This window comes from Quercus suber, unplaced genomic scaffold (assembly GCF_002906115.3).
Source record: "Quercus suber isolate HL8 unplaced genomic scaffold, Cork oak 2.0 scaffold_142, whole genome shotgun sequence".
NCBI lineage: Eukaryota > Viridiplantae > Streptophyta > Magnoliopsida > Fagales > Fagaceae > Quercus > Quercus suber.
In genome coordinates, this window is record NW_027069603.1 from 272,946 (window position 1) to 340,245 (window position 67,300).

General features: G+C 34.0%; 3 protein-coding genes across 3 annotated transcripts in view; all 3 read left to right on the forward strand.

Moving 5' to 3' along the window:
* LOC112028067 (WAT1-related protein At5g47470) overlaps positions 1-4,636 on the forward strand; it is a 16,587-nt gene extending 11,951 nt beyond the window's left edge. The window contains 4 exon segments of the mRNA XM_024060727.2: positions 3,648-3,696; positions 3,699-3,798; positions 3,900-3,990; positions 4,237-4,636. Of these exon segments, the coding sequence (XP_023916495.2) occupies positions 3,648-3,696; positions 3,699-3,798; positions 3,900-3,990; positions 4,237-4,347 (351 nt within the window). The 3' untranslated portion in view covers positions 4,348-4,636.
* Positions 4,637-34,864: 30,228 nt separating this feature from the next.
* Positions 34,865-36,345, forward strand: LOC112028002 (zinc finger protein ZAT1). The gene has a single exon (XM_024060638.2). It carries the CDS (start codon positions 35,030-35,032, stop codon positions 36,020-36,022), a length of 993 nt encoding a protein of 330 aa, XP_023916406.1. The 5' UTR covers positions 34,865-35,029; the 3' UTR covers positions 36,023-36,345.
* Positions 36,346-51,331: 14,986 nt separating this feature from the next.
* On the forward strand, positions 51,332-60,173 carry LOC112028007 (protein transport protein SEC16B homolog). Its single transcript, XM_024060643.2, has 13 exons — positions 51,332-53,672; positions 54,020-54,340; positions 55,436-55,564; positions 55,652-55,774; positions 55,899-56,069; positions 56,488-56,613; positions 56,709-56,843; positions 57,395-57,522; positions 57,601-57,709; positions 57,788-58,102; positions 58,220-58,369; positions 58,509-58,804; positions 59,161-60,173. Exons 1-13 carry the CDS (start codon positions 51,798-51,800, stop codon positions 59,678-59,680), a joined length of 4,398 nt encoding a protein of 1,465 aa, XP_023916411.2. The 5' UTR covers positions 51,332-51,797; the 3' UTR covers positions 59,681-60,173.
* Positions 60,174-67,300: the final 7,127 nt, after the last annotated feature.

The window sequence follows — 67,300 nt, forward strand, 5'->3', positions numbered from 1 at the left end:
ATCTCTATAAATTAATTGTGTAAGGTAAAAAGTTAGTTTGACTTATTTTTGCCTGCCACACAATCCATTAGAAAATTATCGTTACTTTAAACTGACAACATTTTCAACTTTGAAAAAAAAAAAAAAAAAACCTAAGATTATTAAAAAAAGACGAGTTATATTTATAATTTTTTTAAAAAAAATTAAATTAAATTTTTAAAAGTTATTTATTCTCTCTTAATTAGTCTTATGGGAGTCGAGATTTGAGACTAAATCTAAAAGAAAATTGTAATCAAGTTATGGAATAACATCCCTCTACTGCATGGAAAAATACACCATGTTTCGGGTGTATATATCCTTCCACTCATAGCTGGTGAGACCCACCAGTTATAGGATTCACTCAGCTATGAGTGGGAAGAAGCATACACCGGAAACAAGGTATACTTCTTCCTAATTCGGTAGGACACAATCCACACATGACACAACAATGAAGTATGTTGTTTAGTGAATGATTATGTAGAGGTTGGGTCTTTAGCTGTGTTTGTTTCGGGTGTAATTTTAGATTGGAAAATGTTTACCATTGATGGTCTTTGGCAACTCAGGAAATTAAAGTCAAAATGAAAATACATTAGTTTGACTGTAAAATACCCCACCCACACTCGTAAAATATTTTGCACAATAATATTACCTTCAAACCACTTCCACTCCTCCGAAAATTCATCTCCTCACTCACTCTCATCAATCACGCCAAGCCCAAGCTGAAGGACAGAGAGAGCTATCGCCGGTGAAGCTGAGATCCAGTCCCCAACCCACAGCCTCGCCACCATGCCTGCAAGCCCCTCCCCCGGTGAAGGTAGTTTCTCATCTACTCCACCTTCATCCTATCTCTTTAACTCATCCGACCCATCCCTCTTCCTCCTCCAATTTCATTCAACTCCAATCCAAGCTCATTCACTCACTCTCAGTCTCATGCCCAAGTCAACAATCATGAAGATGAGGGTGAGCATATCACAGTGCCTAAATTGAACCGCCTCAACCTGTCCCCCACCCACAACATCGCTGCCCTAAATGGTTTATATATATTGTAAAATAACATTTGTTCTTGGGTTTTGGAGGATCAATGGTTGGGGTGATTCATGGGTTTCAATGGCAGTGGGTTAGGGGTGAGTTTAAGTGTTGATGGTGGCCAATTGGGGGTGGTGGATCAATGGCTAGGGTGGTTTGTGAGTTTCAATGGTAGTGGGTTATGGGTTTTGGTTGATGGATTTTGATATTGATTTTGAGATTAATGGGTTTTGTTTTTTATTATGATTTTTCAGGTTAATTGGTTATGTAGTGATTAATGGTGGCCGCCGATGGCTGGGTTTATGGTAAAAAAAGGTTTTTACATGCAATACCAAATACTGAAAATATTTTTCTGACAAATTTTCCAAAACACAAACAAACAATTGAAAATATTTTACAGTTGAAATATATTTGACATATTGCCAAATACGGCTTTTGCATTTTGATTTGGGTTTGTAATAGTTGGCTAGGTTTGGAGGATAGTGAAACAGTGGTCTTTGGTCATATTCAATTTGCAGACCGACAATGTTGCTGCGTTGCTAGTTGGAGCTCCATTATTATTATTATTTTAAGATTTCATTTTTATTTAAAATACATATTTTAATGATGAAGAGAAAATATGGATGGAAGGATTTACCGTAATAACAAATGCAAATTGAAAGGACTAAAAAAAAAAGTGAAATTAAAAATACTAAAACAACAATTGACCAAACTTAAATAATGAAATTGTATTTTTACTCAAAAATAATTGTCATTTAAACTTCACATGCCGACCTACTAATTACAGGCCCATGAATTAATTGCAGGCCACAAAGAAAGAACAACTTGTTAATTACAAAATTTATTTGATTACCCAAAATAAATTAAAAAAAAATACTTCGAAATAAATCTATTATATATTTTTTTCATATAAATAAAATAGAAATTCAATCTATAGTATCTAGTCATCCACTACATAATAATAATTGTTTTTATCATTAGACTAAGACACTAATTAATGGTCTTGGTATCTTTGTAGTGGTAGGGTGCGTTGGGGGAAGAGAGTGAAACAATGGAGTTTGGACCTTGGTCATATGCAAATTGCAATGAGACATTGTTGCTACATTGTTAGTTGGAGCTCCATTAGTGTTTTTTTTTTTTTAATAAATATTAAAATATTAAAAAATATTTTTTAATGGTGAATAGCAAATTGGATTGAGGGATTAGCGATCAATGGTAATGATTGTAATTTTAAAAGGTTAAAAAATGACCCAAACAAAAAAGTAAAATTTAAAGGACTAAAATAACATTAATTGACGAAAATTAAAATATGAATTTGTATTTTCACCCAAAAATTTGTCATTTAACCTTCACATATTGACCTATTAATTACAGGTCCAAAAATTAATTACATATATGCCAAAAAGAAAGAGTAACCTATTAATTACAGGAAATGATATGTTCACAACATTTTAACACTTTCACAACAAACTTTAAATGGCAGGTTATTATTGGTTATTACATGTGGACCAAAAATAATTTAAATTTTAGATTCAAATTAGATCAAATAACAACTTACCATTTAGTCCTTTCGTCCCAATTTGTTTGTCTTGTTTGAAAAGTCAAACTTTTTAAGGAAACAATATTTATTGTCTTATCTGCCTTATAAAAATGTATAAGTTTACAAAACTACTCTTAAATAAAATTTTTAGTTTTTTTTTTAAAAGAGTTATTTTTAATGAGGTAACTAAAAAGGTGCTCCAATTAGATTGATTTTTAAATATTTGTTAGTTTTCTTTTGAAATAGTTTTGAAAATAAAGTAGGGGTATAATAGGAACATTAATAAATTAATGATTTTTATTTTTAGAAACAGAACTTTATTTTGAGACATCCTAAAATAGAATAGAGGACAAACATACAGGAACAGAGGAAGTATAATTTGTTGTGAAAGTGTTGTGGAAATTTTGTGGACTTAGCGCTTCTTATTAATTACAAAATTTATTTGGTTACAAAAAATACATAAATAAATACTTCTAAATAAATCTGTTCAATCTTTTATTTCTTTTTTGCAAAGTTAAAGGACTAAATAATGACAAAAAAAAAATGAAATATAAAGGACTAAAATAACAATTAACTAAACTTAAAAGATGAATTTGTATTTTTACCCAAAATAAACTGTCATACAACCTTCACATATTGACCTATTAATTATAGGCCCAACAANTGGTTAATTTTTCACTTGAGGACAAAATTTGAAAGGTCAAAAAATGTAGCCACACCCACATATATGTTACGCAAGAAAATGCATCTTTATGGTGCCACGCACAATGTATTTAAGCTAAAGAGTATTTAATGCCAAAAAAAGGGCTTGGTGGTCTTAAATGTCTAATAAAACCAGTTTTTTTTTTCTTCTCTCGGGGTAGTATTCATCGCTTGAGCCAAACATGTTTTTGAGGAAGAAAATTTGTAAGGTCATATCATATATGTATAGATAGCCATGTAACGCGAGAAAATTAGTACTAATGGGACAAGAAAAATTTTAAGCTAAAGAATGTTTAATTATTGTCCATTTATATAATAGTACAAACCATATAAACATTTGTGTATATATATATATATATAGGCAGGTGCTGTAAGTGGATCATGTTTAAGCTTCAACAATTGGGCCATGAAAAAAGAGGACCGGTCTTGGTGTCCACATTTAGCCCCGTCAGTACAGTCTCCACAATCATTTTCTCTATGATCACCTTAGGAGAAACCGTTAATATTGGAAGGTAAACTAGTTAATTTTAGTGCTCATTTGGAATATTTTTTGTGATGCTGGAAAATTTTGCTTTCAATGTATATCTTATTGCTAATAACTCTTACAATGCAGCCTTGCTGGTATGTTCCTCATGTTCACTGGCCTTTACTTTGTGCTTTGGGCTAAAGGAAAAGAAGGTTATTATGAGGGGACGGCCTCGAAAGTGAGTTCGATGCAGAGAAGCCTCTATTAAGTTAATATTGTAGTTAGCAAATGTGTAATAATATGTTTTTCGTCGTTAAAAATTAGAAGAAAATGGAAAGTAAGAAACAAAAACAGTGAATTGTTCCTAATGTGCCTAAAAGTCATGCATATATGTGAATGATATAAGAGAGCAAGCATTGGATAAATGTGATCAAAACATTGTTCTAAGTATGTATAAGCTCCATTCTTTTAATTCTTTTTGCAGAACCATGATGGGGCTGTGCTGTGTTGCGGTTTTTTTTTGACACGGGACACCATTTTGAGTACTCTTTGTAAAGATGGGTATATGTTGCTTGGAAAAAGGAATGGAGTTTAGGTCCTTTAGGAACAGAGATTTTGATACTTTTTTAGAAATTTCTTCTGCTGCAAAAAACCATTTGAAGTTTTACCTACTAGATTAGATTGTGAAGTAGGGCAAGTGGAAGCACCCTTGAGAGTGGTGGGTACAACGTGAGCCAAATTGCCTATATAGCTGAAACTTTTGGAATCGTTCTCTCCTAAAAACTTTTGCTGACGAACTTTTAGGAAGATCTTTCTAACTTCATCATTCTCTTGTACATCAATTTTGAATCACTAATAAAAATTTCTTCAGAAACATTCTCTAATTGTTTCTTTTTTTTCTTTTCTTTTTTTTTTTGGGGCGTGGGAGGAGTCTAATTCGCCAATATCTATAAATTTGACATTGCACAAATATTGATTCTATTAAGTAGTTGATAACTCGTGCAATGCAAGAGAAAGTAAAAATTGAATGTAATATGATTTTTTTTTTTTTTCTAAATATGAAATTTGATGATTATGATAATTATTGTAAGGACCGGAATGAATCCACGGCCCAAGAATGACCCAAACAGTGGCCCAATAAGCCCACTACAATAGATTTGTTAGAGAATGGGTTGAATATTGATCATTTAACGAGTTAAAGTTACTCACAACGAGGGTCCATCTAACTAGGCCCAACCATAATCTGGTGAACTTGAACTTTCTCCTTCTTCTCCTTAACGGGCTTATGCAAATCCTCAAGAAGTATGACCGGAGGTAGGTCTTGTCTAGAAGAAGTTGCCAGAGTTGCCAAGGAATCAACATGAGTATTACTGCTTCGGGATTTGCCGTATGGTGAAAAGCTTAAAGCCTGATTGCAAACGCCGAGCTTGATTCAAATACCCTTGCATTCTCAAATCCTTAGCTTCCAGCTCTCCCCTTACCTGTCCTACAATCAATCTTGAATCCGAGAACACTTCAACATCCTTTCCTTCCATCTTTTGAACCATAACAATCCCTATTAGTAAAGTCTCATACTCAACTTCATTGTTCATGGCTAAGAAGTACAGTCTTAAAGACTTCTCAATGGTGATCTTGTCCGGACAGTATAACCAGCCCCACCCCAAATCCCCTCTAATTTGCCGCATCATCTACATAAAGTCTCCTGGGTGAAGGCCCCTGCTGAGAAATTGCCTAGACTTGCCTTCCTCTTGAACTAAGTCTCTCGCCTTCCTCCTCTATTAGAGACTCAGTAAACTCGACCACCAGATTTGCAAGAACTTGCCCTTTAATAGAGGTCCGAGGCATGTATTTTATGTCAAATGCCCCCAAAATCGTCCCCCACTTGGCAATTCTCCCAGTATAATCAGCCTTTCGAAGCAACAACTGCAAATGGAGTTGAGTTAAAACTACAACTGTATGAGCTTAAAAATAATGAGGGAGCTTTCGCGTAGTATGCACCACTGCCAAATGGCTTTTTCTAAAGGTAAATAACGAACTTCTGTTTCGTGTAATGATTTGCTCACATAATAGATGGGCCATTGTACCCCATTCTCTACCCTCACCAATACCAAACTAACTACATGAGATGCCACTCAAACCCCTTCCACTTGTGCAAGAGTTGAAAAAATGGCCTACATCTATTCGCAGACTGAGAGATGAATCTGTTCAAGGTTGCAGTCATTCTTGTCAACTTTTGGACCTTCTTAGAATTCCGAGGAGGTTATAAGTCATTGATTGCCTTAATCTAATCAGGATTAAGTTCAATCCCACAATGGGTAACCATATAACCCAAAAATTTGCTTGAACTGACACCAAAGGAACACTTAGAAGCATTAAGGCGCAATTTATGCATTCTCAACACTTCAAAAACACTCCCAAGGTCATTCACTTGCTTGGTCTTTGCTTTGCTTTTCACTACCATGTCATCAATATAGACTTCAATATTCTTGCCAAGTTAGGGCTCAAATATTCTAGTCATCATCCTCTGGTAAGTAGACCTAGCATTCTTCAACCCAAATGGCATCACCTTGTAATGATAATTCCTAGTGGGTGTTATAAAAGCAATCTTTTCCTGGTCAACCAGAGTTAATGGTATTTAATGGTACCCCTAGAAGGCGTCTAAAAAGCTCATCCAAGGATGACCAACTGTCGCATCTACTAACTAGTCTATCCGAGGTATTGAGAATGGGTCCTTGAGGCAAACTTTGTTTAGATTTGTGAAATCCACACACACTCACCATTTCCCATTCTTCTTTTTTACCACTACTGTGTTGGCCAACTATTTTGAGTAAAAAAACCTCTTTTATTACCCCTGCACGCTTAAACTTCACTGCCTCTTCCTTGACAGCATCGGATTGCTCTTTGGAAGAGTTTCAAGGTGGCTGTTTTTTAGGGGTGATAGATGGATTAACATTCAAGCGATAACAAATGAAGCTGGGATCCACCCCAGGAGCTTCATAAGCACTCAAGGCAAACACATTAACATTCTTGCTAAGGAAAGCAACTAACTCTTCCTTCTCCCAAGGAGGCAGCTGAACTCCCACTTGAAAGTATTTATCATCATCATTATCAATGGTGATCTTTTCCAACTCTTCGTATCTCGCCCTCTCATCTAGAGCGTTTGAGGACATTTCTATCTCCATTGACTGCTATAAAGCCTTTTCTGCAGTGGCTGAGGATTCACACTCAAACTGGTGTCTAATCGCTGCAACTAGGCATTACTAGGCCATATCCTAACTTCCAATCAACTCCTCGACCTAGTCCTCAAAAGGATACTTCACCATCAAATGTATAGTTGAAGAAACCGCCCTATGGCATAAAGCCAAGGTCTCACCACAATAGCAATAGAGGGGGAATATGCGTTCACCATAATAAAATTTATCTCAACTACTTCCGACCCTGCTTGAACAGGCAATTTGATCTATCCTCTCGGGATAACCGTTTTCCCATCAAACCCCACTAGAGGGGAATTATATCTAACCACATCTTTAAACTGACAACATTTTCAACTTTGAAAAAAAAAAAAAAAAAACCTAAGATTATTAAAAAAAGACGAGTTATATTTATAATTTTTTTAAAAAAAATTAAATTAAATTTTTAAAAGTTATTTATTCTCTCTTAATTAGTCTTATGGGAGTCGAGATTTGAGACTAAATCTAAAAGAAAATTGTAATCAAGTTATGGAATAACATCCCTCTACTGCAGGGAAAAATACACCATGTTTCGGGTGTATATATCCTTCCACTCATAGCTGGTGAGACCCACCAGTTATAGGATTCACTCAGCTATGAGTGGGAAGAAGCATACACCGGAAACAAGGTATACTTCTTCCTAATTCGGTAGGACACAATCCACACATGACACAACAATGAAGTATGTTGTTTAGTGAATGATTATGTAGAGGTTGGGTCTTTAGCTGTGTTTGTTTCGGGTGTAATTTTAGATTGGAAAATGTTTACCATTGATGGTCTTTGGCAACTCAGGAAATTAAAGTCAAAATGAAAATACATTAGTTTGACTGTAAAATACCCCACCCACACTCGTAAAATATTTTGCACAATAATATTACCTTCAAACCACTTCCACTCCTCCGAAAATTCATCTCCTCACTCACTCTCATCAATCACGCCAAGCCCAAGCTGAAGGACAGAGAGAGCTATCGCCGGTGAAGCTGAGATCCAGTCCCCAACCCACAGCCTCGCCACCATGCCTGCAAGCCCCTCCCCCGGTGAAGGTAGTTTCTCATCTACTCCACCTTCATCCTATCTCTTTAACTCATCCGACCCATCCCTCTTCCTCCTCCAATTTCATTCAACTCCAATCCAAGCTCATTCACTCACTCTCAGTCTCATGCCCAAGTCAACAATCATGAAGATGAGGGTGAGCATATCACAGTGCCTAAATTGAACCGCCTCAACCTGTCCCCCACCCACAACATCGCTGCCCTAAATGGTTTATATATATTGTAAAATAACATTTGTTCTTGGGTTTTGGAGGATCAATGGTTGGGGTGATTCATGGGTTTCAATGGCAGTGGGTTAGGGGTGAGTTTAAGTGTTGATGGTGGCCAATTGGGGGTGGTGGATCAATGGCTAGGGTGGTTTGTGAGTTTCAATGGTAGTGGGTTATGGGTTTTGGTTGATGGATTTTGATATTGATTTTGAGATTAATGGGTTTTGTTTTTTATTATGATTTTTCAGGTTAATTGGTTATGTAGTGATTAATGGTGGCCGCCGATGGCTGGGTTTATGGTAAAAAAAGGTTTTTACATGCAATACCAAATACTGAAAATATTTTTCTGACAAATTTTCCAAAACACAAACAAACAATTGAAAATATTTTACAGTTGAAATATATTTGACATATTGCCAAATACGGCTTTTGCATTTTGATTTGGGTTTGTAATAGTTGGCTAGGTTTGGAGGATAGTGAAACAGTGGTCTTTGGTCATATTCAATTTGCAGACCGACAATGTTGCTGCGTTGCTAGTTGGAGCTCCATTATTATTATTATTTTAAGATTTCATTTTTATTTAAAATACATATTTTAATGATGAAGAGAAAATATGGATGGAAGGATTTACCGTAATAACAAATGCAAATTGAAAGGACTAAAAAAAAAGTGAAATTAAAAATACTAAAACAACAATTGACCAAACTTAAATAATGAAATTGTATTTTTACTCAAAAATAATTGTCATTTAAACTTCACATGCCGACCTACTAATTACAGGCCCATGAATTAATTGCAGGCCACAAAGAAAGAACAACTTGTTAATTACAAAATTTATTTGATTACCCAAAATAAATTAAAAAAAAATACTTCGAAATAAATCTATTATATATTTTTTTCATATAAATAAAATAGAAATTCAATCTATAGTATCTAGTCATCCACTACATAATAATAATTGTTTTTATCATTAGACTAAGACACTAATTAATGGTCTTGGTATCTTTGTAGTGGTAGGGTGCGTTGGGGGAAGAGAGTGAAACAATGGAGTTTGGACCTTGGTCATATGCAAATTGCAATGAGACATTGTTGCTACATTGTTAGTTGGAGCTCCATTAGTGTTTTTTTTTTTTTAATAAATATTAAAATATTAAAAAATATTTTTTAATGGTGAATAGCAAATTGGATTGAGGGATTAGCGATCAATGGTAATGATTGTAATTTTAAAAGGTTAAAAAATGACCCAAACAAAAAAGTAAAATTTAAAGGACTAAAATAACATTAATTGACGAAAATTAAAATATGAATTTGTATTTTCACCCAAAAATTTGTCATTTAACCTTCACATATTGACCTATTAATTACAGGTCCAAAAATTAATTACATATATGCCAAAAAGAAAGAGTAACCTATTAATTACAGGAAATGATATGTTCACAACATTTTAACACTTTCACAACAAACTTTAAATGGCAGGTTATTATTGGTTATTACATGTGGACCAAAAATAATTTAAATTTTAGATTCAAATTAGATCAAATAACAACTTACCATTTAGTCCTTTCGTCCCAATTTGTTTGTCTTGTTTGAAAAGTCAAACTTTTTAAGGAAACAATATTTATTGTCTTATCTGCCTTATAAAAATGTATAAGTTTACAAAACTACTCTTAAATAAAATTTTTAGTTTTTTTTTTAAAAGAGTTATTTTTAATGAGGTAACTAAAAAGGTGCTCCAATTAGATTGATTTTTAAATATTTGTTAGTTTTCTTTTGAAATAGTTTTGAAAATAAAGTAGGGGTATAATAGGAACATTAATAAATTAATGATTTTTATTTTTAGAAACAGAACTTTATTTTGAGACATCCTAAAATAGAATAGAGGACAAACATACAGGAACAGAGGAAGTATAATTTGTTGTGAAAGTGTTGTGGAAATTTTGTGGACTTAGCGCTTCTTATTAATTACAAAATTTATTTGGTTACAAAAAATACATAAATAAATACTTCTAAATAAATCTGTTCAATCTTTTATTTCTTTTTTGCAAAGTTAAAGGACTAAATAATGACAAAAAAAAAATGAAATATAAAGGACTAAAATAACAATTAACTAAACTTAAAAGATGAATTTGTATTTTTACCCAAAATAAACTGTCATACAACCTTCACATATTGACCTATTAATTATAGGCCCAACAATTAATTACATGCTAGAAAGAAAGAACAGCCCATTAAGTACAAAATTTATTTGATTACCAAAAATGCATAAATAAATACTCCTAAATAAATCTATTCACTTTTTTAAATTATTTTTTCAGAAATTAGAAGACTAAATAATGACAAACAAGTTAATTTTATAGGACCAAAATAACAACTGACCAAACTTAAAAGATGAATTTGTATTTTTATCCAAAATAAAATTGTCATTTAAGCTTCACATATTGACCTATTAATTACAGGCCCAACAATTAATTACATGCCAGAAAGAAAGAACAGCCTATTAATTACAAAATTTATTTGATTACCAAAAATACATAAATAAATACTGCTAAATAAATCTATTCACTTTTTTTTTTATTTCTTTTTTAGAAATAAGATAGAAATTCAATCTATGTATGGCGACCACTTCATAATAATTATTCTTATCATCATACTAAGAAATCAATAAATTTTGGTATAGGTAGGGTCCGAACCTCCAATTGTTTGACAATAAAAAAATTTACTAGTTGAGCTAGCTGGAATCTACTAAATAAATCTAAACGAAACTACATTATTAGTCACTGAAGTTTATCTTATATGCGCAATTGGTCCCTCAAGTTTCAAGTAAGTGAAATTGGTCCTTCAAGTTTTCAAAATGAGCAATATAAATCCTTTGGTTAACTTTCGTTAGTGGTGTTGCTTACGTGACTAACGGAATAATGACCTTGCATTTTTTAAATGATGTGGCATTTATTTTTATTAAACAATTCCAAAATTAAATTTACACATACAAAAGAAATTAGACCCATTCCAATTCAAATATTTATCCTAACCCGATACAAAAAAAAAAATCTCCATTTGCAATCTGATTTACAAACCATGAGAGAGGGGAGAGACAATGAACAAATACAAGGCCTAGCCGCCGGCCACGCCGCCGCCCTCCGCTGGAGACCGTGGCCTCCTGCTTCACACATCCTTCTCCAACCGACAACCACTGACATACCTCCCTCCTTATCTCGCACAGCCACTAATCCACCTCCATGACTAATTCAGTGCTGGTTTCCCAAAACACGTCCTCCTTGGCTTGAGTTTTCATCCTAAGCAACCTTAAGACTTCGAATTGAATAAAAAAGCCCATATTGTATGGTGGATAATCTCATAGTTTGGACTGCTTTGAGCCTCACGAATTGCTACCCATCTCTATCCTTAGTATAAAGCAGTATTTGTTATTAATGATTTTTTCTCCAATGCACATTGCATCCATAAATAAGTTGGCTGTGGTAGTGGCTCTTGGGTCCAAACCCAGCTGTAAAACAAAAATTTTCATAATACAAGTTTTAACTTACAAGTCCCTTTTTTCTTTTTTTTTTTGGTAGAAAAACTTACATGTCAAAACAATGCAAATAAATTTATGAATTTGTGCTTCCATTGAAAATCATCAATTTAGCTCTTTCACCGTAAATGGAGTTTTTTTTGTACCGGGTTAGGATAAATATTTGAATTAGAATGGGTCTAGTTTATTTCTTATGTGTAAATTTAATTTTTGAATTTTTGAATAAAAATAAATGTCACATCATTTAAAAAATGCCAAGTCATTATTCTGTTAGTCACGTAAGCAACACCACTAACGGAAGTTTTTTTTTTTTTTTTTTTTTTTTGAGGGAACACTAACGGAAGTTAACCAAATGATTTATATTACTCATTTTAAAAACTTGGGAGACCAATTGCACTCGCTTGAAACTTGAGGGGCTAATTGTGCACACAAGGTAAACTTCAGGGACTAATAATGTAGTTTTGCCATAAATCTATTCTATAATACGTATGAAGCAAAAACTATTTTGACTTTTGGTTGACCTTATAACATTTTGTCATACAAGTTTTTGAGATCTCATAATTTTATATGTCAATATTTTAAGACATATTTTTAATTGAGCTAAAATTCTATTATTATATTTAAACCCTTTATTAAAATATTGGTAGATCAAATTTTATTTAAATAGTATAACATATAATTTCATTTACAGTTCTAAAAAAATTTATATACAAACATAATTATAATAAATATCCATTAATAAAAACTACCATAAGTATTATATTTCATGTTTAGACACAAAATAAAATAAAATAGAGAAAACAGTCTTATTATGTTAAACTTTTCCGTGCAAGGGTTAACAACTTGTAAATAAATAAATAAGAAGATACTTGTTCCAAACTTAAATAGAGTTTATTTGTCTAACGGGAAAAAAACGTTGTTCTTTATGAAAAATTATTTTGTACACCAAATTCACCATCCTCTTGCAAAGGGTGAGACTTATGCAATATCCACAAATTGTATTTAGCATTATATGAGAGTAAAAATAATATAATTATATAAGCCATACTGAATATTTTAGATGAAATTTGGAGCATCAAAATTTTGCTCTGTCTAAGTAGCTCTTTGAACTGTTTGAGCTAAGAAACAAGATCCAATAAAAAAAGAGTTTAAACTTAGGACTCATTTAAAGTCCAAGAAAAGCTAATGATCCTATACAGCTACTCTATAGAGAGGGCTTAGGAGATACTTTCTTCAAGAGAAGACAATTTAATGTTTTTTTTTTTTTTTAAAATTTATTTATTCCCACTTTAACTTCTTATAATAGGATTCTATAAAAATAAATTTTAAAAATTATTATTTAAAAAAAAAAAAAACTTCTTACAATAGAATCTTCATTTCACTAGACATTATTTAGTACACCCAGTGAATTATACCTCCTCTTACGAAGGGTTCTATGTGCAGAATCCACGTGTGGAATTCAAATTTACATAAAAGAAAAGTGCAGTTCATTGAGTGCACTCAATTATTTTCATTACCATTTCTTTCAATTATTAATGTCTTATTGCCAACCAAGAAAGCCTCTCAGTGTAGAGTTTGGGAAATGACACCCATTTAGGTGTGTAACTTGCAGCCCGGAATTAAAGCCTACAAATTCCTCCAAAATTTTCATAATAATTTTTGCATCTTCTGTTTCTAATTTTGTCAAACCTGGAAATTATATGTTGTAGAATGTGAAAATACCAACTTTATTAATCCAAGTTCAAATTATAAATATATATATATAGCAGTAGCACGTACACAAAACACACGGTAATGGGATATGATTATTTTGGTGCTCCGATGGCTACTAAGACTATGATGCAGAATCGAATAATTATCTTAAATAATAATTTTGTGGGATTGTCGGCTCATACATTCTTACTTCATAAGATAAGAGGCATGTGAAATTACACTGAAAGATTCTTTATTTGTTGGTTGGTGTGATTTTCCACGTCTCACTTGGACCCTCCATTGAAAGCAAGTTTTCTGCTATAAAGGACTCTATTCAGTTTGGCTGCCCTCTCTATATCTTAAAGATTGTCTCATAGGCTTTCGGCAATGATAACTTTTTTAAGTAAACACGTAATCGGTGCACTCAGAATATAGGATAATATATGGACCCATATATTGTCTGCAAATCCAATTGTTACCCTTTTCTAGCAATTTGCCTGCCGCCTGCATTCCATGTTTATCAATTGATCATCAATCTGCCCAATTTAAGTTAGATTACTGACCTTTTCTTTCCTTTACTATATCAAAGTTTAGTTGTAAAATTGGTTATATCTTAAAATTATAATAGTTTTACTCGATATCTTTTTAATAAAGGTGAATTTTAACAAATCAACTATTGAATCATATTTTCTTCTTATATTTTTCATACTTGCAAGTTTTTGTAGTTTAAAATTATGCATAAACTAAAAAAAAAAAACTTATTGGTGTCTTAATCTGATGATAAAGAGCTATCTTCAAGAGTAAATGCCATAAGTTAAAACTCTCAAAAAAAATTATGCATAAACTATAATCTTATAGATCATATAGTAAATAGAAAGATACATGTCCACAACATTTTTACAACATTTTCATAACAAATTACAAGTGGTAAGCTATTATTAGTTCAAATTTGAACCTAACACTAAAATTATTTTTATGTCCCAACAATAACAACCAGTAACAACCTGTCACTTAGGATTTGTTGTAAACATATCATTTCTCTAGTAAATAATATCCAATTAATACAAAATTTGACATATGTATTAAGAGCATAAAGAACATGCAATCCAACAGTTGAATTTCGAAATATATAATAATGTTAATGATATTGAGTAAGGTTGTAGCCTTGACTACAACCAATTCTGCAGCTAAACTTTATCCCTCTTATTATAGAATGTCCAAATTTCAATTGAAATATTTATAAATATAAGTCTAACTTTATAAATAAAAAAAGATATGCAAGGTGCTGAAATTGCTACTGCTTGCTTATTTGGGAGGGTTGCCATCTTTTTTGTCTATTACTTTTGACCTTAATCCATTTGTGGGGTAGAAAAAGAGGAGGATGAAAAATGGAGAAAAGAAAATACTCAAAATGAGAGTTTTTTCTTGTTTAGTGTGGTGAAAATGAGAGAGGATGAAAAATAAGATGAGTAGAGTTTTTCCGCTGAGATTACCAAAAACCATCCTCATTTAGTAGAAAATGTTTATTATGTTGTATTATATTTACCATCTTATGTCTCTCACTTACAATATTTTCTATAATCTTTTGATACAATAAGGGTATAACAGTAAATAAATTCAAATAATCTTTCTTATTCTTTCACTTTACTATTCTATTCGGAAAAGTTAAAACATTTTTTATTCTCCCAACCAAATTTGTGTCCAGTTTATAAGACATGTTCTTCAACCAATTGTACCTACTCTATGAGTCTGATCATCCACTCCTTTCCATCCTCAATATAAATATATATATATATATATAAATATTTGTTGTTTCTATAACACAAGTACACGACCAATAAATCTCATTCATAATGTCATCACATTTAATGTTATATTTATATATTTCCCCTTTCTGGTATATAATGTTCATCTTAATTTTGCTCTCTCAATCATTTCCATGTCTTTAATTCTTAAGCTTGAGCAAACCAACCAAGACATGTGAGAAAAAAGGCAAGAGAAGAAAACTTTGCTTAGGGGTTCCATTCTAGGCTCTAGCTCACTTTTTAGCAATTTATCAATCTGTCCATTAATTATGCTGTAGCTAGTGATAATCATGCATGTGAATGGATTCCCTTGCATGAAAACTGTGTTTCCCTGCATGTAGTGATAAATTGGGTCCCATTCCAACTCTCAAATCCGAAAATCCTCTCGCTCTTGAAGATCACGAGCACATTCAATTGCTAGGCTGCATCACGTGTGCCAGACAAGTGAGCTTATTATATATGCTATATACTACATATATAGTATATAGTATACTCAGACTATACTGGGATAGTCAGTTAGTCATCATAAATGCTTTGCGTTCATAACACATCTGACCTGATAGTCACCACCAGAAAGTTCTCGCCAATCATTCTATATATTTGCCTTTTTCAGATCTCTATCGTCAGCCAATTAGGTCTAAGATTAAAAGTATCTTTGGAAAATCGAGACCCTGTGCGTTGTTGATCACTCCAACATGTATGATATTCTAGTCTAGACTCAATTATTCGAAGATAATAATAATAAAGTTTCTCTCTAAATTAATTTTAAAAAAAGTCATTCAATTACTACTAATTCAACTGAGGATATCATACTTTTTATGTGAAACTATATGAAATAAGTGGTGTAGAAGATGGATAGTTTTTCACTTTTTTATTTTTTATTTTAAATAAATGAAGTTTAAATGCAATATGGAAACTATTAAAAACAACTCCATTTCATTGTGAGGTCTTTATCAAACACAAGAGATAATTTTTTTAAAAAAAATTTTGAAAAATAACTCATTTAAAAAAAAAAAAAAACATTAATGTCGAATAAAATGAAAATAGATCACTACCTTTAATACTAATTCATAATTTTGAATATGTTTTTTTTTATTGAGTATTTCCTTTCCAAATAAGATGAAAATCCTCATCATGCATGACCTGTTTAGTGTAACATATATAAATATCAAAAAATAATTAACATGTCATTCAAATCTAATTTTATTACATCAGTTCACTAGTGAAGGGTGCATCATACTGATTTGTCTCTTCAATCTTTTTTCTTTTTCTAGTTGGGATCTACCCTTTTTTTTTTTTTTTTTTGGATGGGGGGATGTACTTTTGGTGAAGAAGAAGCTCAATTAATCCTGTTTGGTATAATTTAGCCAGCGACCCTCCTTCCGTAATAGGACAATATATATAGGACAGGGCTCATTCTATCTCTGAAGCCCTGACGTGGATTTGGGCCTTGTCCCGTATAATCAGAGATGGGTCAGTTACTCAGGTTTCTTTATTCTTTTCTGCTTTCCATCTACTAATAAAATGATTGGAAAGGTTAACGGCATGAGTTCTCGTGAGCTTAACTTAAATTCCATATTAATCCAGTAAAGTTTGAACGTATTTGAATTTTACATTTTAAATTTGGAATTTAGATTTTAACAATGATTCGATTTTACACATTCAAATTCTAAAATTTTAAAGTGTAAAATCCAAATATTTTTAAAAATTGGGAAGTAAAATCCAAAATTTCCTAAAATTTAGGGAGTAAAATCCAAATTTTGAAATATTAGGGTGTAAAATTTAAACACCCCTAAACTCTAATGGGTAAAATCCAAATTATAAAACCTCAAGATGTAAAATCGTAATACTCCCAAATTTTAGAGGTGTAATTTGCAATTTTTCCTTAAAAAATTAGCGTAAATTGATTAGAGAGATTGGAAATACGGCTAAAGTGACAAGTGAAACTCAAAAAATTGGTTCCACACCCTATAGAGCCAGTAAATAATTTGATATAAAGCAAATAATCTGACATAAAACAATTTCTTACTTACTGTATCCATTAACACTATCTTATAATAATTTATTTAGAAAAAATATATATGTACATATATTATTACAACTTTTTATCGAATTTATTTAGAGAAAGTATATATGAACATATATTATCACAACCTTTTATCGAGAAAGGATGAGATCCAGTGCACTTGAGCCGACATAATGTAGGCACGTATTAAATTTTTGTCAATGTATCCACATCACCAAACCACTGTAGCTAGGCGACGGCGTTGATAACACAGGCAAATGTTGGGTGAAATGTATCGCTGGGTGGGGCCGATATCTAAATTGTATATGGGAACTTGTCTTCCCATTTTGGGTTAGGGATGGGCGGCTAATGTTAATCAACTAAGCACCTGAAGTTTAATTGACAAAGAACTAACTTCTTCTTCTTTTCTTTGTTTTTTACTTTTTGGAATGAATAAATAAGTAATATTCACCAGTACATTTTCAAAATAGTCCGGTCTATCCTCAAAGTATTTTTTTTGGATGGGGGGATGTACTTTTGGTGAAGAAGAAGCTCAATTAATCCTGTTTGGTATAATTTAGCCAGCGACCCTCCTTCCGTAATAGGACAATATATATAGGACAGGGCTCATTCTATCTCTGAAGCCCTGACGTGGATTTGGGCCTTGTCCCGTATAATCAGAGATGGGTCAGTTACTCAGGTTTCTTTATTCTTTTCTGCTTTCCATCTACTAATAAAATGATTGGAAAGGTTAACGGCATGAGTTCTCGTGAGCTTAACTTAAATTCCATATTAATCCAGTAAAGTTTGAACGTATTTGAATTTTACATTTTAAATTTGGAATTTAGATTTTAACAATGATTCGATTTTACACATTCAAATTCTAAAATTTTAAAGTGTAAAATCCAAATATTTTTAAAAATTGGGAAGTAAAATCCAAAATTTCCTAAAATTTAGGGAGTAAAATCCAAATTTTGAAATATTAGGGTGTAAAATTTAAACACCCCTAAACTCTAATGGGTAAAATCCAAATTATAAAACCTCAAGATGTAAAATCGTAATACTCCCAAATTTTAGAGGTGTAATTTGCAATTTTTCCTTAAAAAATTAGCGTAAATTGATTAGAGAGATTGGAAATACGGCTAAAGTGACAAGTGAAACTCAAAAAATTGGTTCCACACCCTATAGAGCCAGTAAATAATTTGATATAAAGCAAATAATCTGACATAAAACAATTTCTTACTTACTGTATCCATTAACACTATCTTATAATAATTTATTTAGAAAAAATATATATGTACATATATTATTACAACTTTTTATCGAATTTATTTAGAGAAAGTATATATGAACATATATTATCACAACCTTTTATCGAGAAAGGATGAGATCCAGTGCACTTGAGCCGACATAATGTAGGCACGTATTAAATTTTTGTCAATGTATCCACATCACCAAACCACTGTAGCTAGGCGACGGCGTTGATAACACAGGCAAATGTTGGGTGAAATGTATCGCTGGGTGGGGCCGATATCTAAATTGTATATGGGAACTTGTCTTCCCATTTTGGGTTAGGGATGGGCGGCTAATGTTAATCAACTAAGCACCTGAAGTTTAATTGACAAAGAACTAACTTCTTCTTCTTTTCTTTGTTTTTTACTTTTTGGAATGAATAAATAAGTAATATTCACCAGTACATTTTCAAAATAGTCCGGTCTATCCTCAAAGTCAAAGTGCTCCAAACCATAATATATACCCTCATGCTATATTTGACTAAAGATGAAAATTGTTGGAAGTTTGAAACTTCAAATCAGTCCAACTAGTGAAAAAACGAAGAATCTACACAACAAATTACAAGATTGATACATGCGCGTAAGAACCTTTGACCTAAAGAAAATAAAGACTTCAAATGGTGCCCCCAACAGATATCAGACTTTTAACAGAAACAATTTATCTCGGACAATGCATAAGATTGCCAATATTCACAGTATATTATTTTAAAGTTGAAAATTCTAGTTATTAAGTAATCCACACAAATATATATTTCCATTAAAGTTATGTCAATACAAAATCTAAAAGCAATCATAGTTTTTGAGCGGTGTATGTGATGTGACTTTGTATGTTAGAACTCTATTCATTTTCCCTAGTATGTGTGTTTTTGTTTCTCAAAAAAAAAAAAAATTTTCCAAAAGCAGTAAATGTAAAAGCAATAAACAAGAGGTATGAGATTGGGATTTGGTAATGAAATAGAAAATCAAAGAAAAACCTCTTCAATGGAAATACCACTCCGAGGAGGACCCGGTTCACTAGAAAAACGATTACAAATAGTTTACTTACAAAGCCTTTGTAAAGCTAGACATTCTATTGCAACCTTTACAAACACCCCTTGGCTTCCTACTGTATTAGCACCAAAACCTCTTAAATCTTCCTCAATAGATTTTCTCCTCAAATAAACTTTCAGAAGATTTTTCTTCTTTCATTGTTTACTTGTACAATTCTCCAAGATATTTCTGAATCTCATACCTAAATGCTCAAAGTCAAATTGCACTACGAATCACGTTTGTGCCTACAAACATTAATAAGAGACCAAACTTAATTAAATTTGGTTCTACTCAAACGATGACCAACACTTTAAATCATAACAAAAATTACTAACACTAAAATTTCTTTATCAATTGGCTTGAAAGAATTTCCACATTCTTCGTATATGAATATAAGTTTGGTAATATTTTTCTTCTTATCTTCAAAATAGAATAATTTTGAATTTCAAAAAATTTCCGCAAAAGCAAGTTAAACTAATCCTTCTTTTTTGAAGAAGGAGGAAAAAATCAATTGTAACTAAGGGTGTTCGTGGTGCGGTGCAGTGCAGTTTTGGGCCATAATTGCACCGCATCTTGTTTTTGCAGTCACATGTGCGGTGTGGTGCGGTGCGGTTTAGAGTTTAGCCAAAACCATAACCGCACCGCACCTCATTTTTACGGTCACATGTGCGATACTATATATAAGATGCAGTTTGAAGTCGGTATATTTTTCTAATTTTGAGTTTTTCCTACTCAGCCCAAAACTAATTTTTTCCTTTTTTTGGGCCAAGTTTTAAATTATTGAGCTAGTTTTTCTTTATTTTGAGTTGGCTTTTCTAGTCAACACTTGCTAGGGTTATTAAACTTTTTTTTTTTAACTAGGGTTATTAAACTATTAATAATATATTTTATATTAAAAATAAATAAATATATTAATACATAGAAAGGGTGCGGTGCGGTGCGGTTTTCTTATTATAAAATCACAAACCGCACTGCACCATGCGTTGTGGTGCGGTGTGATGCACTATTACTTGCGGTGCGGTGTGGTTATGCCATTTTATAGGCAGTTTTGGTGCGGTTTTTGCGGTTTATGCGGTTTGGTGAACACCCCTAATTGTAACACAAAACAACAAAATCTTGTTTAGGCCAAAGACAGTAATGATTAAATTATAAATTTATTATTGTCTATGGGTTTGGACTTTTGGAATTAGCTATTTTGGTATTAAAGCAAGTGATCATAAGCTCAACTTGAATTATATTTAGGACAAAGTTCAGCTAAAAATTGGTTGTGGCATAACCGTTGAATTGTATGTTGTTTATACTCTTAATACACACGTTAAATTTTGTGTCAATCGGATATTATTTACTATATGATCTATAAGCTTATATTTTATACATAATTTTAAACTACAAAAACTTGAAATTTAAAAAATTTATTGATGACATAGCTATTGATATTTAAATTTCTAGAAATTTTGCAAACATGGAGTTTATAAGAAGAAGATGCAATCCAATAGTGAATTTGTCAAAATTCACCTTCAATAAAAAGATATTAAGTAAGATTGTAGCCTTATGCTATAACTAATTTTGTAATTAAATTTTGTCTTTATATTTATAGGTCTATCCAAGAAAATGGTTATGGTACTTGATAACTTCATAACAGTCCTCATCCTTGATGGTTGGATTCTAAAATTCCTCTGCACACCAGCCTCTTCTTTCTTTCTTTTTAATAATTTTTAGTTTTTCTTTTCCTTTTTCAAAAACAAAAAGAAAAACACAAAGCAAAACAAAATACACTTTTAGTCACTAAAATTTACTCGAGTTCATTGCTTTTAGATCATTAAAGTTTCAAATGACCAATTTAAGTTCCCTAAAGTTTCAAAAACAATCTCTATTCATCCTTCATCTATTTTTATGTACGTTGCTAATGGAAGAATGGGGTGACCTGTAGTGAAATTTTAAAATACTCGCAAGTGTATGAACCGTACCGAAGTCTAGTTTGACAAGAACGAGGTCGAACCCACAGAGACTTGAATGAATGTAGGAAAATTAAATCAAATCTTAACCAAACTAATCCTAATCTAGTTTAATTAAAAATTGGTTGTTTTGAAATTAAATAAACTAAGCAAATAATAAAATTAAGCAAATAGTTAAACTAAGCAAAAGATATAAAGCAATAAAAAGATGTAAACAATCAAGGGAAAGGAATTAAGGTTTTGGAATCCGCCTTGCAAGTCATATCAGCATATATTTATGATCATTAATTTTTCCCACCTCACTACATGATAATCTAGAAATCAATCTTGCTATCATGGAAAATATTCTCGTTAAAATCCTTATTTTAAAAATCAAAGGCATGTTCTTCTTCGCTTCTTAAGTATAAAACCAAATCATCAATTGTATCCGTAGCCAAACAAATCACAAGATATATCCAATTCTAAAAATCAAATCATAACTTGTATCCATTGACAGACAAATCACAAACGACATCCAATTCTATAATCAAGAATTAATAAACCAAGCATTCAATTAATTAAGACAAATCCTAAATAATGAGAAAAACATGATTGAACTCATATCTAGAATCTCATCTTAGTCAATTGATATGAAGCAAGAATAATTTAAATCATTAAAGAACAACTATTGTGGGAAAAATCAAATCACATAAATATTACTAGTAATCCTTAACAAGGTTTCATCCTCAACCTTAATTATAAGTTTAGCTACTCATGGTAATTGAAAGAAAACAAAAGAATAAAATATTAAACATTAAACTAGACAAATAAAATAGAGAAAAAAACAGTCACAATGCTATCATAGAGAAAAGCTACAGAGAAGCCGCATGCTCCAATTTTCTGTTTTGCATCTCAGCCCTAGCACTAGCCTCAGTCCCCCCCTGAATTTTGCCCTAAAAAGCCTTTAAATAGGTCAAGGAATCCTAGTACAAGTTGAATTCCCGTTTGGAGAAAATCCCAGATTTTTAGGCTTCATTTAACCGACTATTTTGGCCCATTTAACTTCAGAATTCGGGCTCCTGGTAAACTACAAAGTTGTCGCCCTTTAAGTTAAATTTCCAGCCCAACTTGAATCATCTCGATTGGACATTTGAGCCGAAAGTTATGCCAAAAATACTAACTGATGTGCAGGCTGGAATCCTAATCCTAATTGGACTTGGATTTGGTGCAAATTTCCTTTGATTCCTTACTCCAATTGGACTTAAATTTAATATTCATACCTGGCTGGATGTAAGTTGGCTTGATTCAATTGGCCTAGCCCCACTTTGCATGTAAAGCCCTTATTATCTGCAACACAAAGATATTATATAATCAGTCACAAAATAACATAAAAGTAAGGCCAAATATGTAGATATGTGAGTACTTTATCGTATATATTTCATGCACATCATGACCTATGTTTAATAACATGACAACTATTTTTTATAAATTATAAAAATAAAAAAAATAAAAATAAAAAAACATTACATATTGGCATTCCCAAACGTGAACAATTATGTATGTCAGGTTATCAATATCTCGATCCATATCTTAGGATCTTAATTTTAAGATCCTACATCCCTAATAGTCCTAAATCTTAGTAGGATCTCTATTAAAATGAAATCCGTGTGAAATCTCGATCCAAATCTTAAGATTTTATAGAATCTTGATCTCATAGGGATACTAAAGATCATGTGCTATAAAAGAAAATTCAATTATTTTTTTTCTTATTTTGGGCCTCTAAATGTAATAAATAGATCAGCTAGTGGCCCTAGCCCAAATTGATAAAAAAAAAATTAAAAAAAACATATATATATATATATATATAACCCTAAAGCATATGTCAGTGCTTAGTCGTCACCTTAACCTAATAAAATCTTGTGATATTGTTTGAAATATTGTTATTTGTTTTGTGTTGTTAATGTCAGATATTAGGCATTGACATTATTATTTGCTTTTGGTAATTTATGTAAGACATTATGTATGCTTTGAGTTGTTCAACTTAGAACTTGGTCTTTGTGAATTGTAATTTTTGAACTTTGGAATTCATTTATATATTTGGTATTTGGTATTTTTCCTTTTTATTAGTAATTTCACTCATTTTTGTCAAAAAAAAAATTTACTTTTTTTTCTACGTTTCTTTAATATATGTGGGGCCAAAGAATTTGGCAACCCCGGCCCATTTTATATTGAGCTCAAGGCCCACGCTTAGGAGGTAGGAATGTCCGAAGACGAACGAAGAAAGCCCAAATTGCCGAGGAACATCGCTGAGGACAATCCTATCCTCGGTCAAGCAAGATCATAGAAGGGAAGAGCGGCACGCCATCAAAGGCAACCTCCTAGAGCATTCCAAAAAGAATGACGAGTACAATGGACCAGTCATGGGAGCATGGTGGAGGAGCAATTCAAGGAGAAACTGTCACCTTCGCATTAAGTGCCCACAACTAGCATTCTGGCCGCGTTAATGAAGAAATGACTCCTGAACAATGCTACCTTGGTTGCTGCAACTCACAGAAGATTTGGGAAGACGATTGATGGGACGAGCACTCGAGTAGTGACCTGCATTGTCAATAAATTGAGGGCCAAGATCAACTAAAAGGGATATATAATGTGAGAGATCCTTTAAGAAGGGGGATCAGAGAAAATCAGAAACAGAAAACACAGTAGCCATTTGTATAGTTTTTGAAGCCCTTGAAACCAAGTACCGAAGAAGTAATAAGAACTGCAAGCTCCTCAGATGAGGGCCGAGGACAAAATTTCATATTTTAGCCCATGTTCTTGTTATTCAAATCAACTTGTAACCATGTCTAGTTATTGTATCCCTCACTAAGGCCTAGTTCTTAAACTCATCCTCTATAAATTTATTGTGTTGGGTTAGTTGGGCCGTAATTCACTCATCCAACAATAACAGTGCTCAAACCTAGTCCCTACAATATATATTATGGATTATAATTATAGGTATTTTTAAGTATATTTTTTATAATCGAAAGGTAAGATTTTACAATCCTTGTGCTAATCCTACAATTCGATCCTCAAACCCTCTCATCTATACCAATTAGGATCTCAATCCTAATTACCCAATATGTCTACCTAACTCGATAGATGTTAGTACTCACTCTTCAGTCTCCCCTAATTTCTAATCCAAATAATTTTGAATTGTAGCATCAAAATTTTTGAAAGCACTCACCAATTGCATATTTAGAATTGTGACCATAGTACACCTTTATACACAATTTGTCACATTGTTGGGTGTAAAAATTTGTCAATTTTTTGTGTTAGTAGACTTTCTTATTTTTATATTTATGAGAAAGTTTATGAAAGCAAAAGATTTCACACCTAGTTGATATGATAAATTGTTAGTAATAGATTAAAAAAAAAATTAATATCAATGAATTAGATAAATATTCATAAAAATTTGTCAAATTAACCATGTGAAAAATGCTTTAAAATTTTTCTTCATTGTACATACAATTATAATACCTTCTTTATTCTTAAAGGGATTAATGTTACGTTTGACTAAAATTCTGGTTGTGACACTGTTGTTTGTTGTGATACTTGTACTTGTTGCCTGCAAACTGCAGAGTAAATACTGCACCGGGAAGTTGTATCTTTCAGATTATCAGGTGCTTGGAGAAGTGTGCAAAAAGCCGAATCGTGGAGTCCATATATGACAATTGGCTTATTGTAATTTAGATTTTACTAACATGGTTTCAAGGGCATACAATAATATACTATTTTTAAAAAAAAATTATTGAAAATTAAAAATATTTTGATAATTTTTTTAATTTTTAATAAAATTTATTTAAATATAAATTTATTAATGTATATCCTAAGAACACACATTAACTGAACATAGCCCAAATTGATAAAAAAAAAAATTAAAATTAAAAAAAACATATATATATATATATAAAACCCTAAAGCATATGTCAGTGCTTAGTCGTCACCTTAACCTAATAAAATCTTGTGATATTGTTTGAAATATTGTTATTTGTTTTGTGTTGTTAATGTCAGATATTAGGCATTGACATTATTATTTGCTTTTGGTAATTTATGTAAGACATTATGTATGCTTTGAGTTGTTCAACTTAGAACTTGGTCTTTGTGAATTGTAATTTTTGAACTTTGGAATTCATTTATATGTTTGGTATTTGGTATTTTTCCTTTTTATTAGTAATTTCACTCATTTTTGTCAAAAAAAAATTACTTTTTTTTCTATGTTTCTTTAATATATGTGGGGCCAAAGAATTTGGCAACCCCGGCCCATTTTATATTGAGCTCAAGGCCCACGCCTAGGAGGTAGGAATGTCCGAAGACGAACGAAGAAAGCCCAAATTGCCGAGGAACATCGCTGAGGACAATCCTATCCTCGATCAAGCAAGATCATAGAAGGGAAGAGTGGTACGCCATCAAAGGCAGCCTCCCAGAGCATTCCAAAAAGAATGACGAGTACAATGGACCAGCCATGGGAGCATGGTGGAGGAGCAATTCAAGGAGAAACTGTCACCTCCGCATTAAGTGCCCACAACTAGCATTCTGGCCGCGTTAATGAAGAAATGACCCCTGAACAATGCTACCTTGGTTGCTGCAACTCACAGAAGATTTGGGAAGACGATTGATGGGACGAGCACTCGAGTAGTGACCTGCATTGTCAATAAATTGAGGGCCAAGATCAACTAAAAGGGGATATATAATGTGAGAGATCCTCTAAGAAGGGGGATCAGAGAAAATCAGAAACAGAAAACACAGTAGCCATTTGTATGGTTTTTGAAGCCCTTGTAACCAAGCACCGAATAAGTAATAAGAACTGCAAGCTCCTCAGATGAGGGCCGAGGACAAAATTTCATATTTTAGCCCATGTTCTTGTTATTCAAATCAACTTGTAACCATGTCTAGTTATTGTATCCCTCACTAAGGCCTAGTTCTTAAACTCATCCTCTATAAATTTATTGTGTTGAGTTAGTTGGGCCGTAATTCACTCATCCAACAATAGCAGTGCTCAAACCTAGTCCCTACAATATATATTATGGATTATAATTATAGGTATTTTTAAGAATATTTTTTCTAATCGAAAGGTAAGATTTTACAATCCTTGTGCCAATCCTACAATTCGATCCTCAAACCCTCTCACCTATACCAATTAGGATCTCAATCCTAATTACCCAATATGTCTACCTAACTCGATAGATGTTAGTACTCACTTTCCAGTCTCCCCTAATTTCTAATCCAAATAATTTTGAATTGTAGCATCAAAATTTTTGAAAGCACTCACCAATTGCATATTTAGAATTGTGACCATAGTACACCTTTATACACAATTTGTCACATTGTTGGGTGTAAAAATTTGTCAATTTTTTGTGTTAGTAGACTTTCTTATTTTTATATTTATGAGAAAGTTTATAAAAGCAAAAGATTTCACACCTAGTTGATATGATAAATTGTTAGTAATAGATTAAAAAAAAAATTTAATATCAATGAATTAGATAAATATTCATAAAAATTTGTCAAATTAACCATGTGAAAAATGATTTAAAATTTTTCTTCATTGTACATACAATTATAATACCTTCTTTATTCTTAAAGGGATTAATGTTACGTTTGACTAAAATTCTGGTTGTGACACTGTTGTTTGTTGTGATACTTGTACTTGTTGCCTGCAAACTGCAGAGTAAATCCTGCACCGGAAGGTTGTATCTTTCAGATTATCAGGTGCTTGGAGAAGTGTGCAAAAAGCCGAATCGTGGAGTCCATATATGACAATTGGCTTATTCTAATTTAGATTTTACTAACATGGGTCTCAAGGGTATACAATAATATATCATTTTTTTAAAAAAATTATTAAAAATTAAAAATGTTTTGATAATTTTTTTAATTTTTGATAAAATTTGTTCAAATACAAATTTGTTAATATATACCCTAAAAACACACATTAACTAAACCCTTCTCATTTTGGTGCAGGAATGATCAATCACGATTCACGATGACGCGTTCTACCTCCGGATCAGATCCGCATTTTATTTGATACAACTGTATAAGCATTTTTTTTCTTATAGCAAAGAAAAGAAAAAATAAGCATTATTCTTGTTTGCTTTTTAATTACTTTCTTGTAAATAAAAGAATGCTACTTTTAGTTCTCTTTTCCTTAGAAAATTTTAAATAATTTTCACTAAGGAAAGAAATTGAAAGATTTTGATTGTTTTTTTTCGATTATTTGTTTGTTCATTCATATTACTAGTAAGAAATAAGTAATTTATTGTTAATAGTTAATCATTAGCAGATAAGAATAATAAGAATTATAAAATATGTAGCAAGAAAGATGGAATATTCACAATGAGAAAGCTAGGATTTCAGTTTAGAAGGTGCAAGATTTAAAAAAACAATATTGAAAGCAATATTAAACTATAAATATTACTTCGAATTGATAATAATTATTAAAAAAATGAAAAAAAAAATGTAATTACAACTGTAAGGACTTGGTTCGATTCCTTAGCTCAAAAGATGGATGGACTTAGTTCAAAAACAATGAATTTATAGAGAATGAGTCGAAAAATTGAGTTTTAGTGAATTAGTCAACAAATAAGGTAGATCTTGATGACAAGAGAAATAAAGATAGACAAGTTTAAACTTAAGGAAATGTCCTCAACAAAATTCGAGGAGGTTTGTTCTTTTGTATTGATTCTCAAGTTAGATTACAAATTTTGTTCTAGGTTGCTACAATGTTTTTCTCTCTTCCCCCCCCCCCCCCTCTTTTTTTAGAGGTTTCTTAAAAAAGTTAGTTACAGAACATTCAATGCAGTGGCAGCAGCTTTTCCTTAGATATTTATGAGCTTCCATCCCCCTTGTACGTTTATAATGCACATCCCCATCAGTGAAATTTCCTTAAAGGTCACTTTGAACGATAGGATATACATTCGATCTATGCTTTGTTTATCCTAAGAGATACTCCTCCTCGGATTGCCTTTCCCAACCTTTCTGTTTGCAACTTACTCGTGGGACTCTGAACTTAACACCTCCACAACTGTTTATTCGTCCTCGGACCAACCTACGTCCTCGGCCAAGTCCTAAGGCTTAATATATAATTTTGGGTCATTATCCCTACAACAACTATATATTTCATATCATTAAAATAAGGAAAGAAAAACAATTCATTCATAGTTACTAATAATCAAAGAAACAAATTAATCTAAATATATAAAATTTAAATATCTTATTTGATTCCTTAAAATAAATTGAGAAAATAAATTAGTCTAAAAGCGTTAAGAGTAAACTTACAAAGTTTCCAAGAGTCTTGGAGCTCAATTGACATATTTTAGTGCTTCCAACAAAAACATTCAATGTCCAAATTCCTTCACCCCTAATTATCCAAGTTCCCAAGAGGTTTTTTTTTTTTTTTTTTAATAATTAGGGTAAATTGCAAATTACACCCCTAAAGTTTGGGAATGAAATGATTTTACACCTTGAAGTTTGGTGATATTTGAATTTTACTCCTGAAGTTTGGGGATGTTTAGATTTTACACCATGATGTTTCAAAATTTGGATTTTACCCCCTATATTTTAGAAGTTTTTGAATTTTACTCCCTAAAGTTTTTGGGTGTTTGAATTTACACTCTAAAGTTTCAAAATTTGGGGGGGGGGGTGCAAAATCTAAACAACCCTAAACTTTAGATGGTAAAATCCAAGTTCTAAAACGTCAGGGTGTAAAATTTAAACACTCCAAATTTCAGGAGGTAAAATCTAAATTCTGAAACTTCACGGTATAAAATTTAATCATTCCCAAACTTTAGGGATATGATTTGCAATTTACCATAATAATTATATTGTGTTATATATAGGACCACTAATAAAATTACACTTTTGACTCATAAAGCTGAGGGTATTTTTATTTGTATCCTTTTGAGTTTGAGAATTATTTTACCTTTTTTTTAGGAAACATTAATACTTATTAGAACATATAAATACGAAAGTAATACATAGAGTTTTTTTAAAAGGTTTATAATACATTACATAACTAAAGTACCACTACATAATTATTTTACTTTGACCTACCGTTTAATTCAATTTCAAAATGGTGATTAATTTCATGCTTGTGACCAATATGGTCATTAAGAGAAGGGGGAAAAAAGACTTCGTATTCTTGGCACTCAATGGTCAAACCAATTTCGAAAATGAATGGAATGACCATTTTGAAAATAGAATCAAATTTGGTAGACTGAGTGAACAATTTTAAGCTTTAAGTTTTTGGGACTATTTGGATGAGTTTCTCTCCATTAGCGTATTAGTTTACAAACAATTTTTTAAATTTCATCTTCTTTAGATAAAATTATTCTTTTGCAAATATTTAAGCAGTAAAATTGTCAAGAAAGCTAATCCAAAGGCATAAAAAAAAAAAAATTCAAAACAAAACAAAAATAAGATGGAGAAAGATTTGCTGCAAATTAAATTTTAGCAACTTTTTGCAAAATACACATATGTCAACACCTAATAAAATTAAGTGAGTTAACCAAAAATTTTTTAGAGCAAAAGTCTTAGACAGATGTCTATCTAAAACGTTGACATGTGTAAATTCTCCGAATAAAATTACCTACCATCACATGATCTAGTTCTTAGAGGCAGGGCAGAAAATAATGTGAATTGAGAGTGTGATTGTGTGAATGTGCGCTTGCCATCACGCGAGACTACAGGAGCGCCTACGTAACAGTCAACAAAAAAAAAAAGTACCGGTCGGCATGCTAAAGCTTCGTGCTGTTACAGTTGGCGCTGATAACACCGGCTAAAGTAACAGAACCTTAAATACTATTTAATTATTTAAAGCAAATCTATCTATCTTCTATTTTCATAGTAGCGTAAACTTTTGTTTTGTCAGGTGGGATTATAGCTTTCCAATTACAGAATAAAACACAAACAGAGCAATGACACTTTTACTCTAATTTGGCAATAACTTTTAAGTGATTAGTTATTACTAATAATATAATTATATGAGTTCACCATTAAAATTATTTTTTTACCTATTAATAACGAGTAGGAGTACAATTTTTCATACACCGAAAGTACTTAAAAATTTTACATCAATAACAATGGGTATAATTTATAGCCTAAAAATTGATATAAAATTATTATAAAAATATTATTGACATAAACATTTTAGAAACAGAAATTTCATTTAGATAAAACAAAATAAAAAAGAAGAGGTGTCAACTATCAAGAACTTTATCTTTTATGGCAAGTATATCAAGGAAGTTCTTACGCAGAATTTTAGGTATATTCACTTCAGCAAGGGGTACCAATGCTTCCCTGCAAGTTGATCAATTCGGAGGGTCCTTTTTCATTAAAAAATTCCTCTTCTATTTAGAACCTTGTATCCAGAAGCAAATCGAATAACATAGTTGGGGACTTTTCTATTGTATAGAAAATTCATATGATGTACTAACGACCTATAAGGCTATAACAACTCGGTTGTAATACTACACAACAAATCCAATTTGTGTTATTGACTTGTATAAGTAAGCCACACGTTTGACTTTGTAATCCAAATTTACTAAGTACCCTTAATTTATAAAGAATCATAGAAAAATAAGATTGAGGAAGTATCTCAATATTTACGCTCAAAAGACAATTAAAAAAAAAAAAAAAAAACGAGATACACAAACACACCCACACACAAGCAAACCCACACAGACAAACAAGAAAGATACTGATCGGAGCTTGACTGGAACGATCGGAGCTCGTTGATGGAGCGGAGTGTAGATCGGAGATGTGGCGTTGGTGGATCGGAGCGGATCGGGTCGGATCGGAGCGAAGCAGAGTGGAGCGGAGCGGATTGGAGCGAAGCGGAGCGGATCGGAGCGGATCGGAGCGGATCGGCGCGAAGCGGAGTGGAGCATCGGAGCGAGCGAAGCGGAGTGGAGCGTCGGAGCGGATCGGCGCGAAGCGGAGTGGAGCGTCGGAGCGAAGCTCCGTGGAGCGGAGCGGAGCGGATCGGCGTGAAGCGGAGTGGAGTGTCGGAGCAAGCGAAGCTGATGTGAATGGAGCGTCGGAGTGGAGCGTCGGAGTGGAGTGAAGCGTCGGAGCGAAGCGGAGGGGATCGGCGTTTTGTGATTTGGGAGGAAGGCCAGAGAGATGGAGAGAGGGAGAGAGAGACAGTGAGACAGTGAGAATCAGAAAATGGGTTTAGAGAGAGAGAGAGAGACAGAGGGCGCGTATTTAAGAGGGAGTAGTTGGTGAGAAATAATAAAAAAATAGAGTGTAATATATATTTTATTGGAATAACTTGTAAAATAAATGAATTGATGTAGGTGTTTTGTAAAAGTGAATGTGTAAAATAGAAAAAGTAGGTTTTTAGTGTAAAAATAGATGTGTAAAATACACATGCTGATGTGAATGCTCTTAGCGTATTAGTTTACAAACAATTTTTTAAATTTCATCTTCTTTAGGTAAAATTATTCTTTTGCAAATATTTAAGCAGTAAAATTGTCAAGAAAGCTAATCCAAAGGCATAAAAAAAAATAATTCAAAACAAAACAAAAATAAGATGGAGAAAGATTTCTGCAAATTAAGGGGGTGTTTGGTAGAGTAATTTGAAAATTGTTATTTGTAGTTTTTTAAAAAACGTGTGAGTGAAAAAGTGTGTTGAAATGCGTAAAATGCTGATTAAAAATTAAAAAATTTTGTTTAAAAACACAAACCAAACAGGCCCTAAATTTTAGCAACTTTTTGCAAAATACACATATGTCAACACCTAATAAAATTAAGTGAGTTAACCAAAAATTTTTTAAAGCAAAAGTCTTAGACAGATGTCTATCTAAAACGTTGACATGTGTAAATTCTCCGAATAAAATTACCTACCATCACATGATCTAGTTCTTAGAGGCAGGGCAGAAAATAATGTGAATTGAGAGTGTGACTGTGTGAATGTGCGCTTGCCATCACGCGAGGCTACAGGAGCGCGTACGTAACAGTCAATAAAAAAAAGTACCGGTCGGCATGCTAAAGCTTCGTGCTGTTACAGTTGGCGCTGATAACACCGGCTAAAGTAACAGAACCTTAAATAGTATTTAATTATTTAAAGCAAATCTATCTATCTTCTATTTTCATAGTAGCGTAAACTTTTGTTTTGTCAGGTGGGATTATAGCTTGCCAATTACAGAATAAAACACAAACAGAGCAATGACACTTTTACTCTAATTTGGCAATAACTTTTAAGTGATTAGTTATTATTAATAATAATATAATTATATGAGTTTACTATTAAAATTATTTTTTTACTTATCAATAACGAGTAAGAACACAATTTCTCATACGCTGAAAGTACTTAAAAATTTTACATCAATAACAATGGGTATAATTTATCGCCTAAAAATTGATATAAAATTATTATAAAAATATTATTAACATAAACATTTTAGAAACAGAAATTTCATTTAGATAAAACAAAATAAAAAAGAAGAGGTGTCAACTATCAAGAACTTTATCTTTTATGGCAAGTATATCAAGGAAGTTCTTACGCAGAATTTTAGGTATATTCACTTCAGCAAGGGAGACCAATGCTTCCCTGCAAGTTGATCAATTCGGAGGGTCTTTTTTCATTAAAAAATTCCTCTTCTATTTAGAACCTTGTATCCAGAAGCAAATCGAATAACATAGTTGGGGACTTTTCTATTGTATAGAAAATTCATATGATGTACTAACGACCTATAAGGCTATAACAACTCGGTTGTAATACTACACAACAAATCCAATTTGTGTTATTGACTTGTATAAGTAAGCCACACGTTTGACTTTGTAATCCAAATTTACTAAGTACCCTTAATTTATAAAGAATCATAGAAAAATAAGATTGAGGAAGTATCTCAATATTTACGCTCAAAAGACAATTTTAATGTTTAAGAACCTTATCATCCAACTAACATTTACAGGGTTCAAATTTCTTTTCTCCTATTGTTGTAATTAAGTTATTTTTTCTATCTTCTTAGCTCCAAAAAAAAGTTATCGACAAAATCAATTTTAATGAAAGTGTTTTTTGATACATTTATTTTTATTGGTTTATTTTCTCTATAAAATAAATATTATATAAAGTACATCCATACATTAAAAAAAAGGTTTTAAAATACTATAAAATAATCAAATAAATAAAATGAAATATAAAACTAACCAAACAATCCCTTAGTTTATTTCTTTTAAATGTTGGATAAATAAAATTTCATTGTTCAATCTATAATGGCTTGCAAATTACCTTGTCAATAGTACACATGGAGTACATAACACTTTTTTTTTTTTTTGTGTGAATATGGAGTATATAACTTTTAGGAATTATCAACCTAATTCATCCATAATACTATAAAATATTATGTGTACAACCCACCTCAAACAATAAGCATATTTAGCTTTATTATATTTTTTGCTCGAAGAATACAAATAGAATCAATGAAGCATTACTCCAAAGAAAAGAAGGCATATACTACAATTTCAAGGGAATGAAATATTTATAAAAAAATATATATATAAATCTTATGTTCCATATTTTTGCATTTACTTTTATATTTCAATAATTACAATTTGTTATATATTTAATATTTTATTCTAAAGAAATTGCAAATATTCCGTCCAAATCCAATTCCGAATGTATTTATTAGAAATTTTGTCCACAGGCAACAAGGGTAGTTAATATGTAAAATTCAATCTGTTTAGATCCAATCACGCAATATGGCATGAAAAGAAGTGTTTGCCTAAGAGATCCGCCAAACCAAGTTCAAAAGAAAACCATGTTACATAGTCTCTTTTTTCTAATTTGTTTTTTTAGAATCATGTTACATAGTCAATTTGAAATGGGAAAAATGCAAATAAATATTGATCATTTAATTTATTACTAAAAAAAGGGGCTGTATAAATTAAATAACTGCAATTTTATGTGGATTTCAGTAGATCAACTGGTAAAACTTCTTATGGTTGTATAAGAGATTTAAATTTCAATTTTTGCCTACACCAAAAACTTATTATATTTGGTCTATGATAAAGAGTTATTACTAACAATGCGGACGTTATAAGTTAAACCTCTCATTTTAAAAATAAAAAAATGGCAATTTTTTAGACTTCCGAAAAGTGGTGAAAAGAAAAGCTTATTACTGAGATGTGCAAGGTTTGCATGTTACTTGTCCCTCTTTCGCCACTCATGATCACACTTTCTTAATTTTTTTGCCGCTCCAAAAATAAAAATTAATGAGATAATTATGATAATTTTTAACAATTTACAACTGTTTTTTCACATATATTATATACCAAACAAACTATATTTTTGGGTTGTGTGTGTCTTTTGGTGGAGGAATGCTTGTCACCTACTCCTTTTAAGTTCCCAATCTCCCTATACTTCTCAAAGTCTCTTAGAGAGAGAGAGAGAGAGAGAGTCTTCTGAGTCTAAAGCTTTGATCTTTTTTTTTGCTTGGTAAGGTTTGGCTCTGCTCTTTTGCAATGGAGAGGCACAAATGCAAGCTTTGCTCTAGGACGTTTGCTAATGGCAGAGCTTTGGGTGGTCACATGAAGGCTCACTTGGCAACTCTGCCTCTTCCTCCAAAGCCACAGCAGCTCGTTACTGCTGAGCCTACTACTGAGTCAGCCTCATCTTCACCTTCATCTTCTTCTGGTGAAGAACAAGAAGAGCAACAAAGGCAGAGAGAAGCTGAGGAGAAGGCTTTAGTTTATGGGTTGAGAGAGAATCCCAAGAAAAGTTTCAGACTTGCAGATCCTGAGTTCTCTTTTGCAGTTGATGCTGGGTCTGTGGTACAGGACAGAGAGAGCGAGACCGAGTCAAAGAACCCAACTCGGAGACGATCCAAGCGAAATCGGAAACCGTTTATAACAGAGGGTCATCTGAGTCAGAGTCAGAGTCAGAGCTTTGAATTGAAGAAATCCAAGTTGACAAATCCAAGTTTGGTTGAGTCTCCAACCGAGCCAGAACCGGTGAGTTCTGTGTCTGATACTTCTCCTGAAGAAGATGTTGCTATGTGCCTCATGATGCTTTCAAGGGATATATGGATGAAAAATGATGAGGAAGAACATCAACAACAAGGTAAAGAAGTACAAAGATCGGTTAAGACTAAGGTCAAGGAACCAGAGGAAGTTGAGGAAATCAAAATTAAGAAGGTTCGAGGGAAGCATCGGTGTGAGAAATGTAGTAAAACTTTTCGATCTTTTCAAGCTTTGGGTAGTCACAAAACCATTTGTTATAGAGATGAACAAGGTAATGATGCTAATGGTAGAATCTTTGAGTGCCCATATTGTGACAAAGTGTTTGGGTCTGGTCAAGCACTTGGTGGCCACAAGAGATCTCATCTTTTGGGTTCTTCAACCACTACTGCTCATGTTGCTGTAAGTACTACCTTGAAAGTTGAGACCAATGTGCTAGATCTCAACTTGCCTGCTCCAGTTGAAGAAGATGATTTTAGTGTGGTCTCTGACGCATAATTCTTTAATGTGTTCAAAAGATCCAGGCTTTATTGCTGCTGTTTGTTCAATTCAGTAAACTGGGTTTCATGTAGGCTGTAGTTACAACATTTCTTCACCATTTTTAGTTCATCAAATGCGTTTCAAGTTTATGGTGATTCGTTCATGGCTGACTATTATTTATACTATCCATCAAACATGTAGTGGTGACAATTCAGTTGGCTAAATTCTTCTTAGCTTCGTTTTTACAAAATTCTAGTTCCTTTCAAGTATTGTAGATCTTTGTTATAGCGAATTGAAGCATTGTAGATTTGTTATTACAAATTCTTAGTATTTTTGTTATAGTTTATTCAAGTATCTGAGTTTTGTTTCCACAAATTCTAGTGTGGTGTTATAGTAAATTCAAGTACTGTTATGCACTGTGACAACCAATTAGGTGTGGCAACCATTTACAGAGAAACCCACTTCATGTGTACCCCATTTCACTGATAAAAGTTTTGTTGGGGCTTGCTTGCGGACCAAGAGAAGTTGGTCTTTGAAAGTACCAAAGTATGCTTCAATTCTGTTAACATGCCCACCGCCTGTTCTCAATGTTTAGTAAACTGCCCTTTCCTTTTAAAATTTGTATATATATTTTTTCTTTTGTTGCTTCTCATCATTTGGCTTTTTTTATTATCTCTTTTGTTCTATATGTATATTAGTTTGTTGTTTTAGCGTGAAGCATAGGATCAATGATTTTGAGGATGAACAAGGAACTAAAAAAACAAGGAAATGACTAAAATAGCCTCAAAGAAGCATAATTTGTTTTTTCTTTTGAGTTGGGATTTGGATATGTGACTGGGAGAAGATCCAAATCCCTTCATTTTCTGAATAAAAGATTGTGGAATTTAATTTTTGCCTTGAAATGAACGAAGTATCCGGCAAAAGGAGGTGCCATGCTATTCTTATTGAAGAATCAGTCAGATTTATAATTAAATTCCTAATATGAATGACATAAATGCCTTTTCATGCCTGTCATATTATATCAGTCACCAAAAAGTGAAGATGGCGCTTTTATTTTACACGCATGAGATTTCTTGCTTCATAAAATTTGTGCTTAAATTATGCTACTAGTGATTAGGGCACTCCTGCTTGCCATTGCTACATGACTAATCATTTTCTTTTTCTTTCTCTTTTTATATAATTTTAATAAAAATAGAAAATTATACTTAGTAGTAAAAAAAAGCCTTGTAGAGTTATATTCCTGTGCGTCCTCATCTTCAAATTCAATACAATGAATGTTGTTGTTGTGATCCTTTGATTCCCTGCTTTGCCTGCACTGCAGTGTATAGTGTAGGAGTGGATTGCCTTTGTCTATATTTGATTTGACCAAAATACCAAAAGATAATAACTATGCTACGAAAATGTCGTCACTTTCCATTCTTTCTTTGCGCATAATGCATATCTTTATCTTCGTTTTTTAATGCCATATTTAGGCTTCATAGTAATTTCTTAAATAAGCTATCCCATGCCGTGTTTTAAAAGGAAACAAATAGTAATTCATTTTCTAGAGTAAAAAGATCCACTCTAGGGCCCGGTTGGTATGGTAGTATCGTTTGATTGAATTTATTTGGTTATTTACAATTTTTCAAAACTTTAATTTTATAGGTACAAGTATTTATTAATTTATTTTTATTAGTGCTCATTATGACATAAATACAGTTGTACATAATTAAAAAAAAAGGTTAAAATTTTAGAAAGTTATGCCTAAACTAAATAAGTTATATAAACAATTATAATTTTAAGTTTTTAACCCACCACTAATCCAAACAAAAAATATTCCATCATTTTTATTTTGAAAAATTTTTAGGTACTTTTGGAGTGTAGTAAAATGGAATACAACTCTACTTTACCACATTTTGTATTTCACTTGATATTCATTCAATCATAATTTGTCATGTGTTTATTTTTATTTTTTATCTATTTTAAACTTTGGCTATTTAATAAGGAAAATTAAACAAATATATGACGAGTTGTAATTGGTGGAGCACAAAAAATGAAACAAAGGATTTGTATTCAGTGAGATGGTGCTCTTTCGTCTCACATTCATGGTGGTGTATGGTGGACCCTATCATGAATTTAATGAGTGGATCTTCCTCTGGTGGACAAGTGATATAGTCCACTATTCCACTAAAAAACTTTCACTTGTTTAAAATTGCTAAGTCAGTAATTAATTTCTGTTTAAAAAAATTTTCTAACTAACAATTTTAAACAAGTGAAAGTTTTTTAGTGAAATGGTGGATCACATCACTTGTCCACCATATGGATCTTATAATTTCTCCTTACCATGAATGTAAGAAAGAGCATCTTTCTTCATATCCTGAGAGTACTTAAAAATTAATCTTTTCTCTCATGTCTAGCAAATCAATAAACAATTTCTCATCAAAAAAAAAAATCGATAAACAATTTTTTAAGATGTACATGTTTTCTAATAACAGAAAATTTAGAGTGATTTTATTGTTTCTAATATTTGTATAATTGAATAAAAAATATATACGATCCTATAGCTCCTTAGTTTAGAATCTCAGTTTCCTCGACCAAAGCCATCATAGTGGCATGAATTAGTTGACTTCTCCACCATCAGAAGGCCCAATCCTTAGTGGTTACACTGTCCTAATCATGAACTGTATCAACCAACTACATTACAGCGAACTCTGATTATTTACGGAGTGCAAAAAAAAACACATTTACGAATTTGATGCATCACAAAGGCTAACAAGTGGGGTAATGCTGTTGTTCTTGCCCATGATTAGATCTGGATTTTTCCACACTTTGAATTGCAAAGCCATTTTATTTTGAGTAGCACCAACTGTAGGTTTACTGTGTACATATAAACCATCCTCTTAATGAAGGCCGAATAGGGAAATTCACCAATGGATTTGGTCAGCGTGACTTGTGCCACGCTTTATGAAAACTGGGAGCATCGAACTGAACAGGGGGATGAAGTGGCAGACCTTTTTGGTCAACTTATTTATATCTCTTTTTCTCGGAGGGATGCCTAAGTGGGGCCAGCCGTTTTATATACTCCAGTTTTTTCAATAACTTTTTTTTTTTCCCTTTATTGCATCGGTAAATTAATTACTCTCTTAATTTTGCTGTTAAATGTTTTTAAGAAAATATTTTCAATATTTTATGGTTTTTATTTTGTTGCAAAATTTTGGCCAAATTTTGCAAACTTTTTTTGTTGAGCGTAAAATATAAACACAAATTGTAAAACGTTTTTACAAAACATGAGAAATTCCCATTTTTTTTCTCGCATAAGCTTAATTATCACATTTTTCTATCAAACGACAAGTGGTGGTTGTTAAGTTTGCGGTGGAAGCCAAAAAGAGCCGTGGTCATTGGTTGGATTTGTTATTGCTGTCACTACTATGATCTCACCAATCTCTGGAGTTGAAAGATCTCTCTTTCTCTCTCCATGATTCTTTAGGTAGTCAATGCCACAGATTTGGTGGAATTTGTGCCAATCTGGTGGTTTGTGCTTGCATCTGCTGGATCGTTAAATTTAGGAAATTTTTTCATTTTACGATAGAACAAACACCGAAAATGAAAATAATTTTTTACAGCATTCTTAAGAACACCACCAGATATCAAAAATGAATTTCAAAGAAAAACTTTGATTTAAAATGTTTTCAAATGTTTTACAATGGAACAAACAGAGCCTAGAATTCTTTTACTTTGAATTCTTACCGATTCCAAAAAAAAAAATAAATAAATAAATAGCTTTAATTTTTCATTATTTCCTCCATCTATATCTTCTAAAAGAGTGGTGGTCCCTACTTTCTACTTTTTAACATACTTAAATTTCATCAAAAGTCTTGTGACATAGAGGTCTTTTATGTTCTCTCCTCCTTTAACTGTTGCAAAAAGAAAACAAATTTCAACAAATATAAAAATTAAGACAAAATTTAGATACTAATATTTAGGTATTGTTTTTAAGTTTTCTAATTAAATTTAATAATATGATATGATCATATTGCTCAATGAATAACATAATTCAATTTTATGTTCTTTTTGATAAATTCAATAACTATAACAAGTGCACTGCGTACCCTTGGTGCGGTGGTTACTCCACAAGTATGAATGACTGTGAGGTGTAAGGGATAAGGGTTGGGGTTCAAGTCTCCAAGAGGAAGTTTTATACACATATACACTTAGATTAGGCTAGAGTAAAAATTATATCTTGTAAAAAAAAAAATTAATATAAATTATAACAAGAGAGAGGAATTTGAATCTTGGAGGTCTTTGTTGGATATATTAGGAAGTGTCAGTTAAGTTACAAGACTCTTGATGAATTTAATGTTATTAGGGAGAGGAAGATAACACCTTTTGTATTCCATTAATTAGTACAGCCATCTCATTGAATTTAATCAGAGAACTTAAGGTACAAAATCTAAAGAATTATACCTAAGTTTTGCTTAAAAGAATTATAGTTTTTTGTTTTTTTTTTTTGGCAACGAATATCAAATTAAGAAATTATTGGGTTAACATGAAATTTGGTTCGAATGGAGTTTTCCTTAAAACTTTTCTAGCCTACTACATGACAACTTAAAAAACTATAACGTGTACTTTTAGTCACATAGCTTACTTAATAGTTAATAGTCATGTGACATGTTTAAGTAAGTTAATAAATTGTGTGACTTAATACAAGTGGATAATCTTATAAATCGCCACTAATTAAGTTTAAGGAAATCTCTTTCAATATGATATTGGAAACTTTCTCCTATAATTTTATAATTAAATATAATTAATGCGTGTACGTATAAATAAATTCAAGGAGGATGTGGGATTTGAAGTCAGGTTCTTTTTATAAAGGAGATCAGACAATACTACTAAAATATAAAGCTCTTGACTAAAAATAAATAATAATGGACGTTGAACAACTGTTTAACTTGTTAAGGGGAGGGACACTGCAACAATCCCATGGTTTATGGAATTGGTTATTCAAATTTAATGGATAGAAAAGGATATATTATCGGCTTCATTGTTCGGTTACTTTAAAAAAAAAATGATATATCCACAAAATTGTCACAATAAATTTTAAATGACAGGTTGTTACGGGTTATTATTGGTGAGACAAAAAAGTAATTTTAATGATAGATTCAAATTATAACTAATAATAACTAACCATCTATGATTTGTTGTAAAAATATTTTGAACATAACACTTCTCTAAAAAAAAACAAGTTGTAAAAAGGCAAACAATTTGCTCCATTTTTTGGGCACTTTATGAATTGTCAAATGATATCAAACTATTTTGCAAAATGAGATAAATATTAAATATCAATCATGCTAAGGATTTTTTTTATTTTTATAGTTTGCTTGTTAAACATATTAAGATTTAAGAAACATTATTACAGTATATAAAAAGAATAGTGTTTCAGCCTTTGGTTAAACTATTACCATGAATCTCTCTTAAAAAAAAAAAAAAAAAAAACCTATTACCATGAATGGACTGAATCCGTATACTTCATCCTATAATCAAATAAACCTCAATTTCGTAAGCGTAAAATGTGACGGAACATGTACTGGTTGTTTAAAAGTCTATTTTCCCAGCTACTCTGCTGGACTACAAAGCTATTTTAAGTCTATTATAATGGGCAGACGAGAGGCCCAATTACAATTGCTTCAATCTCAAGCCTTTTACATTCTCCTTTAAAAATAAAAACCTTCTATACTTTCTGGTCAAAACCGAAATTTATGACGTATTCGAATATAACATGCCACAGATTTTTTATTGTCTGAATTGTAATGCTGCTTAAAGATACTGTTGGTGTGATAACGGTCAAAAACAGCCAGGGGAACAAGCAACATACGGAGAAAATGAGTCCTGTAACAGATTGAAAAAAAATTCAACGTTTCACCTAAAAAGAGAGAAAAAGAATAGTCATCTTCACATTTTGTTTGCACTTTTCTACATGATTCATGAAACACAAGTCTTGCGAAAAGAGAAGCAAAAAATTCGATCTTCGGCCCTTGGCCGCTGGATCGGTAATGCTTTTTACTAGAAAGATTGTCCCCTCTGGCTGTAATGCAATGAAGACATAGTGTTTTGCCGAATATTTCATGCTTTCTTGGTGGTCAAATTGATTGCGAGATTTTTTTCTGATTTCAAAACCAAAAAAGGAAAAAAAAAGAAGAAAAATACCACAACTGAGAGATGGGGGGATAATTTGAGCCAAAATTTCATTTCTTAAGAAAATTGAGCAATGTCAATGAGCTTCAAGGTTTTTTAATAATTCTTTTATTGACAAGGTTTTCTTCTAACATGGTTTGAAGGAATTTTCTCTAACTTAATACATAGTGATTTAGAAGACTATTAAAGTGGGAAAATTTGAAAAAGTTTAGCTTCAAACATTTTTAGAGCAAAACTTTATCTTATAAATTGTCACATAGTGGAATGGAAAAAATATCTCGAAACACATTTGAAGCAAAACTTTGTTCATCCAAAGTTTAGTTACAAATAAGTTATAACCTTACTTAATAAAATAAATATTACTATATATTTTGAAAATCTAACCGTTGAATTGCATATTGTTTATGTTTTTAATACACATGTCAAATTTTGTGTTAATCAGATATTATTTACCATATGATCTATAAACTTATATTTTATGTATAGTTTTAAACTATAAAAACTTGCAATTTAAATAATTTATTGATGACATAGTAATTGACCTTTAATTTTTTTAAAATTTTGTAAGCATAAATGATATAAGAAAAAGATGTAATTCAATGACAGATTTATTAAAATTTACCCTTGATAAAAAAATATTAATTAAAATTGTAACACAAGAAAAGTATTGAGAAATTAGTAGAAATTGTCTGAAAATGGGTCACGCTCCTTTGATTTTTTTTTTTTGGTAAACTGGAGCTTGAATAAAACAACTAGGAAAATATAAGCCTGTTACAATACATATCAGATAAGTCAAAAGCCAAAAGGCTAGCCACCACAGGCGGTGGATTCTCAAAAACAACAAAAGAAGGATCGAAATTTGCTCCAAGTCTGGCAAGCACATCCGCGCATTGATTGGCTTCACAGAACGTGTGGATGACCCTTTTGTTGGGGAAGGATTGAAGTAGGTTCCTGCAATCAGTAAGCAGAGGTTCCATTACCATATTGACAGTGTTATTATTCAAAAGCAAAACCACACTCAAGGCATCCATTTCAACCAAAAGGTTGTTCACCCCAAGCTCCTTAGCCATGGTTAGCCCGTCCCTTAGAGCCCACAGTTCAGCAACAAAACTGCTGGTGTTGCCTAGGCCTCTTGCAAAACCCCTTATCCACTCCCCCTGATGGTTCCTAATCAAACCTCCACAGCCAGCTTTCCTTGGGTTTCCCAAAGCCGAACTGTCCGTATTAAGTTTGACCCAATCTTGGGGAGGTTTCGTCCACGACACTTGAATAGGATTTTTTTGCTTGGCTGCTTTACTAGTCATGGTAGCAAAAAACTCAGCGCCGAATTTTCCACGGAATTCCAAGGCAGTTTGAGATTAGCCCAGTCTTGCAATTGGTTTCGATCCACTCCTTCAAAGGAAGATTGAAAGACTCAAGTAGCCTTTGTGGGACTTTTAAGTTAAGACAAAATTGTTGAGCAACCTTACAGCCCCTAAGTAAGTGCTCAATAGATTCATTGTTATGGAGGCAGAGGGAGCAGATAGGATTGAGGCTTAACCCCCTTGAACCCAACACTTCTCCAGTAGGAACGCTGTTATGGAAGCACAGCCAAATAAAAAATTGAATACGAAGTAAGGATTCAATTTTCCAAAGCCAATCCAGAGACAAAGAAGTCAAGTTCAAAGGATTTAAGCCCCTAGCTAGGATGTAGGCTGATTTGAGGGAGAATCGGCCATCCTTAAAGAATGCCCAAGTGAGAGAGTCCTTCGCATTAAGGTTGTAAGATAATGGGGTAGCACTGATGGTGTTGTAAATTTGATCAGGCAGAACAAAAGAGATTTTCCCGGGGTTCCACTCCCCATTTGGTTCAAAGCTTTGCTTGACAGTAAGTTGTTCTTCATCTCTATTTAATGGTCCTTGAATGAGACTTCTAACACTTCCTGAAGGCAGCCAAAAATCATTCCAGAAATTGATAGAAGCTCCATTCTTAACATTCCATTTCAATCCTTGAACATACACTAGGCCTCCTTTCTTGAATGCAGCCCAAATTCTTGAACAAGGGAGGTTCCTACCTTCCTCGGTCAATCTATGAGGGGAGAGATATTTTGCAGTAATCATTTTTGCCCAAGGGGTGTTTGGCTCATTTGCCAGCCTCCAACACAGCTTGGCTAGCACGGCAAGGTTCCTATGTTTAGCTTGAAAGAGACCAAGACCTCCTAACTCCTTTGGCAATGTAACTGTCTGCCAATTGACCAAGTGTAATTTCCTTTTCTCCTTGGTCGATCCCCACAGGAAATCTCTCATGGCCTTGTCAATTGCGCTGGAAACTTTGATGGGAATAGCATGACATTGCATGTAGTAGTCTGCTATGGGAGCAATTGCTGTTTGAACAAGAACCATCCTACCTGCACGAGAGAGAAGTTTAGTTTTCCAACCAGTAAGTTTGCTTTGTATCCTTTCCAACACAAAATTAAAGGAGTTCCCATTTCTGCCCTGATGAAGAATAGGAAAACCCAAATAGCGACCCAGGTTGTTTGTTGCCTCAATTCCCATTTTTCTGCATAATTGTCTCTTCCTTCTTCTGGGAATGTTACTGGAAAAGAAAATGCAAGACTTACCCCGGTTCACCTTTTGACCAGCAAGATCACAGAAATTGTTGAGCACATCCAAAATGGCATTACAGTTCTTAGAGTTAGCTTTTGCAAATAGCATGAGGCATTGTCAGGAATGAAAGTTCTTTCCTTGACAATATGAGCAGTGGTTGGAAAAAAACTAGGGCCTCCCCCAAATATGTCTCCATATTTTCAATAAATAGTGCAATACATGATCCATAATTAGTTGATAAATATTAATAAATAAAAAAGTGAAATAAAAAATTCCTTGGAAAAATATAACTTAATTTAATGAGAATTCAATTTGGGTTGGTTTGCTTTAATCTAATACAATGATGGGTTCTATTTTGTTTGTAACTCTGAAAAGTTAAATACCAAAGGAAAAAAAATTTCCCTACAATGTTGATGTGGAAAAAAAACAGATGTATGCATATTGCATGACAACATACAAAAATAATTTAAAGAAAAATAAAAGTCAAAGCCTTCTATTTTACTATTATTATATATAGATATATTGATATTGATTTTATATAGAATAGGTAAACATATGGTTCTTAAATTTTTAAAATAGAGTTTTCTTAAAAATTTGAAAGAACTCTAATCTCTATCAACTGTTAAATTGTCATACTCATCTCCTAGTAACCAAAGGTTGAAACTTGATGGTAGATTTGGTGCACATTTGCTTCCACTGCTATGGAGGTTTTACCTTTCAGGACCTCCATGACATTATCATCCAACCTCTACTTCATTTCCTAGAGCATTAATCGACCTTGCTCGTTGCTTTCTTATTCTTCCTTAGTTTTGGCCCTTCATAATTCTTCTTGTGCCTTCGGTTTGGTCTCCCATCTCACTCCCTACCTCTTCAATTGTACGGACGGCCAACCACTATTGGAGAGCCTGAATCTCTTACTAGGATCAACCTCTTGGAAAAACTGATGCTCTTACTCATATGCCAATCTTTTTCTGAAGTGCTACATAGTAATTCTAGTACCACAAATTAAGTTACAATTACTGTCACAACTATCCTATGTGATAGACTGTGATTAGCTATCTGTCACTTTTACATGAACTTATCATTTTTCTTTACTACTCACAATCTGTTATATGGATAATTGTGGCAAAAATTATGACTTAGTTTGTGGTGTTATAATTTTTGGCTACATCACGGAATTGTTGATCAAAGGCCACATCATGATGAGGCCAAGGTGCCAATCATTAATATGCCATGCTGCTTCGCATGCATGGCTTGCAAAGCAAATGAACTCAGGGCCACCTCTGAGAGTGAAACATTGTTGGACGGTAGTTAAGAGTCGGCAGCTCTCCTAGGGACCCTAGATTAGTTATCCATCAATTTCTCTAGTTTAAGAATTGTTCCAAAGTCACTCTTACCTTCACTTTCTTATTAGAAAACAAATTATTTTTGTGAATTTGGTTTACAAAGAGAGTGATCAATATGTAATTAACTTAAATGTCCTTGTTTTTTTTTTTTTATTTTATTATATATAAAAAAAAAAAAAAAAAAAAAAAAAAAAAAAAAAAACTTTGGCAGTAAGCAAACATAAAGGAAACATTAAGAGTCGGCAGCTCTCCTAGGGACCCTAGATTAGTTATCCATCAGTTTCTCTAGTTTAAGAAATGTTCCAAAGTCACTCTTACCTTCACTTTCTTATTAGAAAACAAATTATTTTTGTGAATTTGGTTTACAAAGAGAGTGATCAACATGTAGAATCTATTTAAATATCGCTTATTTTACTGAAAACTGAAAACAATAAAAAATTTACTGTTCACTCTTCTTTACTGTTCATATGCCTTGGTGCACTGTTCATGTCCCATGAACAATGCACCAAGCGTTGATCTTTAAAAATAAAAATAAAAAAAGAAAGAAAGAAAGGAAACGCAGATGCAAAATGCGCTGCATTTCAACTATCCAAACCACACTGTAATTAACTTAAATGTCCTTGCTTTTTTTTTTTTCCTTTATTTATTTATTTATTTTTTGAGAATGACCTTAAACCGTTGCTAATACAAGAGCAAATATCATGAAAAAAGGTACCATATGATATCGAATAATTAACTTTGACAGTAAGCAAACATAAAGGAAACATTAAATCGTTTCAACTACTCTGTAATGAATAATTAACAAAGTGCATGGTAGGCATCCACTGAACAATGATGAATTAAAAAGTTCGTGACACATAACCTTGCCAAAGCCCAACAATTTTGGGTCGCCAAACAACTTAAATGCTACATAACATGATTAGGCTCATATTCGAAGTTTACAGAGGCTCAATTAGGCCCAAACTGAAAACAAACCGCAAAACCAAACCCCAAGTTTCAAAAGGCCAGGAAGACAGAGACCATTGTATCCTTTTAAAAGGCCAAGAAGACATAACATGATCTAATAAGCAATTAATGCATTTTGTTGAGGATACAGAATCACAGATACACATCATAGGCATGGCCTTCAAATCATGGCATTACCTGCAAAGCCCACGGTAGTGCCTGGCATAGGTGAGGTCAAAGTGCAAGTCAGTGGGGAATGGGGATGATGAAGTGCCAACAATACCAAGCATCTTTGCTGTTTCATATTAACAACTCATGTACTTTTATCTGTAGCTTTGTCTTCTAATAAAAAGATACGCACAAATTCCACTACTACTATCTTAGTGTTAAGTTGTTATTAATAAGTTAAAAAATGATATAAGTGGTAGATTCAAATGAAAAATAATAAAAATTTGTCAATTCAACTGTTGTGAAAAATGTTATATATGTAGTTTACTCATATGTATTTTCATTACTAAGTAACCTCTATATCTATGTATTTGTAATAAATTGTTAAAAACCATCAAATGTTGTGACTAAATAATCAATTAACCTTGTCTATAAATTGTTTTATCCTCTAACCACATACGGAAAAAAAATGCACTAAACTAAATTCTAAAATTTAGGCATCAAATAATAGTTTTGTCATAAACAAGAACGTTGGATACATATCTAGGTGTGGGTTTGTCAAGGCAACAGGTACATAATGATTTGTCCGCAACCTAGAATACAAGGTTGGGGCAAGCTAAGATTGCTCATTGATGGATCATAGAAGTAGTCAAGGCAAGGTTAGATTTATAAAGGCATTATTGGGCCAGCTGGTCCAGACTTGTTATAGAAGAGGCACTTCGGTATACGTGTGTGTATATATTATAGAAATGTGAGACGGTAACTAGTGAAAATGGATGCAATAATGCTAGGACCACAAGTAGATCAACGACTTTGCCTTATTTTTTTATTTGTGTGGCAAGTTTTTTTTTTTTTTTTTTTTTTTCAGAGATAATTATAATACGCTATTAACTCTACAACTCGAACTCTTTTTTTCTAAACTCTCAAACACTTTGTAAATGAGAATATGCTAATTCATTTACAAGGTTCTTGGCTCATGTGATGAGTTGTAAGTGATGGAGTTGAAGACCCACATTTACTCCATCACTCACAACTCACCACTGTGAGTAGCAGGACAGAAGTTGTGAATTTAACTTTGGTTCTAGCATTTTTTTTTAAACTAAAAAGCCCCAAGGAAGACAGCTAAATATTTTCCACCGACTCACGGATGGTATAATAACGTTAACTTTAATGGGGCTCTGAGTTATTAAAAGAAATGGGTGCTAAGAGTAAATATGTTTGAAAATGCTATATTCTAGTTTTTTTTTTTTTTTTTTTTTTTTTTTTTTTTTTTTTTTTTTTTTTATCTCTCTCTCTCTCTCTCTCTCTCTCTCTCTCTCTCTCTCTCTCTCTCTCTCTCTCTCTCTCTCTCTCTCTCTCTCTCTCTCTCTCTCTCTCTCTCTCTCTCTCTCTCTGGTGTGAAGCAAAGTGATGCTGGTGGAGTGTTCTTGATGAAAGGAGAAAAAGAAAATAAAAGAGAGGCTGGACAAGTGTGCGGTGGAGAAAAACAAGAAAAAAGAAAAAAAGAAAAAAAAAGAAATGAAAGGAATGGTAGAAAAATAATATAAAAAATAAAAAATCCTAATTAAGAAATTTTACTACAATATTTTCACAGTAAATTTTAAGTAACAAATTGTTATTAGTTAATATTGGTAAGAAAAAAAAAATTCAACGGTGAGTTTAAATTAGAATTAGTAACAAATTTTCACATAAATTTTATTGTGAAAATATTGCGAAAAATGTTGTAAATATAACACTTTTCATTAAAAAATATAATTGTTGGGAATAAATATAGGAAGAATAAATGATGATAAAGAATGAATGAAGAAATAATATTTAAATGAGATAGAGAATCTGTTGGAAGTGTATTTAAAAAAATGGATAGACAAAAGCTAAATGTCACTGTTCATTAGCCAAATAGTATAAATATTTGGCTAATCTGCTGGAGATGCTCTAACTATTCCTCATAATAAATATGCAACCAAATAATACCAAATGTGCATAATAATAAAAACAGTTATAGTCTCTCTCTCTCTCTCTCTCTCTCTCTCTTTGTTTAATCTCATTTTAAGAATTGAAATAAAATTTGGCTGTTTTGACTTGGGGGGAAAAAGAAAACAATGTCATACACTTGAATTTATGATGTATACCTTATAATAATAATTATTCTTTGTTTAAATTAAAATACCAATTAATAATTTTTAATGAAAACGAGATTTGAACTCACTCACTCGCTCACTCAAATTCTATTTCAACAACAAAGACTTCACCAAACTGAAACCCACCACAACAACAGAATGTTAAATTTGATTTACGTGTACAAGGACCTGATAGAGAGATTAGTTGATGTTCCAATTAAGACAAATACATGATACAACACAACAACGAATACCAACCACCTTCCCAAAATAAAAACTTTTCTTTATTAAAACAACGAAGGAAGAGATGTATACGTAATAATAAAAACACCACAAATGCTAGATTTCTATTTTGATTTCTCATCATCAAATACACGCCGCCCATTACGGTAAACAGGTGCACTGCTGAGCGCTTTTTTTTTTTTTTTTTTTAACTAAAAAGCCCCAAGGAAGACAGCTAAATGTTTTCCACCGACTCACGGATAGAATAATAACGTTAACTTTAATGGGGCTCTGAGTTATTAAAAGAAATGGGTGCTAAGAGTAAATATGTTTGAAAATGCTATATTCTAGTTTTTTTTTTTTTAATATTTTTAAATGGATAACATTGCAACAAAAGAAAGAGTTTTTTTTTTTTCGAGAGAGAGAGAACAAAAGAAAGAGGCTACAATGTATGTATCCAACTCAATCATACGTATAAAGAAACAAATTTAGAGCATATTTAGTATGAGGCGATGGTTCTTATAATGATATGCTTATTTATATGAAATAACTATTTGATCATTTTATTGGATTTTCATTATATGGAATAATTATTCATTAAGGACATCTACTCCTTAAATTGAAGAATACTTATTCATTTCTAAAAAAAGATGTAATAGCTCTTTTTTAATACACATAATAACTTTAGAAAGTAGGATATATTTGGTACATTAAGCATAGATTATGTTAGGAATAATAATCTTTTTTTTTGGTAAAGAGTTAAGAATAATAATCTTTATTACTAGGAATAGAAAATGATGCATTTGGAAAGTTTGCATTTTTTTTGAAAATGTATTAATTTTAAAAATTGTTACATGCATTAAAGAATAACATTCATTTACAATTAATTTCTTAAAAAGAAAAGAAAAGAAAGAAATAACTACTCCTCATAATAAATATGCAACCAAATAATACCAAATGTGCATAATAATAAAAACAGTTATAGTCTCTCTCTCTCTCTCTGTTTAATCTCGTTTTAAGAATTGAAATAAAATTTGGCTGTTTTGACTGGGGGGAAAAGGAAAACAATGTCATACACTTGAATTTATGATGTATACCTTATAATAATAATTATTCTTTGTTTAAATTAAAATACCAATTAATAATTTTTAATGAAAACGAGATTTGAACTCACTCACTCAAATTCTATTTCAACAACAAAGACTTCACCAAACTGAAACCCACCACAACAACAGAATGTTAAATTTGATTTACGTGTACAAGGACCTGATAGAGAGATTAGTTGATGTTCCAATTAAGACAAATACATGATACAACACAACAACGAATACCAACCACCTTCCCAAAATAAAAACTTTTCTTTATTAAAACAACGAAGGAAGAGATGTATACGTAATAATAAAAACACCACAAATGCTAGATTTCTATTTTGATTTCTCATCATCAAATACACGCCGCCCATTACGGTAAACAGGTGCACTGCTGCCCATGCTACATTAAACTCGTTAATGTACTAAAATTTTTTCACTAATTCCACCTCCAAAAATCTCGCTAATTCCAGCAAACTTTTCCTTCGACTCCAAACCGTTTTTGACATTTAACACCAAGAGTGGAAGCAGCAAAACCGTAACAGTACAACAAAGAAATCGCATGCAAAATTCCACGTATACGTTCGCCCAGATATCTGGCGCTAAAACAATAAATAAAATAAATAAAAATAAAAAGATTAAAGAAAACGCACACAGAGAAATTAAAAAAAAAAAATTAATTAAATAAACTAAAATTAAACGAAGCTCCTGGTGGGTGCGAAATTGAGGGCTCTCCTCTGCCAAAACTCAAAATTTTCTCTCTCTCTTTTACTTCGTATTTCTTTGCAGTTACTCCTATCGATCTGTAAGTTGATTTGGGTTTTCATTCTTTTATTTAGTTATTTTTGAACTCAAATGTGTTAAATTCAAGCCGAAATTTGCAAAATTTTGGTGTATCTTGCTTGATTTACGGTTCTGGGATTTGAACGGGCTCGAAACCCTAGATCTTGCTCGTTGAAGGGTTAGGTTTTGGGGAAGAGTGATTTCGAGGTAAAGTTCTGCGTTTTGGTTTCGGATCTCGAGGGTTTTCGTAACGTTTCAGCTCGGAATTCGAGATTTTGTGGGGGGAAAAGTTTGGGGGTAATTTGGGCTGAGTTGTGTGAATTTTTGGGTGGGATAGAGGGGGATCCGTGAAGAGTTAAGGGTTAAAATGGCTTCGAATCCTCCATTTCATGTGGAGGATCAGACGGACGAGGATTTCTTCGATAAATTGGTCGACGATGAGTTCGGGCCCACCACTACTACTGCCGGATCGAACCCTAAGTTGAGCGAGGAAATTGATCCTAAGTTCGCTGAGGGAAGCGATTCCGACGAGGCGAAAGCGTTTGCGAATCTGAGCATTAGCGAGGCTGGGAATCAATTGGATGAGTCGGTTCGTGGCGGTGGCGGCAGCGGCGAAGGCGGTGATGATAATAGAGGCTTTGATTTCAAAGAAACAAAAGAAGAAAAGGCTTGTGTGGATGGCGGTGCAGGTGCAGAGTCGTTGGGTGCACACGTGGAAGAGAGGGATTCGTTGGTTTCGGCCAATTCGATTGGGTGCGATAGTGTGGTAGGATCCAGCAATGATGGGATTGGATCCGAATTCGCTTCGGATTCTACTGTGAGCAAGAGCAGTGGATCCGGCGGGTCTGGGGTTAAGGAGATTGGGTGGAATTCGTTCCACACAGATTTGGCCCCTCAAAATGGGAGTCACGGGTTTGGATCGTATTCAGATTTTTTCAGTGAATTGGATGGTAATTCCGGTGATTTCCCAGGGAATGTCGGTGGAAATTTGAATAGTGAGGCAAAAATCATAACGGGCAATGAAGGATTTGTAGCTGATGGTGTGAATAATTCGGTTAATTATGCGAATTATCAAGAGGGTCAGGGTCAGGTTTATGGTGCAACGGTGGAACAAAGTTCAAATGTGCAGGATTTGAGTAGTAGTCAGTATTGGGAGAATGCCTATCCAGGGTGGAAGTATGACCCGAATACCGGGGAATGGTATCAAGTGGGTGGTGATGATGGTAACACGAATGTTCAGACCAGTGAGTCGAGTGCTGTTGCTGATGGAAATACGGAGATTTCTCATATGCAGCAAGCTGCTCAGTCTGTTGTGGGAACTGCGACTGATACTGGCATGACTGGGAGCTTGTCTAATTGGAATCAGGTTTCGCAAGGGAATAACGGGACTGAGAGTGTATCTAACTGGAATCAGGTTTCGCAAGCGAATAACGGGACTGAGAGCGTGTCTAACTGGAATCAGGTTTCACAAGTGAATAATGGATACCCAGAACACATGGTTTTTGATCCTCAGTATCCCGGTTGGTATTATGACACAATCGCACAAGAATGGCGCACATTGGATACTTATACTTCTTCGATTCAATCAACAGCTCAGACCCCTGATCAGCAGCAGCATCAAAACGGGTTTGTGTCAACTGGTAGTTTTAATGAGATTAATGGTAGCTTATATGGTGAGTATGGGCAGGCTGACAATTATAGGTCACAGGGTTTTGGTAGCCAAGGCCAAGATGGAAGCTGGGCTGGGGCATATGGTAATAATCGTCAGCAGGAATTGAATTCGTGGCAAGCTGAAACTGTTCCAAGGAGTGAGGGTTTTACAACTTTGGGTGGAAACCAGCATTTTGATGGTTCTTATGTGAACAATGATCAACAGAAGTCCTTCAATTCTTTTGGACCAGTTTCATCTTACAATGGAGCAAGTCAGAGTCATGGTGAGGCTAATGGGAATGTTCAATTTAAAAGCTCTGTCCCTGGTGGGAACTTTAGTCAGCAGTTTAGTCCCGCAAATCTGAAGCTTAATGAGCAAACACAATTCTCGGTTGATTACTTTGGCAGTCAACCTGTAAATTTTTCCCAGCAATCATTTGAGAGTGTCCATCAGACTTCTTATGCTTCCAATGTTGGAAGATCATCTGCTGGGCGTCCTCCACATGCCCTGGTAACATTTGGCTTTGGTGGAAAACTCCTTGTAATGAAGAATAGTAATAGTTCACTCAGTAGCTCGTCATTTGGAAGCCAGGTTCGGCCTTGGAATCTTCTCTTTGTTTTCTTGAATGCTTCATTTGGTTGCCAAAAGACAGATAAAGAAAGAGGAATATATTTCTGAAAATTGCCCTATGTTTTTATAATGTGCCCCCATTCCCCTTTCTGCATGGTATGTTGTCATCGTGTCCTAGAAGATTTTTTTAAAATGTTTAAATTAAGTCAAATTGTTGTTTAATCACTGTTTAAGACTTTGTTGTGTAAATAATTTTGCTTTATAAATTCCAAAATATATGTTACTTTCTCTTAGGGACATAACCAAAAGGAGCATGTTAATGTTGATATCATGAAAGGGCTAATCACCTTTGTTCGCCTTATGTGCAGGATCCAGTAGGAAGCTCACTTTCTGTTCTGAACTTGATGGAAGTTGTCTTAGGAAACGCTGATGCTTCAAGCCTTGGATCAGGTGCCTCCAATTATTTTCATGCTTTGTGCCAACAATCATTTCCTGGTCCATTAGTTGGTGGGAGTGTTGGAGGTAAAGAGTTGAACAAATGGATAGACGAGAGGATTGCAAGCTGTGAATTACCCAACATGGATTATAGAAAAGGTGAAGCATTGAGGTTGCTTCTATCTTTGCTTAAGATAGCTTGTCAACATTATGGAAAACTTCGATCTGCTTTTGGTGTTGACACCATTTTGAGGGTAAATTACATTTTTTTTTTCCTTGAGATTGTTTTTTATCTAATAAGAAAATTTTAATATCTATTGTGTATCTACATGTAGTAGGACAATCATGATAGCTGTGATAAAGTCTTATTGCACCTGTGCTTCATAGCTAGCAAGGTCCTTCAAGATTGACCAATGACCCACAAACTTACAACTTTGCATCTGTTTTGTTAAAAATTGTTTGTGACATGGCCTTTGGCAATTCATATTCTTGGTAACCCATTTGATGTTAAAACTTGCCCTCCATGAGCTTGTACTTATATGTTTGCTTTAAACTATAGTATGCAAGTGCCCCATTGTTACATTCTTTAAAAAAAGTACCCTATTGTTATGGTTCATTACATTACTCTGATAAAAGCATTGTCAATAAGCCTATAGAGTAAGGATGTAATCTCACTTCATAGCCCCCTTTCCTTTTTATTTCTTTTAATGGCATGATGTAGCTCCAAAAGCTGAGGTTTGAAGCCCTTTTAATGTGGACATACAAAAAAGCTTGCATTTTCTTTCTTTCTGTTGTGTTTATCTTTTCGTTGCTATAGACATGATTGTTAGAGAGAAGACTAGGGATAAGGCCCTAGTCACTACATAGGGCCAAGTAGCATAAAAGGGATCTTGTCAACAATGGACAACCCCATTTAGATCAGATGAAGGCTTTATTGAGTTGAGTTCATATTGTGTAATCAGAAAAAGATTGAGCTGAAAAGAAGAGTGATTGATTCAGATTTTAGGGGTTTTTAGGCATTATGGAGGAAAATTATTGTTCAATGCAATAAGGCAAGAGGGTACTTGAAAGTATGTATATCAAACTGCTGGGATTTCTTAATGATGTTCCTGTGCCATGTGATGCTTTCAGAAGTGGGAATGGTTATTTGTTGCTGCACTTTTAGAAGAATGATTTTAACTTGATTTTCTTGCTATTTTGATAATTCTTTTTAATTGGCTTTGTCTCCCTGGTCATATTTTCCGTAATGGGTTCTTACTTTTCTTCTTCCTGATGGTATACTTTATGATAAATTTCGGGGTGTCATAAATATGGCATTTGGTAATCTTTTGCCTTTGTATTCTAAATAGGAAAATGATTCTCCAGAATCAGCAGTTGCGAAACTTTTTGCATCTGCTAAGAGGAACAGCATGCAATTCAGTGAGTATGGTGCTCTTAGCCACTGCTTGCAGAATTTGCCTTCTGAAGGACAAATTCGGGTATGTGATAAATTGCTCTGCTTTTCTCCCTACTTTTTTTTTCCTTTGCCAGTTTCATTGTTTTGTAATAGATGGTGTATTTTGTAGGCAACCGCTTCTGAGGTACAAAATCTTCTGGTTTCTGGTAGAAAGAAAGAGGCTTTACAATGTGCACAAGAAGGTCAGTTGTGGGGACCCGCACTTGTTCTTGCTTCACAACTTGGTGATCAGGTTTGTTGCCCCTTTCAGCCTATCCAGATACTTGCATTCATGAGGTAGTCATTAGGTTTTTACTGTGCTAACCTTGTCTCACCTCTCTCTTTTTTGGTTTTGATTATGGCTTGGACCAATGCAGTTCTATGTTGACACTGTGAAGCAAATGGCACTTCACCAGCTAGTTGCAGGATCACCTCTAAGGACTTTATGCCTGCTAATTGCAGGGCAACCAGCTGAAGTGTTTTATTCCGATTCCACAACCGACAGCAGTCTTCCAGGTGCTGTTAATATGCCTCAACAGCCTGCACAGGTGATATATTATTTAAGAACTGTTTATTTTAATACATTGGTGCGATATTATGCTTGGTACTGCCTTTAACTTAACAAGTAATTATGTACTTCAGTAAAAAATGTTAGTAAAAGGAAACCAACACCATAGCAAGGTAGATGTTCCCCCTATAATGGGCAAAACTATAAAAGAGACAAGGTTTTTTTGGATCACTTTGATATTCCTGTTGCATTTTGTTTCTGTGACACAACCATATAGGTATTGCTCAAGCTAGTAGGATGTATAAATAAGCTTTGCCCAAAATATCATGTTTTAGGATTCCTAGAGCTCAATCCCTTGATCCAGCTGATATCCTGTCATCTCTAAATTTTGCCAAATTCTTCTGTTGGCATCTCTGAGTTATAAGGTCAGCCTATTCTTTTTCCTGGTCAAACTACAGATTGGGGCCACTTGTATGCTAGATGACTGGGAGGAAAATTTGGCTGTTATAACTGCAAACAGAACAAAGGATGATGAACTTGTAATTATTCATCTCGGCGACTGCCTTTGGAAGGAAAGAAGTGAGGTACTTTATGAAGTTTGTTAATTTATATTATTAATTTTATTTTTTATGGTTAATTTTTTCTTACTTCTGAAGACCTAAGATGAATCCTATTTCAGATTACTGCTGCACACATCTGCTATTTAATTGCGGAAGCAAACTTTGAACCATACTCAGACACTGCTAGGCTCTGTCTAATTGGAGCAGATCACTGGAAACTTCCTCGAACCTACGTTAGTCCAGAAGCTATTCAGGTGCTTTTAGATTCCAGTTAGCACTCATAAACCGTTTTCATGGCTCAATGGTTATTGGTTACTTATCACCCCCCACCCAAAGAAAAAAAAAATTACCGCTCATGGTTGTCACCGTGTTTAAAATTTTTAATTGTCGTACTCTGACATGCTCTGTTTCTTGGAGTTTCTTGGAGACTGCAGGGTTCAAACTTGTCTCTTTTGGAGCTATATTTTATTCTGTTAATCTTTAACTTTCCTGGAGATTGCAGGGTTTAGAAGACTCATTTGGATCATTATTATATTATATTATGTAAATCTGTATAAAACTTTGAAGTACCTGGTAGTTTACTCTTTTTTTTTTGTATTTTTTTTTAAAGCAACAGCCACGTTTCTGTTTCACCCTTAGTATTTTGTTTTTTCTTTGAAGTAACCTAAGCTCGAATGTTCTGTGCTTGTCAACCTCAGTGTCTTTTTCATTTTGTCAACCAAATTATCCCCTTACATCAGTCATTTTAATAAATGATGCTTTACAACTGACTCATACTGAATAGATATGATGGCTATTTGGACAGAGGACCGAGTTATATGAATATTCGAAGGTGCTTGGAAACTCTCAGTTTATCTTGCTACCTTTTCAGCCATACAAGCTCATTTATGCACACATGCTAGTTGAAGTGGGGAAGGTTTCAGACTCATTGAAGTAAGTAAAAATTGTTTCAAGTTGATGTTTCTTGCAATTTTTGTCTTCAGTTTTCTTAACATGGTGTGGTTAGTTCAGATACTGTCAAGCAGTATTGAAGTCTCTGAAGACTGGTCGAGCACCCGAAGTAGAAACATGGAAACAGTTAATATTATCTCTTGAAGAAAGGATCAGAACTCACCAACAGGTACTTCGTCTATTATTTGTGTCTCGTGATTTTTAAGCTGCAAGTGCTGATTCATCCAAATAAACATTCTATGTGCAGGGTGGATACAGTGCAAATTCGGCTCCTGGAAAATTAGTTGGCAAATTGCTTAACTTTTTTGATAGTACAGCACATCGTGTTGTTGGGGGTCTTCCACCACCTGCGCCAACATTACAAGGAGGTGTTCCTGGTAATGGACATTATAATCAGCCAACTGGCCCCAGGGTATCAAGTAGTCAATCAACAATGGCCATGTCATCGTTAATGCCTTCTGCATCAATGGAGCCCATAAGTGATTGGATGGCTGATGGTAGTAGAATGACAATGGCTAATAGAAGCGTTTCAGAGCCAGACTTTGGTAGAACTCCAAGACAGGTATATAGTATTTTCCAGAATTGGAAAATGAAAACCTATGTTTGTAGGTACAGTTTGTTGTGTGTATTATTGGTTATATCAAATTTATGAGATCATACTGACTTACTATTGGATCAGGTTGATTCATCAAAAGGAATGGCGTCACCAAATGAACAAGGCAAAGCTTCAGTCTCAGGGGGGGCATCACGCTTTCCTCGTTTTAATTTTGGCTCACAGTTACTGCAAAAGACTGTGGGGCTAGTTTTAAGGCCTCGCCCTGGCAAACAGGTAGTTTCTTCAAAATGTCAATTTTTTGGTCTCCATGAATTTTTTCATTTTCAATTTTTTATTGAGGAAAAATATAGTTAATGTTTCTCACTCTTAGTACCCCCTTTTAAATGGTTTTTATTTTGCTTTGCTGCTAAAGGCTAAATTGGGTGAAACGAACAAATTCTATTATGATGAAAAGCTGAAGAGATGGGTAGAGGAAGGCGTTGAAGCCCCAGCTGAAGAAACTGCCTTGCCACCCCCTCCAACAACTACAGCCTTCCAGAATGGCATGTCAGATTACAATTTGAAATCTGCATTACAGAAAGAAGGGACTCCAAACAATGGGAGCCCAGAATATAAAACTCCTACTCCAGAACATTCATCAGGAATTCCACCTATTCCATCCAGCTCAAATCAATTCTCATCTCGTGGAAGGATGGGTGTTCGGGCAAGGTAACTTCGATAGATTTTTATTTGTTCTAAAAAAATTGTGCTAATTTCTTGACTAAATTTAGAGGAGTTCAACCCTGTTATAAGTTATGATAAGAATGGCTGAATCAAGCAAAGATGGAGCTGTATTGGTTTTTTATTTAATATGCAACTTGAAAAAATAAATAGTGACAGATTGACTTAGCAGCTCTCTTTATACTTTTTTGGAGTCTCAGGTTAGTAATAAATTTTGCTAGGTTTATGAACACCTCTCAAGTACGGCCCCATCTGAAAGCTCATTACCTTTCCTCCATTTTTCCTGCAACCAAATAGAGATTACAAATTAGTCTTGTAAAACTATATTGATGGGCTTTTGGCAGGTATGTGGACACCTTCAACCAAGGTGGTGGAAAGCCTGCAAACTTGTTCCAGTCACCTTCTGTTCCATCTGTTAAGCCTCCTGTTGCTCCCAATGCAAAATTATTTATTCCCACCCCAGCATCACTTGGTGAACAGACAATGGAGGCTATAGCAGAAAATGGGCAAGAAGAAACTTCAACTAATGTAGATCGCTCAACATCCATTGCAAATGACTCGTTCCAGTCTCCTATACATTCATCATCAATGACCGTGCAGAGGTTCCCAAGCATGGATAACATCCCATACATGGGAGATTTGACAAAAGGCAATGGCAATGGCTCCCTCCCTCCTCACTCACGAAGAACAGCCTCATGGGGTGGAAGCCACAGCACTCCATTCAGTCCTCCAAAACCGGCTGAAATAAAACCTCCAGGGGAGGCATTGGGCATGCCCCCATCATCATTTATGCCTAATGAGCCTTCATTGATGCGAATGCAAAACGGTGGCAGTTTTGGGGACCTTCATGAAGTGGAACTTTGAGATAAATTAGTGATGATGTAAATATCAAAGTTTTGTTCTTTGTGATCAATAGAATACTAGGGAACCTGCTCCTGCATCTCTGAAAAGTGCAAAATGGTGGTATTCGCCTGAAGCCAATTCCGCACACAGAAGAAACAAAAAATGTTCTCCAACTTCCCTATCCCACCATATGATGAAATGTAGTTGGCACGGTTTTCTATACTTTTAAGCCTAAAATTTTTTTCAACGCTCTGGAATTCGCCACCAGTTGAGGCTTCAGGAGCTGTTTTTTTTATTATAAAGCGAAGAGAGCCTCTGTTGGCACCATTGTACAGTTCATTTGTTCATTTATTGAAAAACATAAAGTCCCTTTGTATAGGTATAGTATCAAAAGATCTTCTCAAGGGGAAAAAGATAAGTGTATCGAATTGCAAAAAATAAGGTATTTTGCTTGTTATTTTGTATTGGTTATCATGCTTTATAAAATTAAAATCCAAAGTGGATGTTGAAATTTTGCATTGGTTATTATGGTGTCGAAACAGCATTCAGAACTTTTAGTCTTAAGTACAGCATAGCCGCTGCTTATTTGATAATTTCATCGTAAATTATGAGCTCCTGTCAACTGGCCTGATTATTAAGGATGTCAATATCACTTTAGTATGATCAAGTAACATCTTTTTTTTTTTTTTGATGGGAAAACACACTTCATTCAAATAGAAGAAAACTGGATTACATCATGGGCACACGTGTGCTCAATGAATCTAGGGCATTCCTCTAGCCATGCGTTATAATCCACCATATGCAATGCATGTTGGGCGAGTAAATGGGCAGGGGCATTCCCCTGCCTTTTAACACGTGACACTTCTGCAGCTCTAAACGTCTGAAGGTCCTGTATAATGCTGCAGACAATGTTTTGGATCGAGGAAGGGACATCTCCCACACCTTTGGCTACTTTGCTCAAAATAAGAGAGTCACCTTCGAAGGTTGCTTCCCTTATCCCCACATCCTTCGCGAATTGGACAACTGCTTCCATCGCCTACGCCTCTACTTCCACCGCTCCGGTAAGACCTATCCTTTTCTTACTCAAAGCAGCAACGACCGAATCTACACCGTCACAGATGATCACACCAAAACCAACCACCCTGCTCCTGGTGAAGGCCACCACATCGTAGTTCACCTTGTATTGGCCTTGCTTCGGAGCTGTCCACCTCACTACCTCCTGAGGCTGAGCTTCCTGCCTACTCCTTACCTCATTCGTCGTTCGGAACTCCTTTAGTAAATAGCACGAGCACTTAATCACTGTCTCACCAATTTTTCGTTTCCTTCCATGCTTTGCTTCATTTCTGTTCCTCCAAATCCCCCAACATATCATTATGACCTTCTCCATAAGATCTGGGTAAGCATCCCTCCATTTCAGCAATTGACCCACAACTTCAATAAACTTCCATGACTGTGAGATGGTAAAGGGTAAGACAAGCTTACTATGGGACCACACTGCCAACGCTTGTTTGCAAAACCAGAAGAGATGGGTCGCTGATTCAATCGTATTACCACACTCCTCGCACAGTCCCTCTTGAGTGACCTTCCTTCTCCATAAATTTTCCTTTGTGGCCAAGATGTTCCTACACGCTTTCCATGTGAAGTGCTTCACCTTGTTGGGGACATTCATACTCCATATACCCTTCCAAGTTTCCCGAGCCACTGACTGATTCGAGCTTGTCGCTTGGCCACCTCCCTCCTGCACTGTTTGAGCTAGATGGTAAGCGCTACGCACCAAGAACTTACCATTTCTTGAACCCGTCTAGATAAGTCTATCCTATGCTCCATGTGCACTTAGAGGTATACTAAGTATGACCTCCATGTCTTGGGGTATAAACCACTGTTTAATGAGGTCCACATTCCACTCCTTGGTCACACTGTTAATAAGAGTGGACACTCTCGGCTCACATAGTAAGTCACATTTTGGGGAAATGTCCATGTGTGTGCGGTCTGGGGGTCCACCTGTCTTGCCAGATATTAATTTTCTCTCCATCACCCACCTGCCACTTCATTCCCTTTTTTATCAAGTTCTGGGCAACCATTATGCTTCTCCAACCGTAAGATGGATGTCTGCTCATTTTTGCATCAATAAAGTCACACCCCGGAAAATACTTTGCCTTAAAGACTTTATAGAAAAGGGAGGAAGAATTGGTATGTAATCACCAGCCCTACTTCGCTAACAAAGCAAGATTAAATTTCTCCAAATCCTTAAATCTCATACCACCCTGGTCTTTCGGGAGGCACATCTTCTCCCAACTCATCCACGCCATTCCTTTTTCATCCTTCTTTTGGCCCCACCAAAATTGCCTCACCATCCCCGTAAGCTCTTGACACAAAGCCTTAGGCAGCCGAAAACAGCTCATAGTGTATGATGGCACTGCTTGCGCTACTACTTTAATTAAGATTTCCTTCTTGGCATTTGAAAGCAACTTCTCCTTCCACCCGGCCAGCTTGTTTGCTACGCGTTCCTTCAGCTGGGCAAAAGAGTTCTTTTTTTATCTGCCCACTAAGGAAGGGAGACGCAAATAAGACTCGTGTGGCTTAATGAGCTAGGCACCAAACATGGTTTTGATTGACTCTTTTGCGGCATTATCAGTATTCCAGCTGAAAAAGAAGGAGGTTTTACTCCAATTTAATTGCTGACCCGAAGAGGCTTCATAAACTTGCAAGATTCTTTGGATTTCCTAACATTCCCTGATGGTGGCCCGGCTGAAAATCAAATTGTCATCTGCGAAGAAAAAGTGTGACACTTTCGATCCCCTTGCAGATGTCGCCAGCCCTTTCAAGGTTTTGGTTTGGATTGCCTTATGGATTAAAGCCGACAAACCCTCTGCCACTAGGATGAAAAGATAAGGCGACAATGGGTTGCCTTGACGTAGCCCCCTGGTTGGTCTAATTGCACCACATGGAACCCCATTAACTCGAATAGTATATGTGATCGGCGACACACACCTCATGACTAGCTAAATCCACCGCTCATGAAAGCCAAGTCTCTACATGATTAATTGGAGACATCTTTGTTGGACAAAATTGGGATGGTACGGGATTTGTTAGACATTCAGCCAAGGGGGAAAAATTTTGATTAGACAATAGACCCAAATAAGCTGCAGGCCCATGCAGGGTTGTCCAACCCAAACTGGGACCTAATGCATCCGTTTGAATCGAAACCCGCTCATCCGAGCAATTTGGCAGTCAACATTGAGTTTGTGTCTTCAACACTTGACATTGGCAGGTTGAGTAGCTAGTTTCATTGTCTTAGACCCAAGTGGATCGATCTAGCTAAAAACCTTGTTGTTCTCCTCCTCCCCACGCCATGATCTATTTTCTTCTACAATTCTACTTTTGTTGCCAATTTTTACAAATCTAGAGAAATCTTTGTGAGATTTGGTGGAGATCTCAACAAATTTGTCAAGATCTTCGCTTGATTTTGTAGAGATCTCAATAGATCTGTTGAAATCTCCACCAGAACTGGTGAGAGTGAGACCGTGAGAGTAGACTTTCAAACATTTATACATCTTGTTGACCACCCACCTTGCCTTAGATGACTTCGATCGAATCGTTTAGAGGATTTATAGTCAAGCAACTCAAATGGCTATCAATTTTGATGAAACCAGTGGTTAACGATGGGTTTGGAATTTCAAAACGCGAAGCTATCAAGTCAAGTGACGGGTTCACCCCAAACCCAATTTGACATGACCCTTAGACACCCCTAGCCCTATGCAATTGTGGATGATAGATTAATGACTCTTGTGCAGAAGTAGAAATGTATTGACTTATTGCTACATAAGAGGCAAAAGATAGCCATCTGAGGGGTTTAGTGAGAGTATAGAAGGGAACTATCTCCTCAACTATCCGATTGGCAGTGGCGGCTTTAGGGGGTGGGGAGTTAAAAGAAAAGATTTTTTTTTTTTTTTACAAAAATACACTTTACATCCTATAACTTTGATCAATTGTCATTTTAGCCCATTGACTTTGATATCATGGTCATTTTAATTCTTTTGTCCGTCGGTGTTAAAAAGTTTTTGTTAACTCCCTTAAAACGACATTGTTTTTCATTTTAACATTGAAAACAACTAATTTATTTAAACCAAAATAATGGTAATTTTTAAACTTAATAGACTAAAATGACAATAGTTCAAAGTTAATCGACTAAAATTACAAATTTTAAACCAATTGGGAAATATTACAATCGATCAATGTTAATGGACTAAAATTATAATTTTTAAGTTAGTGGATTAAAATGACAATAATTTTTAAAGTTGATGGATTAATTGAGAAGAAAAGTTAAAAGATCATGTTGCATCAGATACAATACTCAAAGTATCGCACCCAATCTCAATTCTATATTTACCTAATTATCCCAACGTTGAACTGCAAAGGCCCAATTGGCGTGTTATATGGTTTTCTGCCTAATTGCCAAACCTTTAAGCACCATATTTTCCAAGAGTCAATTAACGAGCAAGCTGATCAATTTGGAAGGTCGTTGTGACTATTCCTGAGACTTTTCTTGGCTTTGCTTAGGTAAGGATAGATTGGAGTACACTGGTTTAGGTAGTTCTTAGGTTTGGAAATACCTTACATGTAAAAGAGGTTATTTTGACCAAAACATTCCATAAGGGTTTTGAATTAATAGAGTTGTTTATAAATAACTTAGGCCCAACTCCAAAAGAAAAAGAAAAAAAAAAATTGCGCTCGTTTAATCCTAGGACAAAATGACCACCAGTGAATTCTCCTAGTTCAAGAAATGCACATCAGCAATATTCCCAATTTCCCATTGTCCAAATTTCTTTATTCTTGTTTTAACATCCCATCCATTGTATGTCGGACAATTTCTTTATTCTCGTCTTAACATTCCATTGTATGTCTATAAATGCAACTATTTTAAACTCACTCCCCCTTGATGGAGCACTTACATCAGCCAATGCATAATATATTAAGGGGTAAATTTTATACATTTAACCCCAAAAATTATCTACATCAACTCATGCAAAATTGTGCAAATTTTACATTCTACTAAGGGTGCGTTTGTTTTGGTGTAAAACCATTTCAGGAAATCATTTTACACCTGAGCCATGTGTTTGGTTGAGCATTAAAAATAGATTTTCCAGAAAAGCATTTCATTTGACTGTAAAAAGAAGCCTTTGACCCGGAAATTATTTAACATTTCTATTTTCATTTCAAACCATTTTTGGACCAAGCTTCAAACACGCAGAGAGAGAGAGAGAGAGAGAGAGAGAGAGAGAGAGAGAGAGAGAGAGAGAGAGAGAGAGAGAGAGAGAGTTTTAAAGTATACCATTTGGATTTTCTATGGAATCCTTGGTCTTTCTCATAGACACCAGAGGGTTTGATTGATCTTTGTACTTCTGTATAGTTATTTGACCGAAGTTCTGTTGATTTATTATTTTATTGCTTACCGGCCTTTTGTTACTGTCGTGTGTTTTGATTTATTAGAGCACTTGCAGCAGTGTAGGTAAAAAGCTATAATGCTATATTTTACCTACACTTTCATTAAAATGGTGCTGCAGCAGTGGAGCAAAAGCTAAAATTTTTAGCTGATTCGCTACAGTGCACATCTATAAATAGATGTGCACTGTAGCTTGGAGCTAAAAAAAAAATTAATTTTTATTCAGGCCACGTTAAAATATTGGCCCGTTCTCTCTCTCTCTCTCTGTCAACTCTCACCTCTCTCAACTCTCAGCTCTCTCAACTCTCTCTCAACTTCATCTCACTGCTGCCAGCCCACATCCATGCCGCCGATCCACGCCGCAGAACTCGTCGCCGATCCACGCCGCAGAACCTCCCGTTGATCCACACCGCAGACCCCGGCCTCGACTCTCTCAACTCTCTCTCAACTTCATCTCACTGCTGCCAGCCCACCTCCATGCCGCCGATCCACGCCGCAGAACTCGTCGCCGATCCACGCCGCAAACCTCGCCGTTAATCCACACCGCAGACCCCGGCCTCGATCCACCCCGCCAACCCATTTCACGCCTTACTTGGTTTTTTTTTTTTTTCTCCGCTGTGGGCTGTGGGCTGCGGTTTGGTGGTGGTTGTGGTTGTGTGGGTGTTGCCGCTGATCAACCGTGATTGTTGATGCCGATCGGAGTGCTTGGAGATTTGGGTTTTTTTTTTTTTTTTTTTTTTTTTTGTGCTTGCTGTGAACTGCGGTGGTGGTGGTGGTGGTGGTGGTGGTGTGGGTGTGGATGTGGCTGATAGTGGTTGGTGGTTGGTGCTGTAATTGTTTTTTTTTAAGTAAGGTATATTATTTTATTGTAGTGTTTATATTATTTTATTGTGATGTGTATATTATTTTATTGTGTTGAAAGCTAAAATAGATTCACTGCTGCAGCATGTGTGTAGGTAAAATAGATAAAATGACTTTTTGTGTAGCTAAATAGCTAAAATTTTACAACCACTGCTGCGAATGTTCTTATTTTATTGCTCAATCCAATGTGGTTTATAGTAGATGCTTTTGGTTTTTTCTAATATATTAAACCCGCGTTTACTCTTGTCTGCATTTCACAACCTTTATGAAATACAATTTACATTTCTCATTTTCTGAAGCAAAAATGAGAATCCCCAATTCGAGTATTCTCATTCTATAATGCGATTCTCGTTTCCCAAAGAAAAATACGTTGTCATAAATGATTTTTTGGAATGTATTCTTCCACTAGAATATATTCCCCCAGCAGGTTACAAAATGTCCATATGCATCTTGCTTTTTTATTTTTGGGTGAATATGTATCTTTCCTTTCATTGTTAGAGCATGCATATCGTCCAAAAATTCTTGTTTATTTTAGTGTAAGAATTTATTTTTTCTATTTTACACAATTTTTAAAAAATACTTGCATTTGATTATGAATTTTACATTCTATTTTGATATAATATTCATTCTTCATTTTTTTTTTTTTTTTTACAATTTTAATAGACGGGGAGAGTAAAAAAGAAAAGTAAGAGAAATGAATAAAATATTGATATGCACATGAACAGTAATAGTGTATATTTAGGTTGCGTTTGTTTCAGTGTAAAATATTTTTCGGGTGTAAAATATTTTCAGGTGAAAATATTTTTGGGAAATGAAAATATTTTCAAGTGTTTGGTTGTATTTAAAAAAATGCTTTGAAAAATATTTTCTGGTGTTTGGTTTTATTTTTGAAAATACTATAAAAAACACATTTTCTACTTGTTGCTCACATTTTCTCAGCTTCCAAACAAATATATAATATCATTTCTCAGTCCACAAACACAAAAGAAACAAAACCAAAGAAAAAAAAATCATCAAATCTGGTCAAATTAAGGGAAGAAGGAAGAGAGAGAGGCAACTGGGTTCAAAGGCAAAGGCGTGTGGGTTTGAAGGCAAAGGCGAAGGCATGTGGGTTTGAAGGCGAAGGTGTGTGAGGCGACTAGGTTTGATCTTTGCTTGATCGGCATGGTGCGATCAGCACGGTGCTACGATCGACGAGACCAGTGGAGTGTGGGTTGGCAGAGTGTGGGTCGTTGGTCTAGAGAAACAGTCTGGGGAGGCTCACCATTTCTCTCTCTCTCTCTCTCTCTCTCTCTCTCTCTCTCTCTCTCTCTCTCTCTCTCTCTCTCTCTCTCTCT

Bases quoted from the DNA above. Each gene is read 5' to 3' on its own strand.
- LOC112028002 (XM_024060638.2), top strand. From the start codon at position 35,030: ATGGAGAGGCACAAATGCAAGCTTTGCTCTAGGACGTTTGCTAATGGC.
- LOC112028007 (XM_024060643.2), top strand. From the start codon at position 51,798: ATGGCTTCGAATCCTCCATTTCATGTGGAGGATCAGACGGACGAGGAT. The intron at 57,710-57,787 runs GTACTTCGTCTA...TTCTATGTGCAG, and splicing joins GGATCAGAACTCACCAACAG to GGTGGATACAGTGCAAATTC. The intron at 58,805-59,160 runs GTAACTTCGATA...GGCTTTTGGCAG, and splicing joins AGGATGGGTGTTCGGGCAAG to GTATGTGGACACCTTCAACC.